At 47.3% G+C, this 60,948-nt stretch overlaps 3 protein-coding genes across 4 annotated transcripts; 1 reads left to right on the top strand and 2 right to left on the bottom strand.

Annotated features, from left to right (window-relative positions):
- The first annotated feature begins 34,704 nt into the window (after positions 1-34,704).
- LOC136483476 (uncharacterized) lies at positions 34,705-38,438 on the top strand. Its single transcript, XM_066480563.1, has 6 exons — positions 34,705-35,042; positions 36,286-36,525; positions 36,946-37,057; positions 37,144-37,318; positions 37,535-37,775; positions 37,852-38,438. Exons 1-6 carry the CDS (start codon positions 34,859-34,861, stop codon positions 38,145-38,147), a joined length of 1,248 nt encoding a protein of 415 aa, XP_066336660.1. The 5' UTR covers positions 34,705-34,858; the 3' UTR covers positions 38,148-38,438.
- Positions 38,439-38,863: 425 nt separating this feature from the next.
- LOC136518305 (switch 2-like) lies at positions 38,864-48,939 on the bottom strand. Of its 2 annotated transcripts, XM_066511986.1 has the most exons (8): positions 48,331-48,939; positions 44,232-44,338; positions 42,951-43,869; positions 42,593-42,840; positions 41,627-41,753; positions 41,259-41,534; positions 40,385-40,619; positions 38,864-39,619 (listed from the first exon to the last, which is right to left on the bottom strand). In XM_066511986.1, the coding sequence occupies exons 1-8, from the start codon at positions 48,727-48,729 to the stop codon at positions 39,285-39,287; spliced, it is 2,646 nt and encodes an 881-aa protein (XP_066368083.1). In that variant the 5' UTR covers positions 48,730-48,939; the 3' UTR covers positions 38,864-39,284. The 2 variants fall into 2 exon arrangements, with proteins under 2 accessions (XP_066368083.1, XP_066368136.1); XM_066512039.1 differs by lacking the exon at positions 44,232-44,338 and having other exon boundaries at positions 48,331-48,596.
- Positions 48,940-58,402: 9,463 nt separating this feature from the next.
- On the bottom strand, positions 58,403-59,794 carry LOC136456553 (uncharacterized). Its single transcript, XM_066456461.1, has 4 exons — positions 59,483-59,794; positions 58,849-58,960; positions 58,620-58,778; positions 58,403-58,542 (listed from the first exon to the last, which is right to left on the bottom strand). Exons 1-4 carry the CDS (start codon positions 59,792-59,794, stop codon positions 58,403-58,405), a joined length of 723 nt encoding a protein of 240 aa, XP_066312558.1.
- Positions 59,795-60,948: the final 1,154 nt, after the last annotated feature.

The raw sequence follows: 60,948 nt of genomic DNA on the forward strand, positions 1-60,948 counted from the left end.
TTGTTACTGAACTGTTTGGCCCTAGCTAGCCCATAGTCCATAACGTCGAGCACGGAGCTCGTGCACGTGTAGGAGAAAAAGGCATCACCAAGGAACCACAGCCGACCACCCATAACGCAGAGCACGGAGCCTATAGCACATGTAGGAAGACATCGGAGACTGGGTCTTCTCCATAGAGCGTAGAGCGAAACGTGTGTTGTTCGACGGTTGGCGAAATAACTTGGAGATAAACGTAGTATAAGTGGTGTCTGAGCAGTTAGTTCCTTATTGAGCTCTCGGCCTTGGCTAGCCCATAGTCCATAACGTCGAGCGTGGAGGGCGTGCACATGTAGGAGGAACAGGCGTGACCAAGGAACTGCAGCCGACCACCCATAACACAGAGCATGGAGCCCATAGCATGTGTAGGGAGAGATCAGAGACTGGGTCTTTTCCATAGAGAATAGAATAGAACGTGTGCTGCTCATTGGTCGATGAAACATTTTAGAGATTTGGAGAAACGTGGTTGGCGATTTGGAGAAACTTGTTCGGTGAAATACGTTGGATTTTTGGAGAAACATGGTCAACAATTTGGAGAAACCTATTCAGCGAAATACATTGGAGATTTGGAGAAACGTGGTCGGCGATTTGGAGAAATCTGTTCAGCGAAATACATTGGAGATTTGGAGAAATGTGGTCGACGATTTGGACAAACCTGTTCAGCAAAATACGTTGGAGATTTGGAGAAACGTGGTCGGCGATTTGGAGAAACCTGTTCAGCGAAAACATTAGAGATTCAGAGAAACACAGTGGAGCAGTTATGGCGATCCTGTAATGGAGCTTGTTAAGGAGTAGCTTAGAGCTTCGATGATCGTAAGTGGAGATTAAATCGTAATGGAGAAAACAATGAAGACAAATTATGGTGACTAAAACTTTATTCATCATAAAGTGGAGAATACATATCTAGAGCATTTTAAGGATAGAAACGTATAAGGTGCTCGATGTGCCATGAGTTGGGGACATTGATTCCATCTAAGTCAGAAAGGCAATAAGGCCCCTGGTCGGGTAACCTCTTTGACGATGTAAGGCCCTTCCCATGGGGAGGAGAGCTTGTGCATCCCTTTGGTTTTTTGTTTTCTACGAAGAACGAGGTTGCCGACAGCAAATGAACGACCTTTGATGTTGCAGTTGTAGTACCTCCAGCAAGCCTTCTAGGTATTTGGTTGTGCATGAACATAGGTGATCAAGCATTCCTCCTCGGCCCTAGTCAACATCCTCTATCCGAACAGCTGTGGCTTGCTCTTCATCATAATTTTCCACCCTAGGTGCTCAAAAGGCAACATCCACTGGTAGTACGGCTTTGAGCCATAGACCAAGAAATATGGAGATACACTGGTGCTACGACTAGCTTGAGTGCGCAGTCCCTAGGCCATAGCTGGTAGCTCTTTGAGTCATCTACCCGGATGCTTTTCTTCTTTCTAATATAGCCTCTTTTTGAGGGCATCAAGGATCATACCGTTCGCCCATTTCGACCTGGTCGTTGGCTCTGGGATGGGCAATAGAGACGTATTTGATGGAGATGCATTGGTCTTCGCAGAAATCCCAAAAATGATGACCAGTAAATGTGGTTCCGAGGTTGGTGATAATGCTGTTCGGGAGACTGAATCTATGGATGATATCTTCGAAGAGCTTGACTGCTTTCTTTGTAGTAGCCAAGACGAGCAGTTTATAGTTGATCCACTTGGAGAACTTGTCGATGGTGATGTATATGTAGCGGAAACCACCTGGTGCTGGCTTGAAAGGCCCAATCATATCCAGTCCCTAGCATGCGAAGGGCTAGGAAGCTAGGATGGTCTGCAGCTCTTATGCCGACACATGTATTTGCTTGGCAAAAAATTGGCATCCTTTACATCGTCGGACAAGGTCTTCTACATCAGAGATGGTCATGGGCTAGTAAAAACTAGCTTGGAAAGCTTTGTCGACTAGGTTTCTCGAGGCCACATGGTTGTCGCAGGAACCAGAGTGAATTTCAAAAAGTAGCTTCACTCCCTCTTCTTAGGTGATGCATTTCTGTAGTATCCCTTCCTTGGCACTTTTCCTCAATAAGTGGCCATCCACCAGCACGTAATGCCTGCTTTGATGGATTAGGCATTCAGTTTTAGTCTTGTTGGTGGGTACTTCAGCACTGGTGAGGTACTTGATGAACTGTTCCCTCCAATCGGCGGCTGATGAAGGTACCATAAGTACCAACTGCTCGGGGGGGGGGGACTTCCTTGTCTTCCTTAATGGATGGCGCCAGAAGATCTTGAACGAAGACCCCTAATGGAATCACGGCACGAGAGGAGCCCAACATGGATAGGTGGTCGACGAGCTGATTTTGATCGCGTACCACATGGTGGTACTTGATACCATAGAACTTCCCTTCAAACTTCTTGATTTTGGCACAGTATGCATCCATCTTCTCACTAGAATAGGACCAGTCTTTATTGAGCTAGCTCATGACCAGCATGGAGTCCCCGTATACCATGATGCGTTTAACGCTGAGCTCAACGGCTATATGGAGTCCGTGGAGACATGCTTCATATTCAGCGGTGTTGTTGGAGGCTAGAAAATGTATTTGGAGAATGTATCAGACCTTGTCCTTGGTTGGCGTAATGAACAGAATGCCCGCACTAGCACCGTTGATGTTGAGAGTGCCATCAAAATACATCACCCAGTGCTCGGGGCAAGTAGTGGTGATGGGCTCTTAGATCTTGGTCCACTCAGTGATGAAATCAGCAAGCACTAAGACTTGATGGTAGGCCTGCTTCTGGATTCGATGGAGTAAGTGCTGAGCTCGATAGCCCACTTGATGATGCGGCCGTTGGCCTCTTTGTTGCGGAGAATGTCCCTTAGAGGGAACTCGGTGACCACGGAGATCTTGTAATAATTGAAGTAGTGGCAGAGCTTGCGTGATGTAATTAGGATGGCGTAGAACAGCTTTTGGACCTAAGGATAACGAGTCTTGGGCTCATTACAAACCTTGCTGACGAAGTAGACCAGATGTTGCACCTTATAGGCATGCCCGACCTCCTCATGTTCGATGATGATAGTTGTGCTGACGATGCGAGAAGTGGCGGCGATGTACATTAGGAGAGTTTCATTCGGTCGTGGTGCTGTCATGATCAGAGGCTTTGTTAAGAACAACTTGAGCTGCTCGAAAGCTATGTCAACCTCCTCTGACCAGGAAAAGTGCTCAAAGGCCTTGAGGAGTTTGAAGAATGATAGCCGGATATGAAGCGGCTTAAAGTAGCCATGCAGCCTATAAGCTTCTATATATCCTTGATGCATGTTGGCCATTTCATTTTGGTGATGGTGGAGACCTTGTCCGGGTTGGTCTCGATGCCCGTGCGCTGATGATGTAGCCCAACAGTATACCGGATGGAACTCCAAAGATGCACTTTGAAGGGTTCAGCTTCCATTGATACCTTTTCAAGTTGGCAAAGGTTTCTTCGAGGTCGGTGATAAGATCATCGGCGGTCTTGGACTTGACGACCACATCATTGATGTAAGCTTCGATGTTGCAGTGGATCTATTGGTCAAGGCGCATCTGGATAGCCATTTAATAGGTCACCCTGGCATTCTTGAGCCCGAAGGACATGGTGGTGTAGAAGTACACACTGAAAGGCATGTGAACGATGTCTTGATCTGGTCTTCTTCCTTGAGGGAGAACTGGTGATAGTCGAAGTAATAGTCGAGGAAGGAGAGCAGTTCATAGCTGGCGGTGGAGTCTACAACCTCATCTATCCAAGGCAGACTGAAGGGGTCTTTAGGGCAGTGTTTGTTAAGATCAGTGTAATCAACACACATTCTCCATTCTTTATTCTTTTTTGAATGAGAATAGGGTTTGCTAACCACTTAGGATGATACACTTCTTTTATAAATCCGACAGCTAGGAGCCATTTTATTTCTACCCTAATAGCCTCCTTCTTGTCTGGCATGAATTGGTGGAGTTTCTGCTTGATCGGTTTGGCGGTCGGCGAGACATTCAATGAGTGCTCGATCTTCTCCCATGGTACCCCCGGCATGTCTATAGGTTTCCAAGCAAACATGTTAGCATTGGTAGACTAAGCATGCTTTCCTATTTGGGGTTGAGGTGAGCCCCAATCTTCATGGTCTTGGAGGGGTCATCGAGGCCAAGGCTAACCTCCTTAGTTTCCTTGGACTTGGTGGAGGCGCGAGGAGGCTCCAGTGATGGGATCTCCTAGGTCATTGACGGGCACCGTCTTGGCATTGGTGACCACACTAGCCATCTAGATGGAGAGGTCGGTGGCTTCGGTGAGGGCGAGACTCTCTATCTTGTAGTCATAGGCGATGGAGAGGATTGGCCCATAGGGCTAGGACTCCAATAGGCGAAGGCATCTTCAGCACTAGATAAGCATAGTGCGGTACAACCATGAACTTGGCTAGAGCCGGCCGACCAAGTATGGCATGGTAGGCGGTGTTGAAGTCGGTGATGTAGAAGTTGATGTGCTCGACGCGGTAGTTGCTTGTCGTGCCTGAACTGTACTGGTAGGGTGATCTCTCCAAGTGGTTTGGATGACCTACCATGTACCACACCCTAGAAGGAGGAGTCTGAGGGTGTGAGATCTGTTATCCTAAGGCCCAACTCCTTTAGGGCTCTAGTGAAGAGGAGATTCAGAGCGCTCCCACCATCGACAAGCACTTTTCTAAAAAGCACCTTCTGGATGGTTGTGTCGAGGACGAGGGGGAAACACTCTATGTAGGGGATGTTCGCCCACTGGTCGGCCCTGCTGAAGGTGATGGGGATCCTAGATCATGGGCGATAGCTGGGGTTGGCGGCGGTGTCTTCTGTAGTAATGGCGAGCACCCACCGGGCGGCGAGCTTCCATTCTCTTCTTCTCTCGGTGGAGGCCAGCCCCTGAAGATGGTGGCAACCACCTTATCGTGGTCCTAGAAGGCATTATCATTGCCTATAGGTGGTCGGCGGCCTCTGACTCTGTCGTTGGTGTCGTCGTCCAGCTTCTTGTCCTAGAACTCCTTAGCCAAACCAAGGCAGTCCTTCATCTTGTGCCTGGCGTTCTTGTGGAAAGAGGCACTAGGCCATCGAGGATCTTCTTGTATTGCTTGTCAGTAGTTGCGCTTGGTGTGAGGTTCATTAACAATGGCGATGATGTGGTCTAGGCCAACGGTGGTGATTTTGACCAGACTTGGGTCCTTCTGGCTGATCACGGCCGCTATCACGATGGTAACTACGTGGTCGTCGTAGTGGCGGTCGTTGTGGTAGTTAGTCATCGGGGTAGTTGTCATAGTGGCAGTGTTGGGCGATGAGTGCTCGCATCCTCATTGAAGTGCACATTGACTTCCTCAGCAGTTGGTGTACTGGTTGGTGGTCGTGATCATCTCACCAATCCCTATGGGTGGCTTATGGTTGAACTTAGAGCGAAGCTCACGGTGATGAGGTCCTCGGATGAAGGCGGATGATGACCTCAGCTTCTGTGATGTTGGAATAGAATTCCTCATCTTAGAAAAGCATCAGATGTAGCTATGGAGGAGCTTAGGACGGCTTCTAGTTGATGCGGTTGAGATCATGCTTGGTGCCCGGTCGAGTACATGTAGCCATATAATTGTCGGTGAAGACATTTTTAGCTCTTCCTAGGATCCGATGGAGTCCGAGGGCAAGGCTTGTGAACCAATTCATGGCGGTTGGCGTGAGCATGAGGGGAAGATAGTTTGCCATGACACTGGTGTCTCCTCCAGTGGCATGGACAGTAGTGGCGTAAGCCTATAGCCACTATGTTGGGTTCATCCTTCCTTTGTAGGGCTTGACCCTAGTGATTTTAAAACCACAAGGCCACTAAAGTATTCGGAGTGCCCTTGTGAATGTTGGGGGCCCTTTGGGGTTGCGAGTGGCTCAAGAGCTGAGTCTATGTTACCATACTCTTGCTCGTACTCCTAGCAGCAACGTACTTCTTCTTTATGGCGACTGAAGCGACGTTCATCGATATGTCGTCGTGCATCTCAGAGATTGTTGAGGTGCACTCGGACATCTTGATGGACCTCCTAGTTGTGTTGGCAGTGATGTTCGATGCAGTTGCCCCTAGCTCCGCCCTAGAGGGGTTGCCTGTCATCGCGGTGCTAGTCAGTGAAGTGACTTGGGCAGCGATCGAATCTTTGCACGGCTGATTGGTGAATCAAAGTTGTGGAGCATGAAGGTCTCTGATCTTGGTAGATCTCATTGACCTGACAGTGCACCACTTTAAGCATGGCGGCGACCTTGGTGACCTCGGGTGTCTACGAGAGTCGGGCGAGCTCGTTGGCGGCCACTGCCAAATTGGCGCTTGGAGTCTTGTAGACATCGTGGCTATCAACACGGACAAACTCATCATTGAGGTTGCGCTAGAGTGGTCTTCCTTGTGAGTCAAGCTGCTACTCGGCCCTCACAAGGGAAATCTTGTTTGCTCAGCGCTGCGCATGGTTGATGTTCTAGTTCTCGTGAGTGGCGTGTTCCTCCTTGGTTTTGCCATTCTGAGGGGGTTGTCGACGCTGATGTTGAAGATGCTGCCTCCACGGAAGGGTGGGAGAGGAAGTTGCTCGGTGGTGGTTTTGGCGAGGGTCTCCATAGAGCCCTAGGACTCAAAGTTCGGACACTCCTTCTGGGATGGTTTAGAGGGATGCTTCAGGACATCAGTCGACGTGTAGCAAGTTGACGGCCTGCGGGAGCTGGTCGATGAGAGAATGGATATCTCCAACTTGGTCGGCGAATTTGCCCCTTAGGGCATCTTGGTAGGTGGTGGTGGCATTGACGAACCTGAATGGAAGGATCGTAACCCCTGGAGTTTCCTAGGCAGCCTCCGATAGATCTAGATCGGAGGGTGGTCGGCGTTGAATGAGAGTGTCTAGAGCCGATTCGGCGATGGAGAGGCAATCGGCGAGCTTCAGACCAACCTGATCAATGGATGTGATCAGGTCATCATTGTTGATCTGCTTCCTCTAGTAGCAAGGAAGCGGGCGGCGAGTCATCGATGAAGGCGACCTCAGAGGTGGTTCCGAGATCAGATCTACAGTAGCAGGTGCGGGGGTGATCGATGTAGAATTGATCTACACCGGCTCGAGGACCTCTCTGACTCCATCAGCATTGATGATCCATGAGATCGATCCGACCATGAAGAACTGGCTAGGCTGCGAGAGGGACGAAGAGCCTATAGAAAAAGCCAACTTGTTTGACAAGGAAATAGCACACACACCCCTACCTAGCGCGCCAATTGTCGATAGAATATCATCGGTAGTCCTCCAAGGGGTATCGCATGAAGGTAGATTGATCGGCAGAGACGCATGTAATCAAGAACAAGAAGGCAATAGAGACACACAAGTTAGACAGGTTTAGGTCGTCGGTATCATGTAATACCTTGTGGGAGGCACCGAGTAGAGTCATGCCCCACAAAGCTTCATCTTGTGGGCTGGGCCGCCCCTTGGGGCATAGCCCATGTGGTCTGCCGTGGGTATCCAGGGTCATACCCCCCACAACATGCTTATTAGGATCATGCATAACAAATGAAAAATTTAAATGTCATAGCCTACCACTATTTCTTGAATGATTGATTGATCTAGTGGTAGTATATGAGTTTGTTCATGAGCTAGTGAACCCAAGTACTAGAGTTAATTTGGATTGCTAACAAGTGACAACTACAATATTGGCAAGATAACCCTTGCAAGAGGTGTGAAAAAAGCTTGTCTTTGGTTCAAACCGGACTTGGAAACTTAGGCAAATCAATTTAGTTCAAGTCACAATAGAAGCTCATGATGGTGATAAGAGTACAAGCACAAGACAATAATACAAATGGATATGTAGTTTGGTTGTTTCAATTAGTATCTAGACTCAAATGATTTTTCATCAAGAATCCACAAGTGGTGTCTAGATCAACTTACAAGTGATATCCTACAAGTGATACTCGTGAAGATAGCAAATGTTCAAGAAATGGTGTTTATTGACAAATCAATCATACATGTGGTATCACATCTCTACACATGGTATCATTCATACAAGATGATGGTTCCATAAGTGATCCTCAACTTTAAGTGATCATCAAATGAAGAATGCATCCCTCACCTACTAAGAGCTCAAGTTTATCAAGTGGATGACCCATGCTATGACATAGAGGGAGGTGTTCCACCACTAGTATCAAGGTCAAAGATCCTATGTGTGGTATCTCAAGAGCTATACAAGTGGTGTCATTCCAACATATGTGGTGGTGTCCATAAAAAATGAAGATTCAAGACCCAACCATCTATCCCAAATGCTAGCCTTTGCATCAATGAGCACACCTTTTATGAAAATTGATGACAAAGGGGGAGAGATTGGTACATAGATATGAAATATGCAAGAAGCATTAGGGAGAAGTTGGATTTGGACATGGATATGGACAAAGAGGGAGCAACATTGAGGAATGGAGAAGGATCAAAATTCTTGGACAAGAGAAGCACATAAGTAGGGGGAGCAAGCTCATGAACTTTGTTCGGTTGCATTTGATATGTGCATAATCATGTGCTTGCTTACATTGCATAAGTTTTTAAATTTGATATGCATGCTTGTGTGGTGTATGCTAGTTGTAGAACTTGAATGACGACTTAATAACTAGCATGCATAGGATGATAGCTAGACACTTGGTATGTTTCTCAAGTATTGCTAATACCTTGATTCTAATGTTGATCTCACGGGGTATCTAGTGTTTTTGTTTCCAAGTGATATCTAGCTAACCTTGGTGCTAAGGATGAACTTAAAGGTGCAACTCTGATTGGTATCATGCTTCAAAGGTTAAATCTTTACACCTTAGCATCATTGGTAGTAATTACTCTCCCACAATTCCAATCTATGCATATGTGTGAGCTTCAAACCAAATACTCTATCACATATGTAGGGGAAGCTAATACTACCAATTCGGGTTTGTGATACTTGTCCAAAATCATTTACACATGGTAAAATTGCTTGGGCAAGCAACATGAATCCATTTGAGCTTAATTTCCATATCTTTGTAGAGTTGTCATCAATTACCAAAAAGGGGGAGATTGAAAGGTCCTTGTTTGGTTTTGGTAATTGAGTGACAACCTAGGTGGACTATATGTGTTTGAGTGAGATACACAAGTGATTAGTCCACAAGTACATGTGTGTGAGAAACATATGCCATGACGATGAAGATGGCTCGAAGATGTTGCAAAGCTCACACATGTGATGATGAAGGAGCTCATTGCACACTGAGACATGACATTGAGTCATGTGATCATAGTGGAGAAGATCAAGACATAACTTGGCTTGATGGACCGGTTGCAAGTGTGAAGGGCAAGTTCAGTGATGACTTGGTGCTGATGGACCAAAGCAATGGTGAAGAGTAAGTGAAGTCAAGATCAATGAACCTATACGGTCACATGTTGATATAGAGTGGATCATATCATTATTGATCATGTTGGTGCATGTGTTGCATCAACATCGGAGGAGTTGGAATGGAATGCGCAAGGCAAAGATAAAACCTAGGGCATTTCATTTCACCGGTCAAAGGTTGTGTAGAGAAGTGCATGACCGGGTTTAGGATAGATGGATATACTATCAAGAGGGGCAAACTTATTTGTATATCAGTCATCTAGTGCCACTCGAGTGATCTAACGTTGCATCGTTGCTAGGATCAAGTGGCGTGGCAAGTTGAGTGGCTAACTCCTTTGGGAAAAATGTTTGTGAAATGCTAGCACACTTACACATGATGTTGTACACTTGGTGGTGTTGTCACATTTGCAAAGGAGAAGAAGTTGGTGAAGAAAAGGAGTTGAAAGCGCTGGTCATAGGGTGACTAAACACATCCGACATGTGGACCAAATGCGTCTGGTATCTGACTTAGGCAATTGTGTTCCTGACATGACCGGCCACATCTGATATTGATACCGAACATGTCCGGTATTCTGGCCAGGCATGGGTAGAAGTGCTGACTCGATCGAATGCAGTAGAGTAAAAGTGACTGAATGCGCATGGCATGTGTCTGGTCAGTGGTGACGCATGCTGACATAGCATGCTGAGTTGACCTAGAACTGGAGCGAACGCACTTTGTAGCACCTAGGTTTTAAAGACAAAACCAGATATACACTATATGTGAACCTAGGAAGTCAAATCTCACATATAGCCACTAAATAAGGGTAATATCAATAGACAATGCTTAAATACATAACTGTATTAGTATAAAGGATATAATCCTCATAGTATAGACAGCGGAAAGTCGACTCCGATCTTCTGGTGAAGACTCTAAATCCACAGGGATAACTAACTGGTTGACCACAAGCCTAACTCCTCCAAACCAGCAATCTAGTATCCATCCAGGATTTTTATCCAAAGTATAGAAAAGTAAAACAAGCATAAGTACATCTCAGTACTTCAGCAACATAACATGGGATTCATGAGGCTCAAAAGGCTGACACTGGTTTAACTACGAATTAGCTTTTGATTATCATAATTTTAGCAATTGGGTAGCAACAAGTTTATCCATAAGCCCATAAACACATGATCAGGTAAGCATGAATAATGAATAGCATAAATAATTAATCATTAGTATAATTATCCATTAGTGATCATCTCTATTCCATAAGGGTCCAAGGCCGCTCGTGTCCGTGAGCACGGCTGTTATAACAGTTTTACACTCTACAGAGGTTATACACTTTCACTATGAGTTGTGATTTACCCTTTTGCCCGAGGTATCTAATCTCTTGACCCACTTCCAAGGAAGGTCGGATAGGGTTCACTATGAAGACTTTCAAAGGTTCGTCTAACAAGTTAGGGCTACTAAGGTTTTCCCATTAATAAGCATGAACGTCCCTCCAAGGAGTGGCTAACAAAGTGCACCCTCTTGGTAGGCCGAGATCATACCTGTCGAAGCCCCTCTTGTGCCATAAAGGTAACCACTAACAAGCTAGAAAAGGTCCTCATACTAAGCTAAAGCTAGAGCCATATAGCCCTCACAGTTGTACTGTAAGTCCCGGATGATCACTTACAGATAAGTCCTTAGGGAGAGGAATCTAGAGCATTTAGAAAGTAGCTAAACACTCTAGCCCCCTATTTCTAGGTTGCTAAAAAGTCATGTTTTAACGTTTATTGCATATACCATTAGTCAAGTTACAAGATCATGGTTTTGGTTAAGCACTAGCAAAAACTATCCGATGCAATATCCCAAAGGTATCAAGGTACAAGATATCAAATATCTAGGATATCCTTATTGGCAACAAGGTACACACATGCAATATGAATTAAGTGATTAAATGTGAATAGATAACAAGGATGGTCCCATGCTACACTTGCCTTACACACCGATCCTTCGATAAGCTTTAATCTTCAATGTCCTTCTCCTTCTTCTAGATCACCACGTATATCTCACCTGACTAGATGTAATCATAGAACACCATACAAACATCCATACACATACATGCTTAGCATATAATTGCATCTATATTAGAATAGTACACCAATCATAGAAAAATAAGTAAAAGAGTTTGAAATATGATTCTACGCATCGCTACGAACACACAGTCGCGAGAAGCACTCTAATCAGAGCTACGGTTGAAATGATACAACTACCAAGAGATTTGCTTTATACGTGAAAAAGAAAACTATAGGATTCATTTATTTTAACTATATAAATCCATATAAGATATTTTATAAATAATATAGATTGAATTAAGTCAATTTTAGATTTGAATTATAAACTTAAAGTAAAACTAAATAATATTTTATTTATGAAATCCAGTTGCATAATCATTAATCAAGATATGATTTAAACCATGATTTTTCTAAAATAGTAATATAGTAAACGCTATTACTATTGCATAGATCTCGTCGTTATGAATCTAACGCAACTTGAACAGGACTATTTCAGAGTTAAAATGAATAAGTTATGATTTAAATAAGTTTTCCTATAATTAAATAATAGATTAAATCTACCCATGAATTTTAAATATTGAAAACATGCCTAATAGTAGTGTAAACACGTAGAAAACGTAAATACGGTCCTAACACAATTCGAACGGGTCAAATCGGATTTAAAACGTAAAAGTTACACATGAAATAAGGTGCAATGGCATTTCTGTAAATAAACTGAAGTTATTTTTGAATTAAAACGATAAAAATATGAATTTACACATTTATTGGACTATGCGTACTATTTTTGGAAAACACAGGGACCTAAACGAATAAAAATAGGACTAATTTGTATTTATTTTGAATTAATCTGGACTTGCGGGTTAATTACGTGAAAATCCGGGGGCTGAACTACAAAATGTGCACTGGCTCTGACCAAGGGCTGACTGCGGCTGCTGACCGGGCGCCACGCGGTAGCCACTGGTTGGCAGTGATGTGCCACGCGTACGGTGGACGCGCTGACATGGCGCTATGGACCGAGTCCGTAGGTCCATGGTGAACCAGTTACTTAACCCCTAAGGGGTATCTAATCCTGACCGTCCATCTAGATCCGAAGGTGCTGGTGACACTGGACAATCTCCGGTGGCTACAAGGCATCTCCGGCGAACTCTCCATTGCCGGCGGTGAGGAAGACATAGCGGCGGACGCCTGGATGGCGTTCTGGACCTCCCCGTGACCAACCGAACACAACGAAACGTTATATGGGTAATAACGAACTCAAGGGGGCGCAAAACTACGACAGGAAACTCAACGGGATGATGGCCCATGGTGGCACCATGGCCGACGGTGGCTGATGTTCTATGCTACGGCGTTCTATGCCCTATTTGATGAACAGAAGGCATGAGGAGAAATAGGAGCTCACCGCGAGTCGAGAAGAAGTAAGCGTGGTGTCCGAGACAGTTCCGAGGGGGCAAGTCAACAACGGCGGTGGCTAGAGAGAGAAGTGATGTGCGATTGAGGAGAAATCCAAGCAATTGAAGGCCAAATTGAGGAATTGAGGGTACCTGCGGCACCGGTGGGTCTCGGCGGAGCTCCGGGTGGCATCGACGACATGGATTGGAGCGCCGGAACGAGGAATTGTGGCGGCGGTGAGTGCAAGCTCGAGCAGATAGGAAAGGGGAGAAGGAGAGATGCGGCTCAGAGCTTTATAGGTGGGCCAAGGCACAGTAGAAGGAAGGGGAGTGGGAGACGGGTGGATTTGGTTGCCTTCCTTGCATGCGCGGAGGACTGACGGCTTGCCATAGGTGGTGCGCCATCGGCGGGAGCTAGAAAGGAAAGGGGTGGGGAAAGGAAGGAAGGAAGATGATGGGCATGCGGGTGGCTGACAGGCGGGGCCAGCAGCATAGTGGGGGGAAAGGAGCACATGCGGGTATGGTGTAGGCACACAGGGCCGGCCGAGCAGAGCGGGCCACCAAGTTGGGCCTCAGGCAAGGAGTAGACGCGCGCAGGAGGAAGGGAAGGGAGCAGGGTGGGCCGCCGAGCGGGCTAGTGCGTGGGATGAGGAGGAGGCGCATGGGACTAGGCCACCAGCAGGTCACACGGAGCGGGCCAATGCAGGAGGAAAGAGGAAGGGAGGGGCAGCTGGGCCACGCGATGAGCTGGGCTAAAAAGGAAGAAAGAGAGTTTTTCCAAATCAAATTCTTTTCTAATTCTATTTTTCCATTCCAAACCAAATTCAAATGGAATTTGAATTCAACTTCAAACCAACTAGCCCCACACTCAACCAAAACCCATATGCTTCAGCATGAATGCAACAACCATGTTTCTAAACCTTATAGTTTATTTTATTTGCCCAAAATTATTATTTAGCCTAGGTTAAAAAATACATAGAAAATTAAATAAATGCTCAAAATTTATTGCTAATTTGTAGTTGAAATTTTTGGGTGTTACATAGGGGCATGTCCAGGTCGGTTCATCAGCGGCTCTAGGAGCTCTTTGGACTCGACCTGACACTGCCTCGCCTGCATCATATCATTTTTCAAGTTGTGCATCCGATCAGGTGGTGTTCACGCGTGTTAGAGCTAGCCGTTGGGCGCCAATGGCTACTTCATTTGAAGAAGGACACATGGAGGTCGAGTAGTGACCGAAACGCAACTATCGAACCATGGGGCTATAAATAGAAGTGGCGGCCAACCTTTGGCCAGTTGCTGAGCACACTAGAGCCTTGGTGGCTTATGTGGTGGTGCTTGGGAGCCCTCTAACTCACTCTTCCTTGATAGTGTTCATTCCGATCGAGTGAGTGAGTGATTCTAGTGTGATTGCATCATGAGGTTGCATCGAGTGGCACTAGGTTATCGAGTTACAAGCCGGTGGTGCTTGTTACTCTTGGAGGTTGCCACCTCCTAGATGGCTTAGTAGCTTGTGACTCTATTGAAGCAGTGTGAGAAGATTATGCGGTGCTCCGAGGAGGATTTGTGAGGGGGATTGTGCTCACCCCATGGGGATCGTGAAGAGCAACTCTAGTAGAGTGTGTCATTGAGCTACCCTCACTTTTGGGGTAAGTTCTTGTGGTGCACGACGTGCATGCTTGGCAGGTGATGCCAATTAGCCGCCGAACCACCAAGTGAGCTGTCGACACAACTGGGGACTAGCGTGTTGGCAAGCACATGAACCTCAGGGATAAAATCATCATGTCATCCTTGTCTTCCTATTGGTTTGCATCCCCTTTACACAAGCTTGCATCTACTTTATATACATTGTGCATGTGTAGTTGCTCTTGTAATTAGTTACTTTTTGTAGCTTGCTAGTTACCTTCTTGCTTGTGTAGCATAGAAGTAGCTCCCTTGCGTGGCTAATTTGGTTTTAGTAACCTTGTTAGTCACATTGCTTAGTTTGTGTAGCTAAGTAATTTGGCTTGTGTAGCCTTGTTATTTAGCATTGCTAGTGAGCTTAGGTGGCTTTGTGCTTTTGCATCACTAGTTGTGTAGGAGCTCCTCCGGTTGTGTGAAGTACTAGTCGCATAGGTTTGTGTGACCTTGCAAGATAGATTGGTTAGGCTGAGCTCTAGCTAGCTTGGCACCTTAGTTGTGCATAATTAGGATATTTGAACGGTGCTAGAGAACATAGATAGAGGGGTGTAGTCTTGGCTAGACCGATAGTTTTAATTCTGCACTTGTATCGGTTAGCCGGCGCATTTAATTTTTTAGAAAGCACTATTCACCCCCCTCTAGTCCGCCATCTCAACCCTACATCGTTCCAACCGATGATGCAAGTATCACACCAGTTGCTTCTATCGCTATGTCAGTGAAAGTGGCAACAGTGATAAATCAATCTGTAGTAGTGTAACCCATCTCATCCACACGTTCATCCATCCCATCACAGACATCTCACCACACTCTCACTCTCTAGGCGGCAAGGACAACTCCCTCTTGTGCCTTGCCTCAACGGTCAAAGTCGGAAACCAACACCAAACCCAGGGGGGAGAAGAAGAAAGCACACCTCTCTCTAGTCAAGTGAAGCAGTAACATAGAAAAGGTCCATAGCCGTGGAAAAGATGGCATATGTATCGATTGATCAACCATACACTCTGCAGAGGTTTACACTACCCATGAGATACCCCATCATAGACGTTGTACATCATCTAGGTTGATTCTAGGCTGCTTTCTAGCTTGAAATGATACCACCCTGCCACTCAGCCCTGAGGCACCCTAGAGTCCACCGTGAAAGGATCAAGATGCCTAAGAGGGGGGTGAATTGGGCTAATTCTAAATTTTCTTGCAATAATCAAATCCTACGGTTAGCCCAATTAACCCCTTGTGCCTAGAAAAGTGTTTCTATTAATCTAACGCACAAAGGACTTGCAACCTATGTTCCAAACTTACTCTAGCATGACAATTCTATGCATGTAAAAACAAGTAATGAATTGCTCAAAGTAAATACTCAAAGTAAATGCTCAAAGTAAATAGAGAGAGGAACGCGGTGATGTTTTACCGAGGTATCGGAGAGTTACCACTCCCCACTAGTCCTCGTTGGAGCACCCGCGCAAGGGTGTAGCTCCCCCTTGATCCACGCAAGGATCAAGTGCTCTCTATGGGTTGATTCTTCGACACTCCATCACGATGAATCACCCACAACCGCTCACAACTTGAGTTGGGTCACCCACAAGCTCCGCTGGGTGATCACTAAGCTCCCAATCACCACCAAGCCATCTAGGTGATGGCGATCACCAAGAGTAACAAGCATGAACTCTCACTTGACCACGCAAAGCCTAATGAGAATGGTGGATGCACACTTTGCTACTCTTGATTCACTAATGAGGCAACTCTCTTGGATTCTCAAATCACAATCACCTCACTAGGACCTTGCTCTTCTTGGCACTCACAAATGTGTTTCTCAGCTGTTGGAATGAGCAAAAGTGACTCCACACACGAGTGGAGCTTCTATTTATAAGGCAGCCTAAAAAACGAACCGTTATGTGCCTCTACGGGGTGACCAGACGCTCCGGTCATGTTGACCGGATGCTCCGGTCAGTTCAACCCGCACCCCAGAGTTTAAGTGTTAATCGAACACTGGCAGGGTCCGATCACCACTAACCAGACATGTCCGATCGCATTAAACCCTCATTGGAACCTTACTATACTCGACCGGACGCTGAACCCTCGGGGTCCGATCAGTACTGACCGGACGCATCCGATCGTAGATTTCCTTCTCTAGAACCTTACTGGAGTCGACCAGACGCTGGACCTCAGCGTCTGGTCACTTGACCTCTTCAGTGTCCGGTCACGCCAGACGCAATCTCCTTGGTTAGATGAACTGACCGGACCCTGTGGCCAGCGTTTGGTCGCACCGGAGCCAGTGTCCGGTCAGCATTTGATCCTCCATTCACTTCCAACTCTCGATCATATGTGAATGAAGTTTGCTCCAACGGATCTTAGGCATAAGTAGGAGCTACCTAGTGCTAGTTTTAACAAGTGTGCACCACATCTAACTCAGTAGACTCACCTAGGTCAAGCTACCCATCCATACCCCCCTTAATAGTATGGCCAAAGGAAAAACAAAGTCCTAAACTCTGTCTCTCCAACTCCAATCGACACTTAGAACTAGTCATCCTTAACCTTGTCGTCCATCCTTTGAAAACCGAAATGATTTCCATCGTAGGGGCATGACCACCTTGATTGCCCAATTGATCTCCATTACCATGACCTAACTTAATTGCCTCTATAAAACACACGTTAGTCATAGTAATCTTGTATTATCATTAATCACCAAAACCCAACAAGGGGCCTAGATGCTTTCAATCTTCCCCTTTTTGGTAATTGATGACAATACCACCTCGAGTATGTGAAAGAGTGAGGTTTTTGACATGCTTGGTTCATATAAGCTTTTATCATTAAGAACAAAAGAGTTAGGCAAGCTTATATGATCCAAGCCAACACGATGTACTCAAAGGATATGAAATAAGCATGAGTACAAGTAATAAAGCTCATTTGCATCGGAGTATAAACGTGGAAGCAAAGGCAAATGAGCATAACACAAGTAATATGACATATAAAGGAATTCAAAGTAGAGAGCACACATGTCATAAATCACAATCACGTAGATATCACTATCACATAGATATAATAGTATGCATAAAAGTAAACACACGAATGCACAAGTAGTAACAGTGTATCACACAAATAAAGCTCCAAATGTATATAATAGACTAATAGCTAACTAGGCTCCCCCTAAAAGTCACTCCCCCTGAGTCTATATACTCGAACCCTCTCCCCCTTTGGCGTCAAACACCAGAACCTAAGGGTCTATCGGCGGGGCTGCAGCGGACGAGCCGGGCGCTGAGGTACGAGGGGCAAGCTAGAACTGGGTGCCATCATCATCTGACCCTAAGCTCTGTACTGACTGACCCTCTGTGGCTGGAAGCATCGCTGAAGTGGTCTAGGTCTAAGCTGGGGCAGGTGCTGCCTGTGATGTTGCTGGTACGTCTGTTGTAGGATCTGAAGATGCGACAGAAGAAGGGAGCCTCTGAGTAGTCATGACGACTGGAGCTGCTATAGAAGGACCGGCGGCATGCATATGTGGTGGTGTAGGCATCCCTGTCAACTCACTAAACGATGCTCCAAGACTCCTAGAGACTGACGTGTCAGCCACAAATAGCGAGGGTGACCGATCCGGTGTGAAACCCGTCTGTAATGGCGTGAAATGCGGGGCTACCACTGGCGAGGATAACCACTAGGACACTTGTACTGTCGGTGAAGCAAATGGAGCTGGAGGCTATCCCTGACTCTGAAGCCCACTGGGCTGTACTACTGGAGTCATCATAGTGGTAGTAGGCTGACCAATCTAGGGTGAAAGCTATGGCTGTGGGGCCCTAATGGCTATCACTACATGCTACATGAATCTCAAAAGTTGCTGCTGCATGAGTAACTATTGTTGATGCATCTGCTGCTGCTGCTGCTGGAGGACCTGCTGCTGGTGCTGGAACTCATCCTAACGAGCTTGAAACTATGCAAAGTTGGTAGTAGTCTCTTGAGCCTGTCTAGCCTGATCCTGCTGCATCTGCTCAAGAATAGCAATCAAAGTAGGGTCAGTCTATGGTGCAGGTGGAGCTAAGCTAGAACTGCCAGCCTCTGCATCATGTCTACATGGAGGCATCTGAGGAATAGGTAGGTAGTCGTCATTTGAACTGTCACTAGACTTGGTCCTCTCCTCCTGAGCCTCAAGCTACTCCTCCTCAGTAGTGGCTATGCCTCTGATAATCTTGTCCTGCTGAGCTACAAACTCTGGTACATCTGGACGACAGTGAGGCTGAGTGGGTGCCTGTGGTGTGCTATGTCTGATCCTCTGTGCCATGTTATAAGCTAGAAACTCTATGGTGGGACCTCTGTACTCTGCAACCATCTTTGGTGTCCTGACTTGCGTAGCCTTGAGAATAAGGAATGTGATCCAATGTTCATATGGAAGCTGTCTATGACCCTTGAAGCCCTCAGCTATAGTATCCTCCATTTCTGATAGAAGGAGGTCCCAAATATCAAACATAGACTGCTGCATCAGGGCGTTGAGGAGCCAAAGCTGGAGGTGAGTCAAGCCCTCTCTATATCCCATCTAGGGAAGTAGTGTCCTCCTGATGATAGCCTCTAGCACTCGAGCTATAGGAGTAAGGTCACTAGGGTTCCTCCTCGACCCCTCACCAAAGGGCTCCTTGAAGCAATGGCACATAAGATCTGTAGGGGGCACCAAACCACCATGAGGACACCTGGGAGGCTCTGTCTATCCATAACAGGCCTCATGTAACCTGACAGGCTACTCCTGTAGCCTCAGTATCTCCCTGGCCCTCTGACTCATCATCTTGTAGTCTCTTGCCTCTGAATGCAAAGTGTATAAAGTTATGCTGTGGGTCAATGTAGAGTGAAGCATAGAACTGCCAAACCCAAGATGGTACATACAATCCTGTTTCGGCCTAATCAGATCTATCAGCCCCTGGTAGATATGCAAGGTACTGGCCGAATGTGCTCTCCAGCTGCAGCGACTATAGCCTCTATGCTATAGACTCTCTAAGATTTGAAGACTGCTCCACTGTTTAGATAGGCATTATAGAAATCCTCCTACAGTGGCATGTATAGAAACTCTCTGCTGCTCTCTCATCTCCTCCTGGGTGGAAACCACACATCAAACTCCACGAAGCGAAGCTGCTGAAACCTGCTTGGCCATAGGCGGCCCTCAAGTCAAGGTGGGTCACTAGGGGGCAGGACCCTGTGATCTAGGCGGTGGGCGTGAACCCCTGCGCTAGGGTAGCTAGGCCTCGGTGGGACTAGAACACTGGTACGACCTAGAGTAGCGTAGCTATGGCTGGGGTGCTTGCTCGGTCTCCTCAGCCTCCTCGACCTACTGGCCCTCCTGAGGCTGTTGTGACGGCTATCCCTCTTATGTCTCCTAAGCTAGCTAAGGCTCTGTAGGTGGGGGCTGCTGCTGTGACTCCTACTATGACTCCCCCTGAGGCTGAGGATCCATAATGCGAAGATGTCATCCTGCCATCATGATAGTCCCAGCTAGACTACCATGAAGACACTCAATGCGCTCAAGCCTGCCCTGCACGTCTGATGCCAGATGATCTACAATGACAACTCCACTGTGGGCACCACCTCTTTCGGCACGCTCTACGGCCTCAAAAACTACTGCTGCTCTCGCTATCTCTGCATCAGGGTACTTGCGCTTCTTTGATGCAACCTGCTTCGTCGCCTTGCCTTTAGGTCCTGCAGGCTGGCGAGGCAGGGGCCTCCAATCCTCATCTCCTAGACCACCACCAACATTCTTGGTGCGAGCCATCTGATCTGACTAGAACCACTGCCGCTGACAAGATCAACTATCCACTATCACTTTTGAGGCTTGGCCTCGATCCGTACTCGCTAGCTTGGCTCTGAGTTGACTGTCAACTGTCACTAACACCTTAATGGCACCGACTTGCTGCACGATGGAATAGATAGATATACAAATAAATATGATATATCGAATAGATGCGAAACCCTATGAGAGCAAGCAATGTAGATACAAAATAGAGACGACTGGCTTGCTACCTGATGAACTGGCGATCCGATGAAAAGAATAGACGTCACGCAGGGAACCACGGAACTGGCTAGGGTTAGGGTTCGCGAAGCATGGCGTGAATCGGCGAAATCAATGGTGAGGATTGTAGTGCAAGGCCACGGTGGTGCTAGGCTACTAGAGTACGAGCAGAGCACAAGGGCTCGGGCAGTGGATGCGCTGGCGTAGGGCTAGCACGGTGGTGCGGCTCGGTTGGCATGGTGGCATGGGGAGGCGCTGCTAGTGGCGGCACTGGAACTACGCGGGAGGCAGTGCCATGGGCAGAGGCATGCGGACGTGGCTGTGGAGGCGCAGGGAGCAGCGGCTACGACGAAGCTGGGAGACGTGGCGGCACGGTGGTGGCACGTGGGCTCGGCTGTGATGGCGTCGGTGAGATGGATGCGGCGGATAGGGCTCGGTGAAGGCGGCGTATGGATTCGGTCAGGCGGAGCTGCGTAATATAGGTCCCCCGACGCAGCCGACAAGGAAAGGAGAAAAGAGATTGAAAGCCGCACAAGATCTAATGACCGGACGCTTCGGTGGTAGCGACCGGACGCTACCACCCAACATCCGGTCGATTCCAGAGAGATCCAATTCCTCTAGAATCACGACCGGACGCATCCGGTGGTCCATGATCGGACGTAGCCAGAGTCTGGTTAGTTGCCTTTAACACCATGTAGATCGACTGGACGCTGGAACCCTTCCTGACCGAACACACAAACACAGAGTCTGATCACTCCTTCAGCTTCTGTTCACCTCCTGTGAACTGACCGAACACTGGACATCAGAGTTCGGTGCAGCGTTCGGTCACTCCTTTTCCAGCAAGTCTTCAATGTTCCTCCAGTGCAGCCTATTCCCAATCAAGTCCCAACTCAATTAAGATCCAAATAAATACCAATTGGGACTGATGTGAGTGACCTCTCTCAAACCCTCATATTTTTCAAAATATTTTGCCTTAGGCTATAATTCTTTTTAAGAAAATAGGCAATAAGAGGGCAAATGGAACAAAACGATAAAACAACATTCATGCATATGCACTACTTGTAAGTAAATCTAGTTGCTTGTCAAGTTTGATCCAAGGTTAAGCTTCTTCATACGCTTTTTGGCGGTTATCTTAACCATGTTAGACAAGCCCTATATGCATTATAAAGCGTTAAACATGTTGTATATTACAATGCAATGCAAGGGACAACACAAGTTCATCTTTTAGTGAAGTTACTAAAATCAAGTACATTGAGCTTATTCCGCAATCTACAAAATGTAGCCTCATCTAGCGGTTTAGTGAAGATATCCGCTAATTGATCTTCGGTTCTTACACCTTCTAGTGATATATCATTTTTAGCAACATGATCTCTTAGGAAGTGATAGCGGATATCTATGTGCTTGGTGCGAGAGTGTTGAACCAGATTATTTGCAAGTTTTACCGCACTTTCATTGTCGCACAAAAGAGGTACCTTTTCTAGAACTACACCATAGTCTAGCAAAGTTTGTTTCATGTATAGTATTTGTGCACAACAAGCACCCGTGGCAATGTATTCCGCTTCAGCGGTGGACAAAGCCGCACTATTTTGTTTCTTGGAGGACCAAGACACAAGTGATCTACCAAGCAAATGGCACCCTCCTGGATGTGCTTTTTCTATCAACTTTGTAACCGGCATAATCCGAATCGGAATAGCCAACTAATTCAAATCTAGCTCCTTTGGGATACCAAAGGCCAATGCTTGGTGTGTACTTAAGGTACCTAAGGATTCTTTTTATGGCAATTAAATGTATTTCCTTTGGACTAGCTTGAAATCTAGCACACATACACACACTAAACATGATGTCGGGCCTAGATGCGGTTAAATATAACAAGCTACCAATCATGGAATGGTAGAGAGTTTGATCAACCGAGTTACCTCCCTCATCTAGGTCGAGATGTCCATTGGTAGGCATTGGTGTCTTGATTGGCTTATATTCATCCATCTTGAATCTCTTGAGAAGATCTTTTGTGTATTTCTCTTGAGAGATGAAGATGCCTTCTTTCATTTGCTTGACTTGAAAACCAAGAAAGAATGTAAGCTCATCAATCATTGACATCTCAAACTCCTTTGACATCAATTCACCAAATTCTTTGCATGAGTCTTCATTTGATGATCCAAAGATGATATCATCAACATATACTTGACAAATGAAGATATGCCCATCAAGCTTCTTGATGAATAGTGTGGTGCCAACCTTCCCAATGGTGAAGCCCTTATCAATGAGGAAGTCCCAAAGGAGCTCATACCAAGCTCTTGGGGCTTGCTTAAGCCCATATAGTGCCTTGGATAACGGATGGCTTCTAATCTTGCAACCGGTGCAAAGGTCTCTTCAAAATCCAAACCTTCAACTTGGGAGAACCCCTTTGCAACTAGTCTTGCCTTGTTCCTCACAACAACACCTTGATCATCTTGCTTGTTGTGGAACACCCACTTTGTTCCATTGACTCTTGCACCTTTTGGTCGCTCTTCAAGAGTCCAAACTTCATTGCGAGTGAAGTTGTTCAACTCTTCATGCATGGCATTGCTCCAATCTGGATCTTTAAGAGCTTCTTCTGCCTTGGTAGGCTCATACCAAGAGACAAAAGAGTGATGAGCAATAAATGAAACAAGTTTTTAAGATCGAGTCATTACACCCTTTGATGGACTCTCTATGATGAGATCTTGTGGATGATCTTGTAGGAGAGGTGTATTTCTTCTATTGACCATTTGAGGAGGTTGTGGAGCATCAACATCTTATGCTTGTACCACCATTTGCTCGAGAGATATGAGTATCTTCATTTTCTACTCTCCCATCTTTTTCACCATCTTGTGGCACACTTGATGAAGAGGGATGATCAATGACTTGTACATCATCTTCATCATCTTTTGGCTTGATGTCTCCCACCAGAATATTCTTCATAGCCTCCCTCAATGGTTCATCACCTACATCATCAAGATTCTCATGTGCTCCTTGGGAGCCGTTAGATTCATCAAATTCCACATCATATGTTTCTTCAACCAAGCCGGTGGCATGATTAAATACTCTATATGCTTTGGACTTTGATGAGTAACCAACAAGAAAACCAATATCACAACGTTTTTAGAACTTCCTAGGTGTTGCCTCTTTTGTAGATGTAGCATTTGCAACCAAACACCCTAAAGAAGGAGATGTTTGGCTTCTTCCCATTGAGTAACTCATACGGTGTCTTGCCAAGGAACTTTTGAAGGAATAGGCGGTTGGATGCATAGCATGCGGTGTTGATTGCTTCCGCCCATAGAGCTTCAAGGGGTGTTGTACTCATCAAGCATTGTTCTTGCAAGAGTGATCAATGTCTAGTTCTTCCTCTCAACTACACTATTTTGTTGAGGAGTATAAGTTGCGGAGACTTCATGTTTGATTCCAACTTCATCACAATAGGCTTCAATGTTTGTGTTGTCAAACTCTTTGCCATTATCACTTCTAATCTTCTTGAGCTTCACTTCAAATTTATTTTATGCTCTCTTGGCAAACTTCTTGAAGCAAGATACAACTTCGGATTTGTCATGAAGAAAGAATACCTATGTATACCTTGAATAGTCATCAACAATCACAAGACAATAGAGATTTCCTTCCAAACTCTTGTATGTTGTTGGTCCAAATAAATCCATGTGAAGGAGTTCTAGCACTCTTGTGGTTGACATGAAAGCTTTGGTTGGATGAGTATTTGCAACTTGCTTGCTGGCTTGACATGCACTACAAAGCTTATCCTTTTTAAACTTCACATCCTTCAATCCTCTCACCAAATCATTCTTCATAAGCTTCTTGAGTGGGCTCATCCCAACATGAGCAAGTCTTCTATGCCATAGCCACCCAAGTGTTGTTTTGGTGAATAGGCAAGTCTTCAAATTTGCATCTTCAGAGGTGAAATCCACTAGATATAAGTTATTGTATCTAAATCCATTGAATATCACTTGATTATCATCTACCTTGGACACAACAACCTCCTTCTCGGTGAACAAGCATTGGAAGCCAAGATCACACAATTGTCCAATGGATAGCAAGTTGAAGCTCAAAGAAGCAACATATAGCACATTGGAGATGGAATGATCATTTGATATTGCCACTTTGCCCAATCCTTTAACCTTACCCTTTGAGTTATCTCCAAATGTTATTTTCTCTTGTCCATCTACCTCTTCATCTAGTGAGGTGAACATATGAGGATCACCGGTCATATGATGAGTGCAACCACTATCAATAACCCAATGACTTCCACCGGTCTTATAGTTCACCTACACACAAGAGATTCAAGCTTTAGGAACCTAAACTTGTTGAGGGCCCTTCACCTTCTCAACAAGTGACTTAGCCACCCAAATTTTTTTAGGCCTATTCTTGTTAGGGGGTCCTAAGAACATGACTTTCATCTTTCCACTAGAATCCTTTCTAAGCATGTAGAGAGCATTGAAGGCAAAGGGTCTAGCATGCTTGGGCAAGGGTTGTGGTGGTGGAGTTTGGCACTCATGAGCAAAGTGGCCTTCTTGTCCACACTCAAAACATCTCTTTGGCTTTGGCTTTGATTGTTGTTGAACTTGAGCCTTCTTCTTCTCTACACTTGCCACATATCCAATGCCACTTCTATCCATCTTCATGATAGTGTTCATGAGTAGCTCACTTTGGAGATGCTTGCCTCTTGCAAACTTGCTCAAACCCATCTTGAGATGCTCTTTCTCCATCTTGAGCTTCTTGTTCTCTTCCTTGAGAACATAATTGTTCTTCTCTTTCTTGAGCTTCTTATTCTCTTCTTTGAGCTTCTCATTCTCAAGGATCAACTCTTTATCATGATCAAGAGTTTCTAGCACAATGGTGTTGTGGCTTTTCATTTCTTCAAGATCTTTCATGAGCTTTTCATTTGCATTCTTGAGCTTGACATATTCATCATAGTCATTGCACTCAACCACTTTCTTGCCTTTGCCACTAGATCCTTGCTCAATGCTCTCATTAATTAAATCATCATATGATGTAGCTATATTAATCTTAGCAACATGGTTAGTAGCATCATGTGGCTCATTTGGTAAAAATTCTTGAGCAATAACAAGAGTATCATAATTAATCTTTAGAGTTGTATATTCATCTTTTAGCTTGTTGTGGCTAGTGATGAGCTTATTGTGCACCCACTCAAGTTTATCATGTTTATCTTTAAGCTCTTTCTTAGAAGATTTGAGCTCTTTGAGTTTGGATGATATAGCATCATTCGTTTCTTTGAGCTCAACATTAGCCTTTTCAATGTATCACATTTTGCTAAGAGTGAATCATTTTTAGCAACAAGCTTTTCATTTTTAGCTCTACTCTTTCTAATGATCTTAGTGTATTTTCTAAGTATTTTGACAAGATCATCATATGAAGGTGAATCATCATCATTGCTATTGCTATCATCATCACTAGCTTGCTCATCATCACTACTATCATCATTATTAGTTACCTTGTGTTCACCCTTGGCCATAAGACATAAGTGTGTAGAGGATGATGGCGATAGTGGCGGTGAAGATGAAAGATCAATAGCAATGGCGGCCACCTTCTCATTTTCACTATCATCATCGGATGATCCATTAGATAAATCAATGTCCGTGAGCCAATCACCGATGATGTAGGCCTTTACACTCTTCTTCTTCTTCTTGTGGAAGTCTCTCTTTTTGCCATCTCTCTTCTTGTATGGCTTGTTCTTCTTCTTCTCATCTTCATCTTCGTTACTTGAGTCATCTTTCTTGCCCTTGTTCTTGTTCTTGAACTTGTCTTTCTTGGGCTTGGTGCATTGATGTGCTAGATGACCAAGTTCACCACAATTGAAGCAATCCATTTTGAAGATTGGCTTCCTTCTAGAGCCTGTGAAGAACTTCTTCTTCTTGCTGTCAAACTTGATGCCACTCTTGTTTAGCTTCTTTAGCATCTTGGCGGCCTTCTTCACCATGAGAGCAAGATTTTCATCTTCATCTTCTTCATCACTTGAGCTCTCATACTCAAGTCTTGCTTTGCCCTTATCTTGGCTAGCTTTGAATGCTAAGTCCTTCTCTTTCTTCTTGGTAGAGGATAAGCCATCTTGTGGTGTGATGTGCATGTACATCTCATGAGTATTGATCTTTCCCAAGATTTATGTCGGTGTAGCAGCAGAAAGATCACCTTGATGTAGCACGGTCACAATATGCCCATATTTGTCAATGGGGAGGACACTCAAGATCTTTCTCACAACGTCGGATGGTGACATTTGAGTAAGTCCAAGCCTATTGACTTCCTCTATAAGAACATTTAAACGTGAATACATCTCATTAGCATATTCTTTGGGAAGCATCTCAAATGAATTTAGCTTTTTAATTACAAGATGATAGCGTTCCTCATGCTCACTCTTGGTTCCCTCATGGAGCGCATAAACGTCCGACCATAGTGCATGGGCGTCTTTGTGGTTCCTTACGCAGTTGAACACATCTTTGCAAAGGCCTCTAAAGATGGTGTTCCGAGCCTTTGCATTCCACTTTTCATAATTAACCTCATCGCCTTGTAAGTTAGTAGCATCCCGAGGTTTTGGGAAGCCTTGTGAGGCGGCTCTAAGTATACCAATGTCTAGAGCTTCTAAGTATGCCTCCATGCGAATTTTCCAATATGGAAAGTCATCTCCCTCAAAGATAGGAGGAGGTCCATCCCCGTGTGACATCTTGGTCAAAGTGATTAACCTTAAAAATGTGAGCTCGAGGCTCTGATACCAATTGAAAGGATCAAGATGCCCAAGAGGGGGGGTGAATTGGGCTAATTCTAAATTTTCTTGCAATAATTAAATCCTACGGTTAGCCCAATTAACCCTTTATGCCTAGAAAAGTGTTTCTATTAATCTAACGCACAAAGAACTTGCAACATATGTTCCAAACTTACTCTAGCATGGCAATTCTATGCATGTAAAAATAAGTAATGAATTGCTCAAAGTAAATACTTAAAGTAAATGCTCAAAGTAAATAGAGAGAGAGGAACGCGACGATGTTTTGCCAAGGTATCAGAGAGTCGCCACTCCCACTAGTCCTTGTTGGAGCACCCACATAAGGGTGTAGCTCCCCCTTGATCTGTGCAAGGATCAAGTGCTCTCTACGAGTTGATTCTTCGACACTCCGTCATGGTGAATCACCCACAACCACTCACAACTTGAGTTGGGTCACCCACAAGCTCTGCTGAGTGATCGCCAAGCTCCCAATCACCACCAAGCCATCTAGGTGATGGCGATCACCCAAGAGTAACAAGCATGAACTCTCACTTGACCATGCGAAGCCTAATGAGAACGGTGGATGCACACTTTGCTACTCTTGATTCACTAATGAGGCTACTCTCTTGGATACTCAAATCACAATCACCTCACTAGGACCTTGCTCTTCTTGGCACTCACAAACATGTTTCTCAGCTGTTGGAATGAGCAAAAGTGACTCTACACATGACTGGAGCTTCTATTTATAAGGCAACCTAAAAAATGAACCGTTATGTGCCTCTGCGGGGTGACCAGACGCTCCGGTCAGTTCAACCCACACACCAGTGTTTAAGTGTTGACCGGACACTGGCAGGGTCCAATCACCACTGACTAGACATGTCCAGTCGCATTAAACCCTCACTGGAACCTTACTGTACTCGACCGGACGCTGAACCCTCAGGGTCCGGTCAGTACTGACCGGACACGTCTGATCGCAGATTTCCTTCTCTGGAACCTTACTGGAGTCAACCGGACGCTAGACCTCAGCGTCCGGTCACTTGACCTCTTCAGCGTCTGGTCGCGCCAGACGCAATCTCCTTGGTCAGATGAATTAACCGGACCCTGCGGCCAGCGTCCAGTCGCACCAAAGCCAGCGTCCGGTCAGCATTTGACCCTCCATTCACTTCCAACTCAAGATCATATGTGAATGAAGTTTGCTCCAAAGGATCTTAGGCATAAGTAGGAGCTACCTAGTGCTAGTTTTAATAAATGTGCACCACACCTAACTCACTAGACTCACCTAGGTCAAGCTACCCATCCATACCTCCCTTAATAGTACGGCCAAAGGAAAAACAAAGTCCTAAACTACTCTAAGTGTCTCTCCAACTCCAATCGACACTTAGAACTAGTCATCCTTAACCTTGTCGTCCATCCTTTGAAAATCGAAATGATTTCCATCGTAGGGGCATGACCACCTCGATTGCCCAATTGATCTCCATTACCATGACCTAACTTAATTGCCTCTACAAAACACATGTTAGTCATAGTAATCTTGTATTGTCGTTAATCACCAAAACCCAACAAGGGACCTAGATGCTTTCACACCGGCACGTTGAGACTATGAAACACAGTACCGGGCCCATCAAAGGATACCACACGCCTAGAGAGGTTTGGGTCCAAAACACCCTCACCTCCCACACTATCAACTACAACCTAGCAGTAGTGGCATCGTCCAAACTAGTCCACATCCATCTCCCTCCCACTGAGAGTGAGTGGGGTACAAGGATTCCTATGAATCGGTTCCTAGAACATATAAGTCCTTAGGGCGATTGAACAAGACATCTTCAGAAGTGGGGATAACCAACACCCCGTGCTTCAATAGCACCTCTACTCTAGGGATTCGGCCCACGAAGACACTCCTCCCCGGAGTCTATACCTCAAACTGGTACCCGCCATAGGTACAATTCTCAAGGAGCGCTCAGGTCACACTTCGGCAAGACTCGCTCAACAACTCATCATAGAATCTTGTTCGGTCGACTCAACCCTCACCACACACCCAAGACGCACACCAAGATCTCCCCAAGTTGTTATCACATTTTTACCATAATATCAGCACCAAGTGCCTTAGCCACTCACAAACAATCCTCCACCAAGCATCACATCACAGATATAATGCGTAGTAGAAGCAAGTAGTAAGTAGTATGCGAGCGTCTATTCTAACAGTGGGTGTGCAGGGGTAAAGGTTGCACCAAGGTAATGGCTTTCAAACAATTCTACCATGCAACCTATGACAAATCATTTGCATAAAAGTAAAGCACTAGCAGCTACATTGTTGCATGTCTAATAGGATTCTACGAGGTTGGGTGGGACGTGGCACCTATTGACTGGTCATTTCTGACATCCTCGGTGTGTTTATAGTCGTTCTCCTCAAAGTCTTGTCATTGTCCGCATGTCCTTCCTCCAACAGGTTTCGGTCCAATCAATGCTATCCTCAATGCAACTACCTCGGTAGAGCAAAAAACAAGGCAAAGAGCAATAAATACTCTAAAAAGGCAACAAGACATAGAAGATCGAACAACACCAAAAGAACACCAAGGGAAAAAGACTTAGCCCTCGTGGAGGATGTCCGATCCTTGGGCCGAAAAGAGACAAAAGTGGTTGTTTGCTAAGCATAAGCTCAAGTCACAACCTAGTCAGTACTTCTCGGGCTGATCGTGTCGACCTATATGGCGTCAAGAATAATGGCCGAGACTCTAGCTCAACTTAAGTGAGCGCCACAGAAACAAGACTAGCCCTCACGAAGTGAGTCCATATCCTCGGGCTTAAAAAGGGAGAAAGTCGACTAGGCATGTCCATGTCACATCCTTGGTAGAGACGACACTCTAATGGTCAATTCAAGTCGACTCGCATGGTTCTGAGAACACAACATAGACCTTAGCTTTGCTAACTAGAAGTGATAGTCTGGTCTTTGATCCTATCGTCATGGCTAAGGATGGGATCGAACAGAGCGGGTTAAGGGGAAAAAGGGAGCAGTTCAGATCTCTCTCAGTCCGTACGCCATTGCAATTGACGGGAACCGAAGAGAGGGTGGAACGAGAGGAGAAAAGAGAGGAGCAGTGGTTTGCTTCTTCCATCCTCATGCCATGGTGAAGGATGGGGCATCAGAACGGAGCGACACACAAGAGAACATGAACACCCAATCCCACCCATAGGGTACCTTGACCCACGTGCACTAAATGGCACCAAGACACCCCTAGGGTCTTAGCGGTATGGTTGTCACCATGAGAACCTAAGGAGTGCTAAGGGTCTAAAATAGGTACAAGCATATAGGGGGCTTGAGCACGAAAGAGCCAAAAGAGAGGAAAGGGATTCACCTCCCTTTGATCCACTCGCCATAGTAGTCGATGGGAATCGAAGGATTGGAATCAAGAGAGCAACAAAGAACACCAAACGAGCATAGACAGGCAAAAAGGGACTTTGGTTCCATTGCGCTTCGATCCACATGTCATGGCAAAGGACACAGACTGAAGAAATAGGAACAAGAAGATCAATCCACATCTTACTAGATCGATGGGGATCGATAGAGGGGAGAAGAAAAGATAGAAGAACGGTCACCGCATTCTCTCGACCAACATGCCATGGCAAACGGGCGAGGGTTGAAAGAAAAGAGACACCAATCCCGCGGGGTTCCTCGATCCACACCAACTCGTAGGGCACCACGACCTACATGCAACTCAATCAGCACTGTGCTATTCCTAGGGTTCATAGCGCTGCGGTTGTCACCACAAGAACCATAAGAATGCTACAGTCTAAGTGGCACAAGCATACGAGGTGGTTAGGAAGAACAAAAGAGCAAAGAGAGGTATAACTCCATGGCCATGGCGAGGCAAACTCATGGCCACAAGCTACACCTACATGAGTTGGCTTCCATTGTTCCACGATTATCGCTCCCTAATTCACCTCCCACTACACTAGGTCATGGAGGACTCATCGGGTGCGGTTAAGAGCCGCGTCGATGTTGAGCCCATAGTAGCCACGTCCTAGGGCCGAATAGGGTCGCTAATGATCGTAGTACTACAAAGCCAACTAAAAAGCGATGGAATGAGCTACGCTCGGCATCGACCATGGCGGGACGAACCCACAACCGAAACATTCGAACGAATTACAATCCCTCGACCGGCTCGAAGGCTCGGTCCACAGGCAAATGACAACACAAGAACTAAACCAACAACACGACATAGAGTAGCACATAACCATAGCACATGGAATATACCGGCGCGAAGGCACGACACAGGCATAGATATCAATATCGATAAAGTCATGTATCAAGTGTATGAAAGAGCAAAGAAATGAAAAACAAGGGCTTTGCCGACGTCGAGGATGGTGTCGGCGAGGGTTTCAAAGGCTCGACCTTGCTGCGATGAGGAAGACGGAGGTCTGCGACATGTCTCAGCCAGCAGCGGCTTGCTGTAGCCTGCTGCAGCCACCCTTGGCCGGCTGTGGCCTACTGTTGGCAGGCCACGGCTGGCTATGGCTAGCCGGGGGTTGGCTGGACGTGGTAGCGGACAGCCGGGAGGTGGCTGCTGCTGCTGGACGCAGCTCTGGTGGCGACGGTGGTGGCCAGAGTCGATGAAAGATGTTGCAAGGCCATGGCTTGAGCTCGCAGTAGAGAACGGTTAGGATCCGCAGAAAACGGAGGCCGGTTTCAAGGAAGATGAGTGACTACGTGGCTCAGCTGGCGGAGTAAGTTGGCGGTCTATGGCGAGGTGGTGCTGGCCGTGGTTGTGGGATGCTGCTGCGAGCATCAGGAGGCCGACGCGGTCAGCAGCTCCGATTCCCGGCTCCCGGTGGTGGCGAGCAGGGGTGGGTTCTCGGCGGCATAGAGGAGCTCCAGCGAGGTGCTGCTGTTGTCTGGCGAGCAAGAGGAAGGTGGCAAGGTGGTGGGTCAGAGCAGAGGATGATGAGGTGGTGTTGCGGTACGGCGCCGGTGATGCAGTCCGGCGCGGTGGAGACAGCTCGGCACAGTCGCGACGAGGACAAGGCAGAGCATGGCGTCGCGGTTCCATGCTCGGCGAGGGGCAGCAGCTCAGCATCAGGGTGATCGGCGAGGACGGGTCACAGGCACGATGAGGGTGAGGCAGCAACTCAATGAAGCGGCTCCTGGCGTCGTGGTCGCGATTGCTCCTGGTGAAGGCGCGAACGGAGGAGGGCGCGGCGTGGACGTAGAGGCGAGGTGGAGCTCGGCGTCACGGGCTCGAGGCGAGGAGCAGGGATGGAGAGGACGACGGGGGGCGCAGCTATGGGCCTACGGGGGGCGCAGCTGGGCTAGCGGGCTGCGCGCAGGAGGCCTAGGAGGAATGGAGAGGAGGGGAGCTGGGCCGCGAGTGACGATGGGCCAACACGGGGGGAGCCGGCTGGGCTGAAAGAAGGAAGGGGGGTGGAATGGAGGGGTTTTGGCCCATTGGGGAAAGGAAAATGGTTTTCCATTTATGATTCAAGGATTTTGATATGGAATTTAAAGGAGAATTTGAGAGGGAATTTCAAAAGGGGATTTGAGAGGAATTGCTACGGTTTTGTGCACTCCAAACTGTAAACAAAACTCAAACTCAACATCAACTCAAAAACACAGGCACTCTCCTACAATCCAATCTACATGAGTGCAACAATTTATTAGCAACTCTCCTAGGTTTGACTTAGGCTTGACCTAGCGACTATATGCTTCACTCATTTGCAGAATTTTTTTAAAAAAAGCTCGTATTTTTGAATGCTCGAAAATCCGGGTTGTTACAGTTGCACAACCCTAACACCTCACCTAAACACTCCTAGATGATCACCACACATGCTTAGGAAATATCACCCAATAATCCTTGCTTCACACGCACCCAAAAACACTGAAGGGACCATGACGTCTAAGAGGGGGATGAATTAGGTAACTTAAAACTATTTCTAACCTACGGCCTCTAAAACAACCTAGTCAAAACCTATGCAATAAATAATCTATTTAGATGTGAAACTAAGGTTTTGCTAGGTGTGTTGCTATCTCTACCGCAAAAGAGTTATGCAACCTATATTCCAATCCTATTAACAAGCAATTTCCCCCTACTGCCCACTAGGTTAAATAAATGATGAAACTTGTGCTCGATGTTTTAAATGTTAGGCATCGTTTGGCACGTCTTCGCCTCACCAGTGAAGTTTTTTTTGCTTTGGCTCCATGAACAGCTCCGTCGATAAAGCTGGAGCTGTTTTGGCAAACCATTTGACAAAACAGCTTCACATGTAGATCTCTTAAAACATGCTCTCATAGAACACCATGCAAGACCCCGTCAGGGCGAGTTGAAGTCGGATGAAGCCACTATTTTAGCTCCACCCTCCACATATCCTTTGTGAGAGCACAATTTAAGAGGCTCCTGAAGTGAAACCATTTAGTTTTACCCTGTTTGGCATAAAACGGCTTCAAACGGCTTCAAGAGCTGGTGGAGAAACCGTGCCAAACAGAGCCTTAGCCTAAAAGTTGGTGTTGAATACAGGTGACGTGGCAGCATGAGAAACCAGAAAAATCTTATAATGGTATCCTATTTAGGCCCTGTTTGGCAGAGCTGATTCTTTATTGAATCCAGCAGGAACTCTGCCAAACAGTTTGTCAAACAAGTGATTCTCTGATTCTATGAAGTGATTCTCTGAAATGAACTAAGAGGCTATGAGCTAAAAAAAGTAGCTTCTCCTGATTCTATTAAGTGATTCTCCATTATTATTTTGAGAGTTTATGCTAAAGATACAAAGAGAATCACTTTCAGTCACAGAATCACTTCTCTTAGGAATCAGGAATAAGCTTCAGAATCATACACCCTATTCTGCAGCACTACTTCAATAGTACTTTTCAACGAACGAACAATATTTTTCTCTCACAACAAATCAGTATAAGCATCAGCATAAGCCAAATTTCAGCGAAACAAATATAATGAGATGGAGCTCTACCAAACATGCCCTTATGTATAGAAGATTCTGAGTTACTCTCCTCGTTCCATAAAGAGTGCCATTCTCACTTCATGAGAAGTTAATTTTTTTTAACTTTGACCAAATATATATAAGAATATATTAATAACCAAATATATATAAGAATATATTAATATTATGGTGTGTAATTAGTGTTATTAAATAAATTACTAAATATATTTTTATAATAAACTCATTTGGAATATAAATATTGCTAATTTTTTTCTACAAACCTATGGTTGTTTGGATGCAAGCTAAAAATTAGCCCTAGTGCATCCAAATAAGAAGATTAATAGCTGGGTTAATTTTGCAGCCAAGTCTTCAACCAGTTGGTAAGCAAGTATATAGCCAATCTTAATTAATTTGAGCCAATTTCCAGTCCAATTAGCAACTAGTCTAGCTCGTCGAACATGCTTATGCTTCTAGTTAAATTCAAAATAGTTTGACCAGTAATTTTTTAAAAAAATTTTGGAGGAAGTAAGACGGAAGAGAAGACAATTAAACCAAAGATAATAAATAATAAACATTTTAAAAGATGGAGGAATTAGCAGCCGCTGCTGCAGGCCAGCAGCGGGTTGGTGGAATAAACGATCCACGAGACACAGGCACCGTCGCACGGAGCTGGAACTCCAACTCTCGAGTCTCGGAGGCTCAGCGGGGTCCAAAGCCGACGAGGAACAGGAGGAGCCCGGCTCCGCACGCGGGAGCGAGAGGATCGCCGGCGCAGGATGTGGTGCGCATCGTGCTTGGCGTCCGCCTGCGCGGGCTGCACCTGCAACCTCTGCGCGTCGGCGGCATCGGCCGTGTCCCGCCGCTCCGCGCGCCTCGCCTACTGCGGCCTCTTCGCCGCCTCCCTTATCCTCTCCGTCTTGCTCCGCCAGTTCGCCGCGCCGCTCCTCAAGCATATCCCATGTATGTGTCCCACAATTGCTACTTACTCTCCGGCAACCCCAACCCATCTTATGGCCCTAATTCCTCTACCTTTGAATGCTCTTGCTGTTTTCTCCCTCCAATTGCTAAGATCGATAGACCTGCGTGGAGTTCCTATCTTCAATTTTTGTGGCAGTTCTAGTTAATTTTGTTAATTGTGATGTAGCGTGCTAGATCGACCTTACCCTTTGTGTGGTTGTGAACTGACTTGGGGAATTCGCCACCGGATGCCTACTATTTAGTCACTCGTCCATTTATCCATTTTTATGTTCCTCCACATGCACGATTTCAGTTTTTAGCTTGATCTAGATGATGAATCCAAGGCACGCTTGACATGGAGTTCCCAGGGAAGTCAGATAATTTCATGAGCTTTACGTGTAAACATTTGCTCTCTTGAATGTGTAGAATTCACTAAATTTCTCCACATCCCTCAACCTCAAGGCTCAAGATGCAGAAAAGTAACGCAGAGCGTCCCTTTGCTGCACAAGATGAAATGGATTTCAGTAGAATATTTTACTATTTTGTCATTCCCGTAAGGTACTAGCAGACGACAGAGGTTCATAATAGTTGTTGTGGAAAGTTCTATAGAGCATCCTTTTGGTTTACATTTACCAGATGTCTTTTCAGTACAGCCCCCGAGCTGTACATTGACATTTACCAGATTTTGTTTCTTCTTAGGCACAGACACAGCCACCGAGCGTTGTTCCTCTTTTGTGCTGTAAATATCTAGAACTGTGATTTTTGTTTGAGTGCAAGTTCATAAGTCATAAGTCTTGCACAGGTTGAGAATCTTGAGCATGGATTAGTGCCCCATTGGGACTCAGGAATTTCACAGGAATCATGTAGAAATTTTGCAAGGAAAACGCAGGAAACAAGAAAAAAAATCCCGTCCGTATTCCAAAGGGGGCCTTAATTTTTTTTAAATGCATCAGTGTAGTTTTTATGCACATGCATGGTTGAGCATTTGTGTGGTCTTGTTGTCATCACTGGGAACAACTTTGCCTATTTACCATAAATGCATGCTGGTATACTGATGCAGAGAATGTTTGATTTGTAAAACTGTCAACTTTTGGAGAGTTGCTATTTCTGAAAGTGTTCTTCTTTGTTTTGAAATTTTGATCCATCAAACCATTGAGCTTATGATAAATCAGATGGACTTTTCAGGCCTTATTAATTTAATGATCATGTAAGTGGCCTAGTAAGTCTGTAATGTATTGCATTGCAGGGATAAATGCATTTGATCAAACACCACCAGAAGAATGGTTTCAAATGAATGCTGTTCTTCGTGTAAGCCTGGGGAATTTCTTGTTTTTTGCAATATTGGCTCTCATGATGATTGGTGTGAAAGACCAGAATGATCGGCGAGATGCATGGCACCATGGTGGCTGGATTGCAAAGATTGCTGTATGGGCTGTTCTCATTGTTCTTATGTTTTGTGTGCCGAACATTGTTATTACTATTTATGGTAAGTCAGTAACCTCGTTTTCCTCACCATTCTATCTTTAGTGCAATGCAATTTTGCAAGTGTGCATATCTTAACATGTTTGTAGTAACAAGATGCATATGAATATTGTTTGCAGACATCTAAAATAATCTCTTTTCATGATAATTGTACCACCTGTGTATTTAGTCTTGAAAGTTTTGCATATACTGATAGATTATATTCAGGCAGACACCTCAGTTTGTTGGTTTCTTTTTTTTCCTCGTGTTGACATTATCTCCAAAGTCAGAGAACTTATGACGGCTTGAGCTAATTCATAGATTACACTACATATACCTCCTTTTGCATTTCTAACTATTGGTAGATTGTTGTGGTGCCCTGTAATCCTTATGAGCCAATTGGCGTTTTTAGGCAAGTTTCACTAATTTTGAGATTGGTTTACAGAGGTACTTTCGAAGTTTGGATCTGGCTTCTTTCTTCTAGTACAGGTTGTGATGCTTTTAGACTTCACAAATAATTGGAATGACTCATGGGTTGAGAAAGAAGAGCGAAAATGGTTAGTGTGCTGACCACAGGCTAGTGATGCTTGAACTTGCTTTGTCTCCTGTGATGTTGATTACGGCATCTTGTTTGATATTTCAGGGAAATAGCTTTGCTGGTAGTGACTGTGGTTTGCTATCTCTCTACATTCGCCTTCTCTGGTGTTCTCTTCATGTGGTTTAATCCCTCTGGTCATGACTGTGGTCTCAATGTGTTCTTTATTGTCATGACACTCATCCTTGCTTTTGCATTTGCAATAGTTGCTTTGCACCCCCAGGTAATATGCCTCTTCAAACTCCAAATCTCGTCAAGCTATAACAAGAATAAGTATTTATGTGCAGTTTTGAAATAACTATTGGTAAGCACAAAGAAATCTGAATCATTTGATTGTCTTAATGATCCAAATTTCTAATGCAATGGTTCATACAGTTTTCTGCTGGTGCCTGATACATGTTGCTGTTTATGCGTAATGGAATACTGTTTCCTTTTCCAGGTCAATGGAAGCGTTATGCCTGCTTCTGTCATTTCTGTTTACTGTGCATACCTGTGCTACACTAGTCTCTCCAGTGAACCGGGTGACTATGAGTGCAATGGGCTTCACAGGCATTCTAAGCAAGTTTCATTGGGTGCTCTTATACTCGGGATGCTCACTACGGTGCTCTCTGTTGTGTACTCCGCAGTTCGCACTGGATCTTCGACTACATTCCTTTCACCGCCATCATCTCCTAGATCTGGTAAGAATACTCCAATTACAACTCATGCATAGCCGGATGCTCGGTCGACCGTCATGGTGATGAAAAATGCATGCAGGAGCCAAAAACCCACTACTCGGTGACGAGGAGGATGGCAAAGGTGATGGCAAAGAAAGCGAACCGCGCCCCGTGAGCTATTCCTACACCTTCTTCCACCTCATCTTCGCCCTTGCAAGCATGTATTCAGCCATGCTCTTAACTGGCTGGACGAGCGCTGCATCAGAGAGCTCAGAGCTGATGGATGTTGGATGGACAACCGTTTGGGTGCGCATCAGCACAGAGTGGGTCACCGCAGCGTTGTACATCTGGACCCTCGTCGCCCCACTGCTCTTCCCAGACCGTGATTTCTCCTAGGCACCCCGCACCCATAACCTATGAGTTGTTTAGTGGTGTTAGTTGCGATTGTGATTGTGAATAAGCAGAAGTTGGGAATTGGTAGGGATCTGGTTATCTGTATGCTATCTGGCTTGCCTAATGTGGTGGTAGTGGTCGGTACCTGTTTGTGTGGCCTTGTACAAAATATATTTAGGCCGAGTGTTGGTTGTGGATTTTAAGTCATAGCTATATGTGGCATGATGTCAAGTTGCGGTTGACTCTGTAATGACGACAGTTATCATTTGTAAAGAATACGTCTATTGCTCGTAATGTTGTACTAACTACGCCTGTAGCTTGTGTTTATAGACCTACACCGCGGTTGATTGCAGTTTTGGAATGTGCCTCTAGGAAGTGATTACTGGGTGGCGGGTGGGTAAAATTACTGAGATGGAAAGAATGAGGGTCAGGGCGTGTGTGCCTGCCGTGCTGCTAGCCACATGCCCACATATGCCGACTTGCCGAGACTGACAGTGGTCGACGCCTCGACGGTGAGCGGTGCCATCTGCTCTAGGGAGTAGGGACCTGTCCTCCCACTACGCAGGCAGGGCTGAGCGTCTCCCAGGTCCCAACTAGCATGTCTCCCCCCCCCCCCCCCCCCCCCCCCCAAGTTCCCTCTCTTTGTTCTCAGCACATTGATGGGGGGAAAGAACACAACGAAAACACGCTCTTCACACCTATACAAGCAGCAGATATACGTCCATGGCTGTATGCCTAAGTATGTTTAGAAGGAAAAACTTTATATATAAAAGACTACGGTATCCAAATGATTAGTACAGATCACGGTAACATTGCAAGCCACCTGCATGATAAGATTCGCTACACAAAGGCTCAGACAGCTGAACTAGAACTAACAGCCACAATTACAGATTAGATTTCACCTGACCGAAAAACAGCCAGTGGAAGTGACCAAGGCTTTCCTAAGCTCAGTTTGCACCCATAAGGGTCAAAATCAAGCGGGGCTGCAGACATATATACCTACTGATCGGTGCGACGGTGCCACAGCTCAATTTGACTACCATTCCTTGTCATAACTACCACAATTAGCTACACAAGCTAACTACTATGTCAAAGCTCTGCGGTAGCTCCGAGGGCCTGCATCATCATTTCTGTTTTTTCTCACACTTCCTTCTTTTTCCTCTTGTAGTTCTGGAGCACTTCGGACCGCTGGAGCGGTGAGGCTGATAGCAGCCACTTGCTAAATTCAAGGTCATCCATACCCATGAAGGATGCAATACGGCTAAACTCTTTCCTTTTCTGCTCCAGTGAATAAGATCTTGCCACTTTTCTTTTCTCCTCCAATGAATAAGATTTTTCCATGACAGTATGCTTTGTTTCATTCTTACTGTGCAGCTCCTCTAAGGAGCTCTGAACAGTCTCGTCTGTTCCACCCTTCTCTCTTTCGTTTGTTCGAGAGTTCACAACATCCTCATTGCGGTGGGCATAAACTATCCCTGTTAAACAGACCAAATTTATTACTTCAATATAAAATGGATCAGTGAGAGGGATGAGAGGTTACAGAAGTCAGCCTACCAGGCTACTCTCAATTAGTAATCTCATATGAACTTTTACAATTACACAGAAACATAATTATTCTCAAAATCACGAGTATGATAGACATAGCTTACTAGACAATACACCCGGGAGTCAAAGGGTGAAAATATTTTATGCCAGGTTTTTCACTTTTCAGCAAAGAGAAATAGAGAATCACTGTGTATTTATAACTGGATCCATAAACAGCTGTTCAGCTTCAGGCTACAGAAGAATAGCTTGATATTCCAAAACAGTGTAAAATAACATAATAATTCAACTTTTAAGCAGTATATATTTTAGTGTAGAAAATGCAAGCTACCTGAATCTGAATGAAGACATGCTAAGGCGCGTTCGTGAAAAAAGCAAGCTACTCTGAATTTATGAAGGACTGTGACTGAATAAGCTCAAAATATCCCAAGACTAGAAAATGATAGATTGAACAGCAGGCCTTGAATACTAGCTACAGATAAACACCATAAAAGAACATAATGATGCAGTATTTCAAAATCTTTTGAGCAAGTATCTCCGAAGGTCTAGATTGCATCTAAAATGAATAACTAGTTTTCTGTATCAACCTTTGAAGCTAACAGCCACAGTAATGACTAAACCTTCGCCATTTGGTCCATGAACCTTTTATGAGTATATTTATGGTAAACATAAAGTAATTTTTCCGAGAAAGAGCATACCAAAATCAACCAATTTCTGATTATCCGTATCTGTTGTTGCTGTGGAAGACTTCCTATTCTCTTGTGAACCAAATAAATCAGTATCGACTATTTCTCTTATCCCTGTTGCTTCTGTTGCACTACTCTTGCCATGTTCTCCATGCATCTCAATAATCTCACTAGTAAAAAGCTTATTGGACAAGTCACGGAAAATATTGCAGATCCCAAAGAGCTCACCTTGAAATTTCTTGTCATCCTAAATCAGAATTATAAGTTATAAAAAAAATCAGAATTATCCAAATTAGATACCCAAAACGGATACCAGGTATCTAGTCAGTAAGCTGTTAACTTAAAACTACCAAAAGGCCAATCTGAATTAAACTATTGTGCAGTCGTGATTGCACCTAGTCTCACACACCTGCAACAGCTAAAATAGCCCAAACTGAAATTCTCAAACTAACATATGCTGATGTGTTAAAAAAATGCATAGGAAGATCGTTGGGTGGTGACATGTTTGGTTTTTCTCAAATGCCATCTAACAACAATTATGAATAATGTTATTCTGTGGATTACACAATGTCACTTCCTTGTAACAATACACCCAGGTATTTGAACCAAATGGAGTGGTTAACTTGGGCAAACACAGTCGTAGCAGAACACAAAAGGAACATATTGTGACCCTTTTTGGTGTAGCTGTCAAGCTACGTGCCACATAGAATGGACAAAAATTCTAATTCGTGACTACGCCTATCCAAGAATATTGAGTAAATAAACCCCATCCTCAACATCTTTTGTTCCAAGCCAGCTCAAATTGTACCAATACAAATGCCTCGTGGAAAGCAATTTATGTCCTCCATTCAATCTTATCAAGATACTTCTATGGCTAAGAGAATACCTGCACGCCTTCAAAGTAACGTCTCTCTATTTTTCCGGAAACTGCAATGTTGGAAAGCTGCTGTTTATATATCTGTCGAGAATAAATGAGCTCTTCAAGCGAACCAGCACCAAGTAGGCGAAATACTGTGACATGCCGTCTCTGTCCATACCGAAATGATCTGTCTTGTGCTTGCAAGTCTTGGGCAGGGTTCCAACTTGGATCAAATATCACCACACGGTTAGCACTAACAAGATTTACACCTAAATTACCTGCCCGAGTAGAGATAAGGAAAACCTGCATAAAAGAATTTAACCACTTAAATCAACTATGGCCTTCAAAATTTTGTTAGGTACAAGTACAAAAAATCCACATCTGCCAAAATTCACCTGTTTGCTAGGGCTTCTATTGAACTCATCCACTAGTGATTGGCGTGCATTCATGGGAGTCGTTCCATCAAAGCGTGAAAAGCAATAACCCTTCCTTATGAGAAACTTCTCTAGTATGTCAAGCATCCTGTATGTAAATAGAAATAAATGAAATCATCAAGTAAACCAAATGCAGTGATGCTACAAGTAGGAAAGTCTCCTTCAGCCACCCCCCACCCCCCCTTTCTCTCTCTCTTCCTCTTCTGCATGTAAGAACAAGTAGCATATCTAAAGTGCGTGTATTTAGAAGATAATAGCAACAATACTATTTACAATTAATTTTCACCATTCATTTGGGCAACTCATATTTTGACCAAAACTAACTTTCTAAATATCTACTAGTTAGGTAACATATACTATGGGGGTCACAAGTTAGAAAGTTTTACATCCAATCACACCCTAAAATCACTGTCAGGCATATAAATCTAAACCACAACTCTAACTGAGACAGTTTTTGGCATAGATATAAAACCTAAATAAATAAGATTTTGTGCTCTAACGAAAGCATGCCTACTAAGGAATATGAAGCAACAATTTTTCCATTACAAAATCAATAATAATCAAAAGAATGGAAAACCCACTTACAGCAGTGGACAGATATATTTTGTGTATTCTACCATTTTATGGTCAAGTGTGGCTGAAACCTAAAAGATCTTCTGAAATATGTTTCCTAGTAAAAAATCAAACAGAGATGTATTTATGGAATGATAGAACATGACCCATGTACTAGAATAGTTGGCAATCTATCTTTTCAGTCCTAATTTGAGAAATAAACAACATTAAATTGTGGCATGAAAGTAATAACTAGAGCAATTGGTAAAACAGTGGGACTAAACATTGATATAAATAGGAACTGATGGGATTAAAGTTCATGGCAATATAACTTTGCCAGCTTATGAGCTAAATGTTAGCGCATAAATGAACCACCTGACAGAATAACTGAAAAGAAGAATCTTGTCACCCTGCTGAGTCCACAGTGACAGAAGCCTTTCTAGTGCTCGCATCTTTCCACAATATTCAGCATCACTGAGACCCATGAAGTTTTCACTTTTAGCGGTACCACCAACTAAGTCAATATCTGCACCGAAGACAGCAGCTGCAAGTTCAGCATCTTTCTTCTGCTTTTCAGGCTCATCCTTTGGATTAGGTTTTATCAGCTCCAGATGGTTGCTAATCTACAATACAGGAAGAGATATCAGATTTTTCAAAAAAAATGTCCAAAATAATGAACAAGTTTTTGTTGCTGCTGCTGCTGTCATTCCAAATAACATACGATAGGAAAAACCTGCTGAAGCTTGACGAGGCAAGGAAGAACAAGACAGAAGGGGCATATAGAACAGCCTTCATCAGGGTTGTCTCTGTGAAGATAAGACCATATAACACCATCTGGTTCAGTTCTCTTGCAACATTCAACCTGAGGTAAAGGACTTCCACAGCTACAGGGTACATCCCTATTAATAAGGATCTGTATATCAGGTTGTTGCAGCATTCTTCTATAAACACGTTTTTGAACATCACTCATTTTGCAGAAAACAATATTATCCTCCTTCCCAAGCATAAGATGTCCAATTGTCTCCTCTTTTGTCCTTCTCAATAAGAATTTCCTAAGAACGGAAACAAGGTGCTTCTTGCGCGCATCAGCAACTTGAACAAATCTCTCAGGAGCACTTAGCCTCTGACCCTGTTTTAGAGGCTCATCATAATAGGCTCGAAAGTGTTCTCGATCCCCTAAGCAGCCAGGCACGACCCAGTCAAATAGATTAAATAATTCCATGATCTTATTCTGCATTATGGTCCCTGTGAGACCAAACCGCTTTTGAGTTGTTATCCCCAAGCATGATGTATATAACTTGGATTTTTCATTCTTGAGACGATGTGCCTCATCAACAATCACAAGTTCCCACGAGATACCACATAAAATCTTGTCATGAATTCTGAAAGTGTCAAAACTGGTAATGAGTACCTCCAGTCCTTGAGTTTCAATTTTTCCAAGAACCAAATCACGATTTGGACCATGATAGACAGCAACAGAGAATTCTGCCCACTCAGAAAATTCATCTTCCCAGTTCCGAATCACCGAAGTAGGGCAGAGGATGAGTACAGGGCCAGTTTTCTTTCCTTTGTTTGTTGATTGCTCATGGCCATTGCCTTTTCCAATAACAGAAGACAAAAAAGCAATAGTTTGAATGGTCTTTCCCAAACCCCTAAATCACAAGAGAAATCATGTTACAAGGTGAACAGGAAGTGCAGTAAGATTCAAAGAGCCCAGTAACTTCTACGTATAGGAATGAGTTGATTGTCACTATATCAACAGTGTACATATATGCATATGCTAACCCTTAATAAGCCGAGCTTACTTAGTATTATGCACCAGCAACAACAAACTACATTGAGAAAACTAATTGCTTTGCTAAAATAATTTGGATCCCCACCAACATTTAATATGATTGAATGAGTGCTTATCTAAAAGAAGACTCTTGATTGATATTCAAGGTTATTTCAAGAATGAAATGAGGATCATCGATCTCCTTAAAGAAAATGATCATCTGCAATTTTGAAGCCTCACATGTCATCTCCAAGAATACCGCCATGATTGTTTCTATACAAATTGTACAAGAATCTCACACCGTCCCTCTGATGCGCAAGTAGCCTACAATTTATTGATGGGGGCACCTACAACCAGATTAAAAAAAAAGTACGGAAATTAAACTGATGAATAATTATAACGATCAGGGGCTTGGGCAGAGACACAAGCAAAAATGCATTTCTGTGTGATGATTACAAATAATACAGGATGGAATTTTTTTGGGGGGTGTTAAATTTGAACATAAAACAATCCCACAGTGGACAAAGATGTAAAACCATTCAGAGAAAATGAAGAAACAAAATCAAGTATAATGTTTTGCAAACAATAATCATGTAAGAACATAGCTCTATGCTATAAAAGCATGGTGTGCACATGTGCAAATCACATTTACTTTTCATGCTTGTAGCTGATACTTTTGGTTGAGCACTATTGAACACCCTTGTTTTGCCAAAACCTTGGCCATGTCTGAGTTTTGCCCATGAGTAAATTTTTTAGTGGTTTTGGTGTAGTCCAAAGAAATGGATCATGCAATTATTCACGATGCTTCTTGAAGCTAGGAAAAAAACTTATCAGCAAAAACAATATCTCAGCCTTAAAGAGAAAGTAGAATAAATGAGTCCATGAAAGAAACAATAGCAACACAGCAGAACCATGTAAATAAATAAGGGGCAACTATTTTCCCAGAAAAAAACAAGTTGTCAGCCCCTTCAGTACAGAGAATTAATTAAGTTCAGCTTCGTTGTAAATAATAGTATTGCCAAAGAGACCTCGAGATCTGGTCCAACATAAATCCTGAAGGTCAGATGATGAAAGAAAAGCAGTCCATCAACCACATAATACACGTCCCATCAACCATGGAACATGTAAAAGTCAAGTTATGATGTAAAATGCATGCAAATAGCTCATCATCAACTATTGTCTTCTTGTATTTAACTGAGATAAACCACAGGGCATCAACTATTGTCTTCTTGTATTTCCCTGGAACTATCTCTATCGCAATGTATCTTCATTTACCAATTTCTATTTAACTGAGATAAACCGCAGGGCATCAAGAACAGCAAGATATGCCATGGCAAACTGTTATGCAATGTTTTCTCGCTCTCCCTCTTCTCCCAAGAAGTAGGATTTACCACTACTCCCTCCATCCCAAAATACAAGGTGCGCATGTATTTCAAAATTCAAACTTTGTCAAGCTTGTCACTGGTGATATGGTCTTGAACGTAATTAGTGCGTAAGCCCCCCAAGTAGGCCTCGATGAGAGTGCTAAGAGACAGTTCTGGGAAGACAATTGCCTGATTAGAGCTGTACCCAGTAGTGAGAAGCTTTTTATAGGAGGAGATCTTAATGGACATGTAGGTATTACAAACGCAGGTTTCGAGGTAGCTCGTGGAGGTTTTGGGTATGGTAGTAGGAATCAGGAGGGGGAGGAAGTTCTAGACTTCGCGGTAGCTTTTGACTTGATGATAGCCAACACTTTCTTTAGAAAGAGAGAATCTCATCTAGTGACCTTCAGTAGCGGACAACACTCTAGCCAGATTGACTTTGTTCTCACAAGAAGAAAGGACAAACGAGCATGCTTGAGTTACAAGGTGATACCAGGGGAGTGTGTTGTTTCTCAACATAAGCTTTTGGTGGCAGACTTTCGTTTTCAGGTGCGTGCCCGTAGGGATAAACAAGCTAAGATTGAAAGAACAAAATGGTGGAAACTGAAAGGAGAGACGTCAGAGGTATTCAGGGAAAGGGTTATCAAAGAGGGCTCTTGGAAGGAAGAAGAAGACATAAACAACATGTGGGAGAAGATGGCAACCAACATTCGGAAGGTGGCCTTAGAGGTGTGTGGAGTAACCAAAGGAAGTGGAGGCGAGGCTAAAAATACTTGGTGGTGGAACGAGTAAGTCCAAAGGGCTATGAAGGAAAAGAAAGAGTGTTATAGACGCTTGTACCATGACAGGAGTGTGGACAACATAGAGAAGTACAAGGTGGCAAAGAAGACTGCAAAGCGAGCTGTAAGTGTGGCAAAGGGTAGAGCGTACGAGGATCTTTACCAACGTTTGAGTACGAAGGAAGGAGAGAAGGACATTTATAGGATGGCTAGAGTTCGTGAGAGAAAGACAAGGGACTTCAACCAAGTTAAGTGCATTAAGGATGAAAGAGAGCATCTTTTGGTGAAGGAGGATGAGATCCGACATCGATGGCAAGAGTATTTTGACAAATTGTTCAATGGTGAGAATACGGACACAACCTTTCAGTTGGATGACTCTTTTGATGACACCAATAGGCGCTTTGTGCGGAGAATCCAAGAATCTGAGATCAGAGAGGCGTTGAAAAGGATGAAAGGAGGTAAGGCGATGGGACCAGATGGTATCCCAATCGAGGTGTGGAGATGTCTCGGGGACATAGCTATAGTATGGCTAACCAAGCTGTTCAACCATATTTTTCGATCGAACAAGATGCCTGATGAGTGGAGGAGAAGTATATTGGTACCGATCTACAAGAATAAAGGGGATATTCAAAGTTGTACTAATTACCGGGGAATTAAGTTGATGAGTCATACTATGAAGCTATGGGAGAGAGTTATCGAGCATCGCTTGAGAGCAATAGCGCGGGTCTCTATGAACCAATTTGGTTTCATGCCCGGAAGGTCAACCATGGAAGCCATTTTCTTAATAAGACAAGTTATGGAGCGGTATAGGAAGAAGAAGAATGACCTACACATGGTTTTTATTGACTTGGAGAAGGCTTATGATAAAATACCAAGGAATGTTATGCGGTGGGCTTTGGACAAACATAAAATCCCAACGAAGTACGTCGGGCTCATTAAGGACATGTACAACAATGTTGTGACTAGAGTTCGAACAAGTGATGGAGACACGGATGACTTCTCGATTAGGATAGGACTACATCAAGGATCAGCTTTGAGCCCTCATTTGTTTGCCTTAGTAATGGATGAGGTCACAAGGGATATACAAGGGGACATCCCTTGGTGTATGCTTTTCGCGGACGATGTAGTGCTAGTTGATGAAAGCCGAACAGGAGTGAATCAGAAACTGGAGTTATGGCGGGAGACTTTGGAGTCCAAAGGTTCTAGACTCAGTAGAACTAAAACTGAGTATATGAGATGTGACTTCGGCACTACTACTCGAGAGGAGGAAGATATTAGTTTGGAAGGTCAAGTAGTGCCTAGGAAGGATACCTTTCGATATTTAGGATCAATGTTACAGAGAGACGGGGATATTGATGAAGATGTTAGCCATAGAATCAAAGCAGGGTGGATGAAGTGGCGGCAAGCATCTGGTGTCCTATGCGACAAAAGGGTACCACAGAAGCTAAAAGGCAAGTTTTATAGGACGGCGATTAGACCTGCTATGTTGTATGGTGCAGAATGTTGGCCTACGAAGAGACGACATGTTCAACAGATAAGTGTCGCGGAAATGCGTATGTTGCGTTGGATTTGCGGTCATACAAGAAGGGATCGAGTTCGGAACGATGATATACGTGATAGATTAGGGGTAGCACCAATTGAAGAGAAGCTTGTCCAACACCGGTTGAGATGGTTTGGACATGTTCAACGAAGACCTCCTGAGGCACCGGTGCGTAGTGGAATCCTAGGTCAGGATAGTAACGTGAAGAGAGGCAGAGGAAGACCGAAGTTGACTTGGGTAAAGGCAATAAAAGGAGACTTGAAAGGATGGAATATACCCAAAGACTTAGCCTTAGATAGGAGTGCTTGGAAGACAGCTATTCACGTGCCCGAACCTTGATTGCTTTTGCTGAGTTTCAACTCTAGCCTACCCCAACTTGTTTGGGATTAAAGGCTTTGTTGTTGTTGTTGTTGTTGATGTTGTGGTGGTGGTGGTGTCATCTTTGACCAATAATTAGTCTAATCATAATATTCATATGAAAAGTTTATACTAAAAACGTGGTTACATCGGGTTTGTATTCATAAATACTTTGCAATGACCAAACTTCTGTTGCCATAAATCCGTTTGTACTAGTATACTGAAACTGAACTACTTCGTGTGCCAGACAAGCCCTAACGAATCTACTGTCACCGAGGAACGCAGGCGCAGTACGGTACCTGGACGACAGGGTGCTCTCCAGGCAGCGAGAGCACAAGTGGCTCGTATGGCCCGCGGAACTCGAGGGCGGCCGCTGGTGGTGGAGGCGGGCAGCGGCGGATAATGGGGCGACTTTTTCTCTCGTCCTCATCCTCCGACGACGGCGGTTCGTCGTCCTCCCGCGGCTTCTCGATCGGGGGCCTGGGGGCGGGTGGGAGCTGTACGGGCCTGGAGGAAAAGGAGGAGGAGGATGAAGAAGCGGCGGCCTCGAGGCGGAGGAGCTGCTGCGAAAGGGACGTCTTTGGGGGTCTCCGCGGAAGGAGAGCCGGATGCGGCGGCGGCGAGCGCGGTTGGGTCTGTGGTTGGGAGGAGGAAGATGAGCAGGCGTGGAGGGTTTCCTTGAGGCGGTTGAGGGACATGGACGGAGGCGGTGGTGTTCCGGCGGGTCCCTGCCGTGGAAGGACACCGAAGCCACGGCGGCAATTTTGGTTTGGGAGGAGAGTTTTCTGGTTGATCCAACAAAAGAACAAACGGTCAAAAACAATGGCCAAGGCGTTCTCTTCGGTTTGGAGAATACGATGATGATTCTCGTTTGCTCATCTCGATATAGCCGCAAACGGAGATTATTAATTTTAATTCGTACTATCAAAACTATAAATTTTTTATCGCTTCTTTTGACAAATGGATTTACACACAACAGTTTAAACTCACCATTCCATGATAGAACGAGTGAAATAAATAAAATTGTAATAAATTTCGTGAACAATTTATATCTCTGCATAAAAGTATGGAACGTTTTATTTTTAACCTGAAAATTATGGATTCTAGCAAAAACATGTACTGTCCATTTTTATGGACATTTAATCCACCGAAGATCGATACTCCTTTTATTTCAAATTATTTCTGTTATGTTTTATATTAAACAAAACTCTTGTAATTTTAACTACGTTATGAAAATACATCAACTTATATTATCAATTTAGTTTATTAATGTCGGGTACCTTAGAACGGGGTACCCCAAGCGAACAATCAAAGGGGTCACTTAAGTCCCATAAAAAAATAAAGCTGGAAGGTAAGCCGTGGGCCTCGCACCCGCCACGTCCGAGCCCACCGGGCCCTCCGCCTCGCCTCAAGCCTCGCGCAGGAGGTCTCGGCGTCCTGACGCAATCTCCGCCTCGCACGAGGCTCTCCACGGAAGGGCCTCGGCAGGGAACACGATCTCCGCTTCGCGCCTCGCACGAGGCTCTCCACGGAAGGCCTCGGCAGGGAACACAATCTCCGCTTCGCGCGAGGCTCTCCACGGAAGGCCTCGGCAGGGAACACGATCTCCGCTTCGCGCGAGGCTCTCCACGGAAGGCCTCGGCAGGGGGTGCCTTCTCCGTATCGCGTGAGGCTTCTCACGAAAGGCCTCAGCAAGGAGTCCGATCTCCGTCCCGCGCGAGGCTCCGATCTCCGTCCCGCGCGAGGCTCCGCTCTCCGTCTCACGCGAGGCCTCATTCCCCGTATCGCGCGAGACCAGCTTATCCATAGTCCGTCGCCCCCGCCTCGGCCGGTCTTCCCGACAGCACGTCATGTCTCATTAATACTTCAACCACTCCCGCAATCTCAGCCAGACGATGGCTCGATGCCACAGAATGGCCGACGGGACCTGAGGTCGCATCAATGCCATACCGGCTGGGACAGGGCACGGCGGGGATTACCGGCCACTGTGTCCTAACGCTATGCCCACGATCAGCGCCCACACTACATTGTGTACCGCGATCCCCGCCTCGAAAACAACATCGCACGGACAATTTGGCCCAGGTCATCACCGCCTCCAAGCTGACGCGTCAGATCAGCCGCCCACTCGAGGCCTCGGCACTGTACACCAAGGTCTCGGCTATCTTGGGGTTCGTGCCCGCCGAGACCCCCCCCACTGCGGTGTGGCCTCGGCGCCGATCAAGCCTCGGCCTCGCGCACAGTCCGTCCACAGTGGTTTGCACATCCACCGCCGCACCCACTCCGAGGCAGTCCCAGGGCTCTCACGACGCACAGGATCGGATGGGACTGGCACACCGCCCCAGTGCTCCAAGGACGGACCACTCCAACGGCCACGCCGCCACAGGAACAGGCACAGGGCTCGGACATGCCGCCCCTGTTGGCACGACGCCGCATAGTTAACACATATACTGTCAGTGTTTTCCTAAACGCTAAACGGTAAACAGTCGGCCACCTACCGTTTAGCCATTATTCGGGCAAAACGTCCCATTAAACGGGCTAAACGGCCAATTAAACGGGGTAAACGGGTGATTAAACGGAAACGGCGCACCACCGTGTAGAGTTTACACGGTGTTTAAACGGGCTAAACGACCGTTTAGGCGAACAGTGTATACTGTCCTTATCCTCCCTTCAGCTATAAAAGGAGAGGACTTAGGCCATTTAGAGGGGGACAGATGGAGAAGAACACCTTGTAACACACACACGCGCGCGCACATCCCTGTCGCCTGAGAGCAACATCTCAGACGGCCCACACGACACCTTACCGAGACCTGGGACTAGCTCCCTCTCTCCCCTAGCTTGTAACCCCCTACTACGAGCACTTCAGTGCAAGGAATACAAGATCGATCTCTCAGACTGGACGTAGGGCGTCGATTGTCTGAACCAGTATAAACCTTATGTCTCTTTGCATCACCATCCGAGATTAGGGGCATGCAGTTCTAATTCACTGGTTGGTTGAGGACCCCCCGGTCCAAAACACCGACAGTTGGCGCGCCAGGTAGGGGCCTCTGCGTGTCAGTTTCATCACCCCAGCAGGTCCCGGATGGCAGACCTCGTATGACCATTGCGTCTCGGCACGGTGGTTTGGTTTGGGAGCCTAGAGTTCATGTCCCTAGGGCATGAGTACGACATGGTACTCCTCACTCCTCGAGCCCCACCAACCGATGACGAAGTCACGCACCGGTAGCCCAGGCGCAGGCGGCGCTCGGGCGGCCGCTCTCGCCGCGCTCGCCATGCACGACGCGAGCAAGACCACCCCGACGCTATGTGAATCCGGGGCGGCACGCCGCTCCCCGCTAATATCCTACGACCAGCTATTGGCACAGGGTCCCTGGCTGGGGACCAGTCTAGCCTGAGCTTGGATAAAGGAAAATCGCCGGTGGCGCGCAGTGATGCCCAATCGTCAAGATCCGCTCCACCACTCCCTGAGGAGCTGATCCCAGCGGAGCAGAGTCGGGCGACGGCACCGTCCCCATTCCCCTTTGGGTTGAGAAATGCCGCCGCCTCTCACGCCTACGCTTACACTGCCGCTCACGAGGATCCCTCGGAACGCCGCCAGCGTTTCGCCCTCGACTTTGGCACCACCGAATCGACCCACGCCTACGCCGATTCCTCGGAGGAGGATGAGGCATGGGCTGGGGCAGATTTCTCCGGACTCCACGACCCTGAAACCATGCGCCGCTTCTTGACCACAAGCAAGTACTGCTTCGGCTACTCCGACTCCGACGACGAAGACACCCACGACCCCACTCGCGAGTGTTTTCACATCGGGCTCGGGATGCCGAGAGCGGGCGAGGAGGATGAGGGGGCAGGTAGCTGTTCCCCGCTTAGCCCAGGTGCGGGTGCCGCCACACCTCCACGCATTGTCCCGCTGGCCGCACGAAACGAGACCCCCGCCCTTGCGCGACCTCAACGCCCAGACCTGGAACAACTCTGTGAGCTCTAGGCCAAGGTCGAACAAGACCAACTCCTTCTGCAGCAGCTTCGAGACACTCTCGAACAGGAACAGCGAGGTCGCGGTGAAGGTGGGGGAGCCCGATGGAGGGCCCGCGATGTGCACCACCGCATCCATGGCGATGAAGGGAGTGAGCAACCCCCAGTCTTCAATCGCGCTAGCCAGAACGTCGCGGCTGCGGCAATGCTGGTCCGCGCAATGCCCGAGCCTTCTACCATGGAGGGACGGTGGGTCCGTGGTAAGCTCTGGGATCTTCTAGAGACCGTCGTGGTTCAGCAGGCTGAGAGTTCCGCCTCCCGATGGCATGGGGGCATCTCGAACCTGCCCACGGCACCGCCTTGATAGGACAGGGAAGCCCTGGCTCGTCTAGAGCCTGATCGGGCGCTGATAGCCCACAGGGTCCCCATGCTTCTGGACCGCCTCGGCAACCGACGCGAGGTACAGGGAGACCATGAGGTGGTCAGTAGGCGACGACACCACGACAATGAGGGCCCGCTCAGGGCTACCACCCACACCGAGGCGGTTGCTATAATAGCGGGGAGGACCGCAGTCCTTCCCCTGAACCGCCAGGCCCTCGGGTCTTCAGCAGGGCCATCCACGCTGCTCTTTTCCCCGCCCAGTTTCGGCAACCAGCTAATCTCGTGAAGTACAGCGGCGAGACCAACCCTGAACTCTGGCTCGCCGATTACCACATGGCCTACCAGCTAGGTGGCGTGAACGATGACCTGCTCATCATCCACAACCTCCCCTTGCTCTTGTCAGACTCAGCACGAGCCTGGCTCGAGCACCTTCCTCCCTCACAAATCCACGACTGGTGCGACTTGGTTAGGATCTTCGTCAGAAACTTCTAGGGCACATACGTACGCCCTAGGAACTCCTAGGATCTTAAGAGCTGCCGCTAGAAGCCGAACGAGTCTCTCTGAGACTTCATCCGGTGCTTCTCCAAATAGTGCACCGAGTTGCCTAGCGTCGGCAACTCGGAGATCGTCCAGGCTTTCCTCTCCGGCACCACCTGCCGAGACCTGGTTCGGGAGTTAGGTCAGAACGTGCCGCACTCTACTGCCACGCTCCTCGACATCGCCACCAGCTTCGCCTTGGGTGAAGAGGCTGTTGGAGCCATCTTCCCCGATAGCGACACCAAGGGTAAGCGGAGGGACGAGGCCCCTGAGGCCTCAGCCTCCCACCACCCCAAGAGAAAGAAAAAGGGGTGCCTGGGGAAGCAGGAGGTCCTAGAGACTGATCTGGTCACGGCCGCAGAACGCAAGAACCCCCGAGGCTTCAAAGGCCCTAGGCCTTTCGACGACATGCTCAAGAAACCCTGCCCTTACCACCAGGGCCTAGTCAAGCACGCTCTCAAGGATTGCTCCATGCTATGGTGTTACTACGCTAGGCTTGGGCTCCCCGATGACGACGCCAAGCAGAAGGGCGCCGATGATCGGGATGAGGACAAGGACGACGGTTTCCTCGAGGTACGCAACGCCTTCATGATCTTCGGCGGACCCTCGTCGTGCCTTACGGTGCGGCAGTGCAAGAGGGAGCGCCGAGAAGTCTTCTCGATCAAGGTGGCCACCCCTCGGTACCTCAACTGGTCTCGAGAGGTGATCACCTTTGATCGAGATGACCACCCTGACCATGTACCGAATCCCGAGCAGTACCCACTGGTTGTCGACCCGATCATCGGCAACACCCGACTCTCCAAGGTGTTGATGGACGAAGGCAGCGGCCTCAACATCCTCTACGTCAATACCCTAGAGCTCTTGGAGATCGACTGGTCGAGGCTCCAAGGCGACGTCGCCCCCTTCCACGGCATCGTGCCAGGGAAGCGCACGCGACCTATCAGACGCATCGACCTTCCCGTCTATTTCGGCACTCCCTCCAACTACCACAAGGAAGTCCTTACCTTCAAGGTAGTCAGGTTCGGGGGAGCCTACCACGCCATTCTGGGGCGGCCATGCTACGCCAAGTTCATGGCAGTCCCCAACTATACCTACCTCAAGCTCAAGATGTCAGACCCCAGCGGCATCATCACGATTGAGTCCACGTACAAACATGCATACGACTGCGATGTCGAGTGCATCGAGTACGCCGAGGCTCTTGCGGAGGCCGAGACCCTCATAGCCCACCTCGACCAACTCAGTGGTGAGGCGCCTGACTCCAAGTGTCGCACAGGGGCGTTTGAGCCTGCGGAGGCCATCAAACTCATCCCGGTCGACCCCGCCTGCCCCGACGACCGAGCGCTGAGGATCAGCGCCACCCTCAACATCAAATAGGAAGCCATGCTTGTCGACTTCCTCCATGCAAATGCCGACATATTCGCATGGAGTCCCTCGGACATGCTGGGCATATCGAGGGAGGTCGCCGAGCATGCCTTAGACATCCAGGCTGGGTCTAGACCGGCGAGGCAACGCCTGCGCCACTTCGATGAGGAGAAGCGTAGGGCCATTGGAGAGGAGGTACAGAAACTCTTGGCGGCTGGGTTCATCAAGGAAGTGTCCCACCCAGAGTGGTTGGCTAACCCCGTGTTAGTCAAGAAGAAAAATGGGAAATGGAGGATGTGTGTAGACTACACCGGTTTGAACAAAGCCTGTCCAAAGGTCCCCTTCCCATTACCCCGAATCGATCAAATCATTGATTCCACTATAGGGTGCGAGACCCTGTCTTTCCTTGATGCGTATTCTGGCTACCATCAAATCAAGATGAAAGAGTCCGACCAGCTCGTGACTTCTTTCATCACACCATTTGGCATGTACTGCTACGTAACAATGCCCTTCGGCCTCAGAAACATAGGTGCCACGTACCAGCGGTGCATGACCTAGGTCTTTAGTGACAACATTGGGCGGACCATCGAGGCCTACGTGGACGACATCGTGGTCAAGACCAGAAAGGTCGAGGATCTCATCGACGACTTGAGGATAACCTTCAAATGCCTTAGAGAGAAGGGCATCAAGCTCAATCCCGAGAAGTGTGTGTTCGGGGTCCCCCGAGGCATGCTCTTGGGGTTCATAGTCTCGGAATGTGGCATCGAAGCCAACCCAGAGAAGGTCTCAGCCATAACCGGCATGGGACCAATTAGAGACCTCAAGGGAGTACAGAGGGTCATGGGATGCCTTACGGCCCTGAGCCGCTTCATCTCGCGCCTCGGCGAAAAAGGTTTGCCTCTGTACCGACTCTTGAGAAAATCCGAGCATTTTTCTTGGACCCCCGAGGCCGAAGAGGCCCTCAATGGACTCAAGAGGCTGCTCATAAATCCTTCCATCCTAGTACCCCCGGCCAGGGACGAGGCCCTCTTACTGTATGTCGCCGCAACGACCCAAGTGGTCAGCGCTGCCGTAGTGGTCGAGAGGCAGGAAGAGGGACATACTCTACCCACCCAATGACCTGTTTATTTCATCAGCGAGGTGCTCTCTGAGGCTAAAGCACGCTACCCCCACATCCAAAAGCTGGTCTACGCTGTGGTCCTGGCCCGGCGCAAACTGCATCACTACTTCGAGTCGCACCCAGTGACTGTGGTATCATCTTTTCCCCTAGGGGAGATAGTTCATAATCGGGAGGCCTCAGGCAGGATAGCCAAGTGGGCCGTCGAGCTTATGGGGGAAACCTTGACTTTTGTGCCTCGAAAAGCGATCAAGTCTCAGGTCTTGGCCGATTTTATGGCCGAGTGGACAGACACCCAACTGCCATCGGTTTAAACTCAGACGGAGTGCTGGACCCTATACTTCGATGGATCCCTAATGAAAACTGGGGTAGGCGCGGGTCTACTATTCATCTCACCCCTCGAAGTACACATGCGCTACATGGTGCGGCTCCACTTCGCTGCCTCCAACAACGTGGCAGAGTACGAGGCCCTCATCAACGGCTTACAAGTCGCCATCGAACTTGGGGCATAGCGCCTCGACATCCGAGGCGACTCGCGGCTCATCATAGATCAAGTGATGAAGGAGTCGAATTGCCTCGACCCCAAAATGGAGGCTTACTGCAAGTTGGTACGATGCCTAGAAGACAAGTTCGATGGTCTCAAACTAAATCATGTCGCGTGGAAGTACAACGAGGCCACCGACAAGCTGGCAAAGATGGCCTCAGCACAGGCCCCGGTCCCCCCGAACGTCTTCGCCAGAGACCTCCACAAACCTTCCATTGGCTACACAATAGAGGAGGGCCCACCTGTGGAACCCATGGCAAAGCTCAACACCCCCTCTGCTGCCGAGACCCCCTCAACCGAGCCCAACATTATGGAAGTCAACACCGAGCCTTCGCAGACTGATCAGGACGCAGATTGGCGAATCCCGTTCCTTGATTGGCTCGATCGGGGGGACCTTCCTGGCGACAGAACCGAAGCACAATGGCTTGCGCACTGAGCCAAGACCTACGCCCTCTATAATGATGAATTGTACAGGTGAAGTCCCTTAGGTGTCCTTCAACGATGTATCACTGCCGAGGCGGGCCAAGCCCTGCTTTGGGACTTACACACAGGCGCCTGTGGGCACCACGTGGTGCCTCAGACGCTTGTAGGGAACGCTTTCTGCCAAGGGTTCTACTGGCCGACGGTGGTCGCTGACGCTACCAAGCTAGTATGCTCCTGCGAAGGATGCCAGTACTATGCTCGACAGACTCATCTCCCAACCCTGGCCCTGCAAACCATCCCCATCACATGGCCGTTCACCGTGTGGGGGCTTGACATGGTCGGGCCTCTACAAAAGGCCCCCGGGGGCTACACCCATCTACTGGTATCAATTGACAAGTTCTCCAAATGGATCAAGGCTCGTCTGATCAATCGAATCAAATCCAAGCAGGCGGTGCTGTTCTTCACTAACATTATCCATAGGTTTGGGGTCCCTAACACCATCATCACTGACAACGGGACGCAGTTCACCGGCAAAAAGTTCCTGATGTTTTGCGATGACCACCACATCCATGTGGCCTGGTCGGCCGTAGGACACCCAAGGACCAACGGCCAAGTAGAGCGTGCCAGCGGCATGATCCTACAAGGCCTCAAGCCAAGGATTCACAACTGGTTGAAAAAGTTTGGCAAGAAATGGCTCGCCAAACTCCTGTCGGTCATCTAGAGCCTAAGGAACACTCCAAGCCGAGCCATGGGGTTCACGCCTTTCTTCCTGGTCTATGGGGCCGAGGCCATCCTCCCCACCGACTTGGAATATGGTTCCCCGAGGCTACAAGCCTATAACGAACAAAGTAACCGTACCACCCAAGAGGACGCCCTTGATCAACTGGAGGAAGCCCGAGACGTCGCGCTACTACACTCGGCCAAATACCAGCAGAGCCTACGGCGCTATCAGGCCCGATGCGTCCGAGGTCGAGACTTGAAGGTAGGCGACCTGATGTTGAGGCTAGCACAGAGCAACAAGGGTCGCCACAAGCTGACTCCGCCATGGGAAGGACCGTACATCATCGCCCAAGTACTGAAGCCTGGGACCTACAAGCTGGCCAACGAGAAGGGCGAAGTCTTCACCAACGCTTGGAACATAGAACAGCTACGTCGCTTTTATCCCTAAATTTCCAAGCATTGTATATGTCGTTTCTCGAAATACAACTAAAAAGCATTCTTTAGTTGGTCTAATTTTTTAAGAAACCCCCTGAGCCCATCGTAGGTCTCGACAATACAGTAACACGACAAGGGAGACTCGGCTCTGCCTCGGCAGAACCGAGCCTCCCTCAGGGGCTAGATGGGGGACTCCCCCTAGGTCCCACGCACCATTCTTCAGTTGTTTTTCGCAAAAATTCCTACGCCAAGACTCTAGCAGGCTCTGACGAATCAGTTGTAAAAACTCCTCGGACCAAGGTCTGTTTCCTAAGCAAGAGGCCGGTAGAGTCGTAAGACGGCCTACGCCTCTAGGCTACGGCACTCCCTCACTACCTCTCGCTCAAGGGATGGCTTAGGCCCTAAGGGGGTGTTTTGCAAACAAAATCTGATTAGGAGCAACAGAGGGCAGAGGCTCAGAAACATAAGAAAAACAACTAAGAAACACAAATACTTCAAAAATAAAGGCCTCGATGGCCACAAGTGTTACGATATAAAAAATAACCCCTACTCTATTTTTACATAGCCCCCGGGGCCCAGATCAAGGCTTAGGGCCTTCAGCACCGGCAGATGGTAGGGGAGGAACCACCTCCTCTTCAAAGAGCGTCACCAGCGCCGTGCCAGGGCCTTCCGCCACCTCCATCAGCTTCGTGACTGTCGTGTCAGCCTCCTCGTCATCATTAGGCAAGACATACCCATCGCTGATGGCCGAGAGGTCGACGCCGACGTAGTGAGAAGAGATGATGGCCAGCGCGCGCTTGACACCCGTGTGCAGCGCTCCTTGGAGTCACTCGCGCATCTGGTTGCTCAGTGCGATCAAACGGCTCCCTAGGGAGCTACCTGACTAAACCCCTTCAACCTCCAGGGCCTCGCAGGCAGAAAGGGCAGCATGCTTCAGCGCTTCGTGCTCCCCGATCTCGGTCTCGAGCACTATCTGCACCGTGCTGGAAGCCTCGGCGGCCTGAGTAACCTCCGCCTCTGACTCTGCACTGTGGAAAATGGAATGAGGTCGAGCGAGAGAGAAAACAAGGGAGTTAGGGGTGGAAACCCACGGAACTCACCCTTAGCCTTCTGCTCCCAATGTTGGGTCTCGACCTGACAGGCCTCGGTTTTCTCCTTCCAGCGCAGGGCCTCGGCCCTAGAAGCCTCGGCCTCCTCCTTCAAGCGGTGGGCCTCGACCCGAGAAGCCTCGGCCGCCCTGGAAGCTTCACTCCCTAGCTCTACGTCATGCAAGGGAGTTAGGGAGTGAACATAAGAAAAAGAAAACAAAATGAGGGGACTAAAACTCACCCTCGACCGTCCCCCTCCAAACCATAGCCTCGGTCTGCGAGGCCTCAGCTGCAGCAAGGGCCTCATCCAAGGCACCTTTTGTCAGCTGGTGCGCCCTCTGTTCCACCCCCAGCTGCCACGCAAGATCCACGGTCGAGGCCGTAGCTTCAACGGCTCAGCCCCTGAAGGCATCCCGATCTCTGACCGCGCGGGTGAGCTCCTCCTCCAACTCCTTCACCCACGCCGCTAGAGGGGCGAGCTGAGTCTAGGCCATGGCCGCCACGACCTTCGCATCGGCACGACGAAGGCGGAGATCCTCTACCTCCGCGCTCCACGCCAACAGGAGCTCATTGGCGCTAGTAAGAAGGCCCTTCTACCGCTGAAGCTAGTCCCAGACGCCCCTCTCCCGCCGGAGAAAGACCGACTTCCCAAGGGACCGGGTCTCGAGCTCCTGGGTGACTCCGGGCAGTTCGTCGGCCACCACGGACAGCGCCATCCATAGCGACCGCTCCGCCAGCTAGCGGTATTGCTCGAAGGTGCCCCAGCGCCCGCCCTCAGCCGCATCCTCGAGGGCGAACAGAGGCTCCCCCTCAGGGTCGTCTTGGCTCCACCACAGTACCCGTGGGTGATCCCACCCGCAAGGCTCGGGTCGCACCTGCACGAGGGCCAAGCTTCCCTCATCCAAGAGCGGTGCCAGCTGCTCCACAGCATCGGTCTCCTCAGCGTCGACCACCTCCCGCGCCCGGGAAGTATCGTCAGAGGAGATCGGATAGACCTCCGCCTCCCGGGCGCTCTCTCGCAACAACGGCAGGCCTTGAACCAAGGGCGCCACCGAGGCCTCCACCGCCTTCATCTCCGCCTCCTCGACAGACAGCCTCACCGCCATCACGATGGCCTTGGTGATCTCGGGGGCTCCAGCCTCTGCAATTATGGCCTCGACGGTCTTGGGGGCTTCGGCCTCTGCCATCGTGGCCTCGGTAGACGCAGAGACACCGACCGTGGCCACTATGGTCTCGGCGGTTGTGGGTGCCGTGGCCTCCGTCGCCTTAGCCTCGGAGACCCTAGGGGCCTCGGCAACCAAGGGCACGCCGGCCCCATCCGACTCGTGAGCCTTGCCCCCATGAGGCGGAAGCGCTCCCTCCCTCGTCTGTGTAGGGGCTACCTCGGCAACCCCTCCTTGGGCGGCCGGCCCCTTTGGGTCGACCCTCGTCGACGCCGCGCCATGTTGGATAGCGGCTTGTGCCTCCGCCACCCAGTGGGCGGAGGAGCCGGGGCTCGCCTTAAGTGCCTTAAGGGGTGCCAAGGGGAGCTCGTCTGCAGGCCGCTTCCAACTAAGGAAAAATAATCTACAGGGTCAGCGCGAGACCAAAAAAGCAAACAGAAGGCACTATGACCCTACCAAAAATACACTTACCTTGATCGGGGCAGCAACTGCTTCACCACGGCAAACCTCATCCGCAACGGCGGAGGTGGCGGTAGAGGCATCGCCTCCGTATCCATCGGCACCGGTCGGTCCTCAATGGACCCCGGCGCCCCTTCGGTCCTCTACGGGGTCGGTGGCATCATCTCCACCGCCACTCGCTCCACCACGGCTGCCGAGCCCACCGGGCTGACGGTGCGTTTGCCCAATGCCCGCGCCTCAGGCGTGTCGGCCTCGGCCCCGGAGCAAGCAACCGCCAGCCCTGGGTCCATTTCTCCTCCTCCTCCCAGGAGTGCCGGGCTGCTTGCCGACACCCCGGGTGCCACCTCCACTATGTCAGGAAGGTGGTCTAGGGGACCTCACCCCAGCTTGCCCCCGTCATCCCTGTCCAAGGCCTCTGTCGACAGCAACGTCGACGGGGATTCCTCCAACAGGAGACCATCCTTCCGTTGTTGGCGGCGGTGCTTATCCAGCTCCTCGCACGTGAGGATTTGCTTCGTACATTTCGCCGCCTTGGCGTCTTTCTATTTTTTCTGTGCGTCGGCATGCGCGCGGTTGATCGCTCACCGCCTCGCGTCCTTGGGAATGGGCGGAGGAGAGGAGCGCACGTCCCTCATCCCCTACAGGAACGACGAAACACTACATAAGGAAACAAGGGGTAAGGGGAGATTGAGGAGACTCGGAGGCTACAGCGACACATG

This window comes from Miscanthus floridulus, chromosome 1, assembly GCF_019320115.1.
Source record: "Miscanthus floridulus cultivar M001 chromosome 1, ASM1932011v1, whole genome shotgun sequence".
Taxonomy (NCBI): domain Eukaryota; kingdom Viridiplantae; phylum Streptophyta; class Magnoliopsida; order Poales; family Poaceae; genus Miscanthus; species Miscanthus floridulus.

Bases quoted from the DNA above. Each gene is read 5' to 3' on its own strand.
- LOC136456553 (XM_066456461.1), bottom strand. From the start codon at position 59,794: ATGGCAGAGGCCGAAGCCCCCAAGACCGTCGAGGCCATAATTGCAGAG. The intron at 58,779-58,848 runs GTGAGTTTTAGT...TGCATGACGTAG, and splicing joins TTGGAGGGGGACGGTCGAGG to AGCTAGGGAGTGAAGCTTCC. The intron at 58,543-58,619 runs GTGAGTTCCGTG...TCCACAGTGCAG, and splicing joins TTGGGAGCAGAAGGCTAAGG to AGTCAGAGGCGGAGGTTACT.
- LOC136483476 (XM_066480563.1), top strand. From the start codon at position 34,859: ATGTGGTGCGCATCGTGCTTGGCGTCCGCCTGCGCGGGCTGCACCTGC. The intron at 36,526-36,945 runs GTAAGTCAGTAA...ATTGGTTTACAG, and splicing joins CATTGTTATTACTATTTATG to AGGTACTTTCGAAGTTTGGA. The intron at 37,058-37,143 runs GTTAGTGTGCTG...TTGATATTTCAG, and splicing joins GAGAAAGAAGAGCGAAAATG to GGAAATAGCTTTGCTGGTAG.
- LOC136518305 (XM_066511986.1), bottom strand. From the start codon at position 48,729: ATGTCCCTCAACCGCCTCAAGGAAACCCTCCACGCCTGCTCATCTTCC. The intron at 42,841-42,950 runs GTTTTTCCTATC...CCTGTATTGTAG, and splicing joins GCCTCGTCAAGCTTCAGCAG to ATTAGCAACCATCTGGAGCT. The intron at 40,620-41,258 runs GTATTCTCTTAG...ATTCTGATTTAG, and splicing joins GTTACTTTGAAGGCGTGCAG to GATGACAAGAAATTTCAAGG.